The sequence below is a fragment of the Coenobita brevimanus genome, chromosome 40 (assembly GCF_032717465.1).
Source record: "Coenobita brevimanus isolate Jiangsu-jjx chromosome 40, ASM3271746v2, whole genome shotgun sequence".
Lineage (NCBI taxonomy): Eukaryota > Metazoa > Arthropoda > Malacostraca > Decapoda > Coenobitidae > Coenobita > Coenobita brevimanus.
The window spans coordinates 9903537-9975625 of NC_136993.1; the positions used below are offsets into that span (position 1 = coordinate 9903537).

Sequence of the window (72089 nt, forward strand, 5' to 3'; positions counted from 1 at the left end):
GAGACACAACCCCAACTTCACACCAGAAATTCAAGGCCTCATCAGTCGCGGGACACATTACTAGACTCCCCAACACCCCATACACAAGACACCGTGCAACAAATACAAGAACTCAACACTTAAATAAACAATAAAATATCAGAACAGCAAACACTAAACTGGAATAATTATCTCCAAACACTTGATCACAAAACAAACACCAGCACACTCTACAAAACACTAAACATATCACTCTCTCCAGCAGCAACACTACACAATCACATGCTGCCATCACAACAACAGACACCATACCTTCAAACAAACAACAAGCAAACACTCTAATCAATCACTTTTCACATGTCAGCCATCTAAACCCCCATCGCAACAACCGACGTGTCATCCGACGTAAGAGACAGTTCCCCACAGACCCAGACTTCGCACCTTTCACTTACAACCAAACGAAGCACATCATTAGCAACCTCAAGCACTCATCTGCCTGTCGACCAAACAACATAAGGAACATACACCATAAACATCTTGGACCACAAGCTATGCAAGCACTCATCAACATATCGAACTACAGCTATTCACACAACATAATACCCAACACCTGGAAGCATGGCACTATCATCACTATCCCCAAAACCAACAAAGATCCCACGTTACCTTCCTCACACCGCCCCATCACACTCCTCTGCACCCCTTCCAAAGTCACTGAACGGCTGGTACTACAACTAGTTATACCTCACACCTCCATATCCCCATCACAACATGGTTTTAGGCCATACACTCCACAAACACTCTTCTTACAGACCTTACACAGAGAGTTTTTGATGGCATGAATTCAGCTAGGCCACCGCACAGAACGCTCCTAGTCACACAAGACATTAACAAAGCTTTTGATGCCATCCCCCGGTACAACCTCACAAGCAAAATATTCAACACAAACATGCACAATAACACAAAAAGATGGCTGGCAAACTACTTAGCAGGCAGATGTGCACATGTAACGCGTGCCGGTCAGTCTTCGAACATCAGAAACTTCACAAATGGCGTCCCCCAACGATCTGTTTTGTCCTCTACACTCTTTAACTCATACATGCACGACATACCCACACCCCACAGATACACATAGCTTCCTATGCAGACGACATAACACTTACATGTACACACCAAAATGCAAACACAGCCTCACACATCCTCCAACCTTACCTCAACACACTACACGAATGGTTCCCAACAAACAGGCTCAAAATAGCCCCAGCCAAATCTACAATGACCCTTCTCACAAACTGGACAACAGAACACAGTCACATTCCACACCTCACCATGAACAACACTCCCCTACCCCCCCCCACACACAAAATCGTTGGTGTAACATACAATACATCTATGTCATTTAAACAACATGTTACAAACATTAAAGATAAATTAAAACCAATACTCAACGCCTTGTGGTCTCTTGCTCATACAACATTTGGACACAAAAAAGAAACCACCACCACAGTATACAAACAATATATACGTTCAGTGATGAATTATGCGAGCCCTGCTTATGCTTCTAACCTCACTAAAACACACTACAACACTCTATAGACCACACAGAATAAGTCTAAAAATAATCCTGGCTGCACAGCTACTGCACCCACAGACCAACTACACCAAAAAAACAGTCCTCAAAGTCAAGGATCTTCTAGACATGAGAGGTACCCAAATTCTTGCCGCAGCCTCCACAAACCCACACCATCCACTACACTACATGGCAGCACATCCACACACACCAAGGAACATCAAAACAACACCCAGCACACGATATCATACACAAATACTGACATCTCTCCCCCCCTCGCATGCCTCAGACCAGCTTCCAGAAGCATATCCATACTCAAATCACTCGCCACTCCATTCAGTCACTTAAAGACAACACACAGCTGCATGCACGGCCTCCTGATATCCACCCTTCTGAATCTTATCTCCCTCGTGAGGACAGGGTCCACCTGGCCAGGCGGAGATGCAGGCATCATCCAGCCATCTTAAGGTACCAGAAGAGGCTGGATGACTTCGTTGTCGATGACTGTCCAGGATGCAACACAGCATCCCAAACTATTAAGCACATTATGGAAGACTGCATTGCACACAATCACCTACGCCAATAACACAACATACACTCCTTGAAAGCCTTGTGGGAAAGCCCAGTCCCAGCCATGGCCTTCCTTAGGGACTCGGGGCTAGGAACAACAACTACTACTACTGCTGTGGATAGCTGACGTTGAAAATATAAAGTGATATGAATGTATTACTTATATATATATATATATATATATATATATATATATATATATATATATATATATATATATATATATATATATATATATATATCCCTCATACTTTAATGGCTGAGAAACAAATTCTGTAAGGAATATAGCATAAACAATTCATCAAGACCATACAGTCTTTATCTTTCTAGTATTAATTTTCTCTCTCTCTCTCTCTCTCTCTCTCTCTCTCTCATTTCATCCCTTACAGATCCCGGTGTGGTGAACATGAAGGTCTGTCCTCTCTTATTAGGAACACTGGCTGCTGCTCTGGTGTCGCCCACACCCCTACTGCACCACACCGGTCAGTACTTCAGGAATTCTTTCTCCCATTCAGCCCGAGGACATCTTTTACAGTTCACTCATGCCAGCTACAGACTAATTTATTCAGACTGGGAGAGAGCTTTCAGACTGGTCAGGGTAGATGAACCTATGGCGAAACCTGTGAATTTGAGAGAGCTTTAAGTTGTATAAGAATTTAAAAAGTTATATAGTAGAACAAGGCAAACAGAATTATTCCCTCATTTAGACAGCTGTTTTTCTGGTGAGATAAAACAGCTTCTGACGGACCTGGACCGTCGTCATGTATTAATAGGAAGGGAATGTAAGCACATACAGCATGTTTCCTTCTCATCAACAGGAGAAGACTGTCAGGACGATACTCTCGAGTCCAGGTTTAATAATGAGTAAAATTAGACAAATGGTACCCTGTAGTACCAGACATGGGAGATGAGTTGTCCGCCGGGATTTCAGTCCTGACATTTACATATTGCCAGAATAAATTGAAATTAAATTGCAGTGTTGCCAACCATTGGGAATTATCCCCAGATTTAGGGAATTCGGGGTACAAATGGGGCAATGGGGACATCGGCTTTCAAACTGGAGATTTTTTGCCAATGGCAGGATACTTAACCCAAAAACTGAGCTGTAGAAATTGAAATAGGTTATATATAAATATCGTAATTTCAGAGTGACTTTATATTCTCTAAAATGAAACAATAATGTATCTATTTTTCTTCATCAATAAAGTCAATATTTCTTGTGCATTCGAATGAACGAAAACGGGTGACAAAAGCAGCAGCAGCAGCAGCAGAGATCAGCTGACTGTTAATAATGATAATGATGCCTACCAGAAACTGTACCCGTTATTATTTCTCCTGTCCAGAAGTAACTGTACAGAAAAAAAAAAATAGACATACCCTAAGTTAACTCAAGAGAAATTTTAGTGGTTAGTTTGTGTAATGTTTTTCTTTATAAAATTAGGATACTTTGATGAAGCATAATCTATATTTGCTTCGTATATTGCACATTCCAAGGCTAACCCAAAAGCAATATGGGTGATATTGTTTCTACCATTCAGAAGTGTAATGTAACACTACCCAAGAGTATATTGTTGATACTATATGCTTAATGTTCGTCATAACCCAAAAAGTACAGAACTTCTATAGCCATTGTATTCATTTCCCTCAAAATAATTGGATACACGGTTAGAAAAACCTGTATTTTATTAAAGCAATTGAAAATAACCATTTCTTCTTAATATGTTTGCAGTATTCTGTCTATTAGACTACACCTGTACAATAATAATTTGAGATTATATTATTACTGGATGGGGAATTTTGGGGAATTTTAGCCTAGAGCTGTGGGGAATTTTGGTTGTCACTGGTTGGCACACTGTTAAAATGGCAAAAAGTGTTTATTCGGATTCAAATATTGGACGTCATTTTTATTTTTTATTTTTATTTCGTTATTTTTTCAACAGGATTTATCTTGTTCTGTTTTGGTTGTACATCGGACTAACATTGTAGAAAATCTCGTAGTTCGTCAAATATTCTGGTACGGTTCGTTCACTTAAACTTGGCCAGATTTGTATTCTTTTGTAGCATACTTAGCGTAAACTCAGTGGCAGAATAAGGAGATATCAAAGCTCTACATCCTCTCCATTGCACTTTTTCATGACTAGGTCCAAATTCTAGTATATTCTCTTCTTATAGCTCATCATTTGAGATGGCAAGATGACAATTTCAGGCCAAGTTAACAGGGTATACTACTGGACGATCGGACTATCGACAATTATAGACACTGAATGCATCTTCCCAATAAATCAACTTCCTTATGTATTTACAATTCTGCCATTTCATCAAGCCACGGGGCTGTGATAATGAGACACAGCAGAACAAGATGTCACCGGATAGGCTACACGGCATATCACCAAGGGTACCTTCATAGCCCTTTGTAATGAAATTATTATTTCCATCCACATGAGAGGTATTAAAAGTGGGTGGCAGCAGCAGCAGTAATTGAAGTAGTAGTAGTAGTAGTAGTGGCAGTTGTAGCAGTAGTAGCTGTTGTCTCAGGATCAACTGGATGTGAACCCAGTGGACTGAAGGCTGAAATCGCTCTTCTCCTGCAGTCCACCATCCTCCTTTTGGGGGAGAGGTTGGGAATTGAGGGACGTTTGTATGATCAGGCAGCGGAGCAACCCGGTCATATCCGTGCCACCACGTGAAGGCGTTCCTCTGCGGCACCATTAAAGTGGATGAAGGTTGCTGCAGCTTCGATAACTAGACATGTAAATATTTTACACTAAGGCAGAGGGGTAGCCACAAGTACAGTACATTGAATTAGCGTATAAGCTGAGATTCACACATACAGTACATACAACACATTTCTTCTTAGATCTTTCTAACTTCTTTCTTATCAAGGGTAGCAGATATCACCATGGCACTTATGACACACAACACTGCCCACATATTCACTGCGTGTCACAAAGAGTGATTATGAGGGAGGGGATGGTGTGGATGGTAAATTCACCTACCCCTGAAGAAATATCAGATAAGCTAATTATTACAAATGGCCTTACATCAATACATAATGCAGACCATACAAAAAAAGTAATAATAATAATAATAATAATAATAATAATAATAATAATGCAGCCTACGACCAGCAGTGGGTTAATACGACAGGCACACATGAAAGTGTGGGAAACCATCACCTGAATTGATCATATTTCTTTCTGTAGTTGGATTTCATTTCTTATTCATTTGTATTAACTATTTGTGTCATTTCAGGATTCCCAATGAACAACACCCTGAACGTCAATGCCTTGGAGTCTGTGCTGACAACATTGAGTGATGTGCGCAACTCACTGGTGTTTATCACTGATGGTACCAACATTACCACCTCCTTCCTTAATGTGAGTCTGCGGTTATAACTTGTGGTGTGTCACAGTAATCCATTCACACTCCTGGCATAGGTAAGTATCTCTGTTACATCCATGTAAGCCGTATTTTGTGGCTCCTGAGGAACAACTAGTCCATATGGCCAAGAAAGAACATTATTTATTGTCAAATAATAGCCCAGAGCATCCCATGCCATGGAGAGGTGTATAGTATGTAGGAGGACTATTGGGCCTTGCGAGCAGGCTGTGAAGCCTATGCCCAGAGTCGTATATATATATATATATATATATATATATATATATATATATATATATATATATATATATATATATATATATATATATATATATATATATATATAAACTGAAGAGAGGCTATTCGAATTGGAGAGATTAGTCATCATTAATATGGGGGAGGCTTTGGCTCAGTCGGTAGAGAGGTGGACTGCAGTCCTATCGGACCCAGGCTCAAATCCCCGCTGGGGCAGGGAACAGTATAAGGATTTGAATGTCATAAAATCAGATACTACTGATCTACCAGAAGACCCGCCGACATGTTGTAAAATTACCTCCGCTAATACCAATACACCAGTCCTGTATGAAACAGCCCTAGCATGTATTCAATATGGACAGTGGGTGTTAGCGCTGAAGTGGTGACATGTAGAGGTGTATGGTATGTAGGAGGACTACTGCACCCTGGGAGTAGGCTGTGAAGCCTATGCCCAGAGTAGAACACATAAAAAAGAAATGGATATACGTGAAGAAGGCTTCTAGAGTGCGTAGAGAGACGTTCATGTAGAAATTTGTGTTACTGGAGAATCTGTACACATCTAGTAAACCTGGCAAATATGCAGATATGTGAGAACAATATTGAAAAAGAGTCTAATGTATCCTTTAGCAATTTGATAATTATGTATTTATTATTAGTAAAGGTATTTATCAGTATTTCTTAGACTAAGACACACACACACACACACACACACACACACACAGCCAGTGGCGTACCCAGAAAGTTGAAAAGGGGGGGAGGCCTTTGTTTTATTTTATCTTATTAACTGTGCAGTCCATGACTTTGGCGAGCGCAGCGAGCCCATACAGCTAGCAGGTTCGGGGGGGAGGGGGGGGGGCGCTGTAAGCCCTCCCCCAAGAAAATTTTGCATTTTGGCCAATTTTATGATCATTTTGAGGCCATATGGAATGGGTATACCGGTTCGACATAAATATAGCATATTCTAAAGTCATTTTTAAGTACAAGCACTCTTTCCACTGAGTTATGATTCAGTCTCTCCAATAACCTTACAGTACTATTATTCAAACGCTCAAATTTCGATGAAACAACTTTACAACTGTAATAAACTAATAACATATTATATATATATATATATATATATATATATATATATATATATATATATATATATATATATATATATATATATTGCAAAAGGGAGCGGCCATTCTGCCATCCCCCCCCCCCTCCCGTACAACACTGCTCACAGCGATTATACCTGGGCAGCTTTCGGTTATATCAGTGTCCCTCAACTTTATCCCTGTCCCTAGACATAAAGATGATGGGCAGCAGGAAAAGGACATTATCAGCCAGCAGTCCACTGGGTTCATGTAGAGATTAGCCTTGGACCAGTGTAACAACAAAAACACTGTTAGATGTGTGCGAAATAAACACGTAAAATAAAGTAAAATAATGTAAATATATAAACTAACTCATCAGATGCTGGGGATGCAATGTTGCCAACCTCTTGTATTATGTGACTTTTTTTTTCTTCATAAGAATCTTTCGTTCAACTTACGAGACACTTTTCAAATTGGCAAGGTTAGAGACAACCTCATAATCCCCTTCAGATAATAACGTCTTCTCTAACTTAAGTAAAATTGTGTACACTTGGAATGATTTAGCTTATATAAATGTCACTGCATTTAAAGAATTATAGGATACAACACAAAGGTTGAAGGATATGACTTATAGGGCTGAAGGAAACGACTTATGGGGTTGAAGGATACAACTTATAGGGCTGAAGGATACGACTTATAGGGCCGAAGGATACGATTTAAAGGTTGAAAGATACGACGTATGGGGTTGAAGGATACGACTTAAAGGTTGAAAGATACGACTTATAGGGTTGAAGGAAATGACTCATAACTCTGGAGGATATGACTCAGTTGAAGGCTACAACTTATAAGGTTGAAGGAAATGACTCATATGTTGAAGGATACGAGTTATAGGGTTGCAGGATACGACTTACAAGATTCAAGGATGCGACTGAAAGGTTGAAGGATACGATTTTCTCTGCAGGCATTTCTGAGCCGTCGTCCTCACATAGGATTAAGTGCATTTGAGGTGTTACATGGCCTGGACCCTAATACAACACAAGCACAACTCTCTCGTCTCATCACCCAAGCTCGTCAGGTAAGCTGCTCTCTTAGTAGGGGCATGCACAGGTAAGACTCAAACGGGCTAAACCTACCGCCCTCTTTGCTATACCTGTTACAAAAGGCTCGCCATCATCTCCACATGGCCAAACCATGGGTGTTTCTCTTGATGCTTTCCATTACATCCACATCAGTACCACGAGCCTCATTTACAATATACAGTATGTACAGAATTAAGTCACTGGATAAAAGAAGTAATTGGCAAAAAAGTAGCCACAAGCTTATATAACAGTTTCTTATTAAATGGTTCAGTGACTAATAATCAAGTTTGTGCATAATTCAGTTCAATTTAGTAAATGTTCATTATAGTATTGGCAAAATATTCACCCATGGGCACACGTTCGGCGACATTTCCCTGACAGCCGTGACGATGGAAAGTGTTATATGAAATGGTTTTATGCAAGTGCAGTATAAAGCACACAGTGATAAGGTATGAGAGGGAAGGATGGTTTTTAACGTTAGGGAGGAATGGGGATGGGTTTTAACGCTAAGGGAGGAAGGAGAATTATGGGAGACAGGACATAATGCTGGCAGAGAATTGTCTATGACTTTTTGCTAATGGCTGTACAATCTCCTCCAGTTATAAGCAGTACAGGGACTCATACACTAGGGGTGTTTTTGGCACTAGAGTCATTCTGCTTTATTTTGGCACAGATTTTTGCCATGTTGCTGATTATTTCCTGTAGCTCAATAGAAGAATAAGACAAAGCTGTGTCTCTACATTCTTTCCATAGCAATTCTTTGTGACTTAATTCTTGGCCTATATTATCGTGGCTTATTTCACCTATCTCTACGGCAGATAATGACAATACTACGGCTTTACTTTTTTTATAGCATCATAATTTAATCTTTTGTTACAAGTATTAACATGTAGGATCAGATTCTAATGTTAATTTCTTGCTAAATATCTGTATATCAAATGGAGCGATGGCAATTTTAGGCCAAGTTAAAATAATAAAGGTGTAAAATATTTGTTATGTCTCATGTCTACTCTGTTGGAATACGCCATTTATAGTGATCATACCACAGAGTAAGGATTTAAAAATCTTTAAAGTTTACTGATCTACCGTAAGACCCACGGACATGTAAAAATACCCCTGGTAATACCAGTACACTAATTCTATTTCAGACAGCACGTATTCTGTATTGACGGTGAGTGTTAGTGCCAAAGTGGTAGCATGTGGAGGTGTATTGTATGTAAGAAAACTGCTGGGTCTCAGGGAACTTGATGTACAGTCTATGCTTCTATACCAGTGATTCTCAAACTATGAGTCGCGACCCAAAGTTGGGTCATGAAAGAAATTTTGATGGGTCACAGGGTCATTGATTAGGCCTAATGCTTTCAATGAATGTTATTTACTTAACTGAAATTGTAATTATCCTTATTAGACTATTAGCTTATTCACAATGACTACGATAGGCTATATACCAGTCACTCTCTCTCTCTCTCCCCTGTGGGTCACGAAGTCTTGAAATATTCCAAATAGGGTCACACACTAAAAAGTTTGAGAACCGCTGCTCTATACCCATTGTTGGATACATAAAAAAATACATGACAGGTAAACATATACTCTGATGTCTCATTTGACCCCCAACATACCAGGAGACATGACACATAAAGCAATACAGTAATGCCACATACAAGCTCTCAACACACCAGCAGACACATGTAAACAGATAAATTAGAACCACATACAACTCTTAACGCATCACCCCCTGCCCTGCAGTAGTTGTAAGTGGAGGCGATTGTATCGATTTCTCAAAATACTTGCATCATATTATTCTCTCCTCAATGCTCGACGAGGAGACATGTATGATGGCAGTAGCCACCTTCTCGTTTGTTGAGAAGCTTTATTTTTTATGCAGTTTTAACTGTAGTTGTTGTATGCATAATTTTTATGTTGTGTCCTTGATGTTTTTATTTGGGTTATATTGTTAGATGACTATTTCTATTAGTTTTTGAAATACCAAGGGGAAGGGCACAGAGAGGGGGAGAGACCACAGAGAGGCGTGACAAGAGCCCGAGCAAGACGGGAGTACGTCCCAAACCATCACACGCCCCTCGTCTGCAGCCCCCCACAGGGAGCAGGACCGTGGCGACGACCACCATGCTCACCGGGGAGAGGACGCCCACCGTGCTTCTCTCACCTGTAGTCCCAGGGCATAGCAGAACTGTGACAGAACCCACCGTGCCTACCGGGAAGGGAACGTCCACCAAGCTTCCCTCGTCTGCAGCCCCCACCGGGAAAAGGACCACGGCGATGCCCACTGTGCTCGCTGGAGAGAGGACGTCCACTGTGCTCATCTCACCTGCAGTCCCAGGGCCTAGTGGAACCACAGTGGCACCCACCATGCCCGCCGGGGAGGGAATGCCCATCGTGCTTCCCTCGTCTGCTAACCCTGCAGCATCCACTGACAGTCACACCCCTTGCTCTCCTCACTCCCTCAGAGGCCAAGCGGGATGCCCCTCCCGCTCTCCCCCAAGGGGCAGAATCAGCTCCCCAGCGAAGTCGCTGTTGGAAGGGCACTGGAGTGGCACTATAGTGAGCCTGGGGATATGCTCACTGCAGCCAGCACCCCTACGTCGTCAGTTGCTCTCAGACTCCCGGAGAAAAAATCACAGGTAGCCCCTGTTGGACTCCCAGCGAAGGCGAGAATGCAGCCCCCAGTCACCAAGGAACGCCCCCAGGACTCCCAGCCGAGACCTCCCCAGACCAGCTGGCAAGCTGTCCTCCACCAAGGGTAGGCACAAGGCACGCGCCTACTTGCTCTATTCGGCCTTAGCCCTGAGTGCCGACGCACCTACGGAGGCCCTTTCAGTGAAAGGCCTCCCTCTACACCGCCAAGCAGCCCCCTCCTGACGATCCAGCGTATGACAGTGGTCCAGCACCCCTACAGACAGCGCACACCTGACGGGACCCCTCCCATACCTAGGCGTCACCTGCAGTCTCCCTGTCACCCTCAGTCACAAACTCCAAATCCTTGTATCTCCCTCAGTGTGTGAAATCCATCACATTGTATTGTGCCCAGTTACTGTATTCTTCATGGTAATATATGTGTAAGATTGGGTAGCCTGTGTTTTGAGCCCTTTTCCTCTGGTTGCATGCTGTGGACCCAGTCTTGGAAAGAACCCAACTCAGACCCTTCGTACTCATAGAGCAAGGAGTTGAGCTCCGAGTATGTGGCATAACAGTTTTATTTCTTATGCATAAACATGTAGATGTATGAATATCTCATCCTTGTTCTGCCTTTACTAGTCTTGCACGGCGGCAATAACCTCGCTAGTTACACTGCCATGTTCTTTTTAATATAATCAGTCACTCAATCCACCAGCTGCGGCAGGTGTCGTGGTCTGTGATGGTGGTGTTCGTGAGTGACGACCCAGCCTTCCTCACTGCCTTTGCTGAGTGGTCCCTCAAGGGCCGCCTGCTGGTGTGGTCAACAAGGCTCCTTGCTGTCACCCGTATTCCTTTTACTTGTCATCAAATCCTGCACAAGACATTTTCATCAATGAATGCTATGGTCATGACTATCAATGACTCTTCAAAGGATTATAGGTATGAATACCATTTGGTTTTATAATAATCGATGTTGAGTATACCCTCTGTCAGGAAACTTGTCACTTAAGCCTCTCCCCTTCCAGAAGTTGTAGCCCGCCCATCCTCACCCACTCCCTGGGGGGTGGGTAAGGAGGCGAGACTTAAGAGAAAAGTTGTCTGGTGGCGGTTATAATGGTTCATAAATGATTACACAAAATTGTAGATAACAGAGCAAAGTAAAAATTCAATGCCATAAAGATAATGATATAGACCAAACTTGGTGCAATGTTTAATGGGCAGCTTGATAATGAAGAAATTTCATGTGGAGAATAAGAGGCTAACGACCAAGGTCATATGGTAATATCATTGACTTTTTCAAATATTCCAATATAGACCAAGGTTACTGGAAAAGTTGTAGGAGAGGAATGAATGAACTACTTTGTTTTTTTAACCCACCCCATCCTGACCACTTTTCCACCACTGACTCCCCCCAATCCCGGCCATTTTTGGATAAATTTTTTTTTGGCTCAAACTTCTGCTTTTGGTGAGAAACAATGGAAAATCACGAAGAAAGTGGTCACCGGGGTCTATAAGTGGCCTAGACAGGTATACCTTTGTTACACCTGGTGCCGTGTTCTATGGAGGTGCTCTACGGCTGTCACGTTTTCTATGGTATTATTAGTATGGAAAACCATTCACAATAGGTAGATATTTTTTTTTTACAAAAAAAAAAAAAATGTAGTACAAAGAGTATAATGGTTTTTATACAAAAATAGAGGTGAAATAAGCATGGTTCCATCGGGCGAACATAGCGAAATAGCCCAAACTGTTCACCGATGATTCGCTAACATTGTTGTTTCATCATACATTTCATTTTTTCAACTTACATCTACTTTTCCAATAATATTATACCCTTTTTCACTTTAGAGAACTGTTTTCACATATTTACAGGCCTTACAATAATATTTAGCATAATGTTAGTGCATATTTACGTAGTGAGTGAACTCGCTGTGACTGTTGTTTCAACTCGCATTCTCTTTTTTAAGCTTACATAATACTTTTCCAATAACATTATACCCTTTTCCACTTTAGAGAACTGTTTTCTCATATTTACAGGCCTTGCGATAATATTTAGTGTAACATTAGCGCATAATTACATAGAGAGTGAAGTCGCTATGACTGTTGTTTGAACTTCTATTTCTCAACTTATATAATACTTTTCCACTAACATTACACCCGTTTCCATTTTATACAATTGCTATCACATATTTACAGACCTTACTATTCTACTGAGCGTCATATTATCGCATATTTACACAGTGAGTGAACTCCCAATATCACTTGTTTCAACTTACACTTTTCAACTTATATAATACTTTCCCACTAACATTACACCCATTTCAACTTTATATAATTCTTATCATATACTTACAGGACTTACCATTATACTGAGGGTCATATTATCGCATACAGTATGTACAGGCCTTACTCCTACAGTGAGCATTATATTATCGCTATCACACACAGTATCAGTGATGTAGGAAGTTGTGATATTCCTTGAAACATGGCTCAAGGCACAACGCTACGTTGCAGTCTACACCAAAGAAAGGTGTGCTGGTCATTGGGTCCGTGGTCCAGTATGCAGGAATTTGATTTTTTCATACTACATCCATCAAGAGAACCAGGGCCAAAAATATGAACATCTCACTGAGGGTTACGGGAGTGTCATATTGCTGGGAGTGCCTGCTTGTTGTACCTTGATGCTCACTTTCACGGCACTGGCTGCTTGCAAATAAGTTTGTTTGCTCCACTATGCGACCCACAAACTCCTCCCCAAAGAACAGGTGGAAGAAATCCACCCTGGTGGAGCCTGCATGGATACCTAGAGCCATGCAACCAGACCGCCACTCCTCAGTGAAAGGGTGAATGATGGGAGTGAAATTATTTCCATCTTCCCAGTCCCACGACACATTACCGTCTCCAGCCTCGTCCCCATCGTCGCCTTTGTCAGGGTGGGGAGGGGAGAGTGGTGGGGTAGCTTGGGGAGGTGGAGAGCAGCGCCCTTCCCCACTCGCACTTCTCTTCCCTCTCCCTTTTCCTTTCCCCTTTCCCTTCCCTTTCCTTCCTTTCCCCACATCATAGGGCTGTGGGGAGGAAGTGAGGGAATATTGTGGGGCGAAAGACGTGCTAAGGAGCGGCTCCACCTTGCCTCCCTGCTGCCCAAGTACACCACGTGCTTGTGCTGCCTCCCTCACACCACTATCCCTTTCACCGCTCACTCCCACCACACCACTTTCCCTTTCACCCCTCACTCCTGCCACACCACTTGCGCCTTCCCCAGACAACACAGAAGGACCATGCCTGATTTTCCTTCTCACCGCACCTTCGGATCCTCGAGGTGTAATTTTCTCCCTCCCCAACCACGAGGTAATATCACGCCTATGCCGCCGTCCTCATCCTCGTCTGACTTTCTGCCTAGGGGCTGGAGAGAGGTCCGTGCATGTGTATAGGGTCCAGGCTGACCTTCCCTCACCTTATGGTACGTAACATACTGCACTTTCCACGGCAAAGGGACCTCCTCATCATTGCTGCTTGTTTCCTCCTCAGGCTGCACATAATCCATATCCTCCACATTGTCATCCAGTGGAGAATCACTATCATCTGTGAAGGCATCCAGGGCAGATTGAATTTCATTCTCAGAGAGATCTCTATGCACCATGTCTGACCTGGGTCACTGCTAACTGGTGAGTGGCCAAGACAAGGGAGCAAGAGGGACATGCTGGGTCTGGGAACGGGCCTGCCTGGTGGCAGTTAGGGGAGGCTTGCCTGAGTGTGCGTACCAAAAACCACTCACAAAATCTGAAAATTGTGCAAATTAGGGACCTTGCAATTGAGGCGCATTTATATACGTCATTGGGACTGGCAGTGACAAAACATGCGGATGTATATATACGTCAGCGGGACACAGCAGGTTAAAGCAAGCAGTCGAAGGTCAGTGTCAAAGGGCAAAATCAAATGTTTGGCTCTTAAACCAGTTGATGGATGCAGGTGATTCGCTTTGTGTGTGTTCTTCCTTACGTTTATTTCGTTTTTGGCTCCTCAAGACGATTTTACTCAAACTTTCAGTGAGTTTTTCAACTAAAGGGGCCTTATTTAATCTTTTCTCTGCAGAAAGTCACGCTTGAGGTTAATAAAATCGTCTAGTGTTAGCAGGAATATAATATATGTCACTGAACTGATGTGGTTAAAGAAAACATATTTTGCTGCTGCGGTGACGATAGATACGGCAGATAAATAAAAACAGCATATTTAACAGTAAATTAAAGGCAACGTTTTTCAATATTATCAAAACATGACTACTGCAGTGAAGAATTTTATGACAAAGCCAAAACTGATAAAAGTTGAGGACAATACTTCTCAGTTGTATTAGAATATAACTACTGTATTGACGAATTCTGTGGCAGTTAAAGTCAACATTTCTAAGATTTAATTAAAGGGAGTATTTCTCAGTATTATTATAACTTATTACTGCAATGGCGAAATTTATGATAGTTAAATATAGAATACAAGTCAAAAGTTAGAGCAGTGGAAATGAATTATTTGATATGAGCATGTGGAATTTCACTTAGAGATAGACAAGCAAATGAGAGAGTAAAGGAGTGTTGTGGTGGTGTTATGAATCTGACTGAAAGTGTTAAGAGAATACTGTGAGATGGGTTGTCCATGTGAAGTGGATGAAGAATGACAGACTGGCTGGAAAAGTGAATGTGAGTGAGCTGAAGGGGAGGAGGAGGAGGAGGAGGAGGAGGAAGAGACCAAGGATGAGGTGGAAGAATGAAGTGGAGAGATATATGAGAGAGGGAGATGGAAGTTGGTGGCCGGGCAGTTAAATAGTATAGGACAGGGCAATGTGAAGGCGATTTATTTGCGGCCTCCCCTACGGGATTAAGGCATTGACCATAAATAGACAGATGAATAAAGACAACATTGTTAACAGTTAATTAAAGGCAAAAATTCTTGCAGTATAATTAAAGCAATATTTAAAACAGCTCTAGGATCTTCATCTACCTGCCATACACTTCGCCTCAGCAAAAGCCACTTCTCCTGGCAACATGGACACCTAGAAGATCCCTTGTTCTTACTACACTTCTTCCGCTCTTTCCTGATAAGTACACCAGGTAGTAGTAGTAGTAGTAGTAGTAGTAGTAGTAGTAGCAGCAGTAGTAGTAGTTGGGGAATGCGGTGGCAGAATCGGTAGAGAGGAGGCCTGCAGTCCTAATGGATCCAGCTTCGAATACCAGCTGGGGCAGGGAACAGTTTAAGGATTTGAATTTCATAAAAAGCAGATTTTTCTGATCTACCAGATGACCCGCTGACATGTCATAAAAGCACTCCCGCTAAAACCAGTACACCAGTCCTGTATGAGACAGCCCTAGCATGTATTCAATATGGATGGTGGGTGTTAGCGCAAAAATGGTGACATATGGAGGTGTGTAGGAGGACTACTGGGCCCCAGGGAGGACTACTGGGACTTGGGAATAGCCGTGAAGCCTTTGCCCAGAGTCGAACATGTAAAAAAAAAATAAGTTGTTGTTGTTGTTGCTTTTGTAGATGTAGCCCCAGTTTCATCCAAAACATGAACCCGGTGGACTGCAGACTGACGTTGCCATTATCTTGCAGCACATCACTCTTCATTCGGCAGACAGGGAAGTACGTGAGGGACGTTTGTGTAACCAGGCAGCTCCATCACTCAGTTATATCAGCACCGCCAGGTGCAAACACCCTGCTCTAGCATCAGTATAATAGAAGGTTCAGTTTTTTGGCTGTTATGGATGTATTAACTACTTCACCCATAGGATCTCTCTCTCTCTCTCTCTCTCTCTGTTTAGTAACTTGCCGAGTCATCCTACTGATGGAGCTTAGAGGAGTGATGGGGTGTGTGCCATTGGTTGATCATAGAGTTTGAGGAACCATGGGACTTAATATCATGTGAACTGCCATATCCCATTGGTTGAGTAGGATGATGTGCAAAGTTTAGGGGAGGGACTTCAGTTCCTCCCATGACTAGGAGCTTAATGAGAGAAGACTGTGCAGGAAACATACCGCACTGGATGAGAGTTAGTGAGATAGTGGCAGTGGGTTTCTGGTGGACAAGGCATATTAATTTTCAATCATCAAATGTGGAGCAGCCAAAGTTCATGTATCAAAGGGTGTACCCCCCCTCCATGATGGAGTAATGGTTTCACTGGAAGGGATGGCTTTCCATGAGTTATTTTAATCCTCTAAAGAGGTCCTTTCTCTGTGAGGGGTTTGACCTGTATTGAGTGTAGCACAGATGGGCTTATGATGCTAATAATGATGAGGATGTGTGAAGATTTGGAATAGTCTGAGATTGCTGAGGGAGAGATGCATTGTGGGGCATTGAAAAATACAACTCTGGTCTGAAAGGTCTGCCCAAAACTGAAGAATGTAATTCGGGGTTCTGACAAATTCAAAATACGTCATTGGGTGGAATTGGTAAGAGCAAAAAATATCGTAAGAAATTTACTAGTAACGAGGATTTACTCTGATAGACTTAATCCTTTAGAGTCATTTTTTTTCAGGTTCCTGCAGCAGCCCACCCTGGCCTTGGCAACTGAGGCCTTTCATGTCCGTGAGATTCAGAGGGCCGATCCAAGTGGCCGCCGAAAAGACCACGTGGCAGAGTACTTGGCTCAAGGCATGAATTTCTCGTAGGTGCAGTTGATTAATTTTATTCATAAACTTTGGCACCCAAGTAGTCAAAGAAACAACTATCTTCCCAGTTCTGTCTAAAGAAATTTTACAAATGGCGAAATAATGAAAACCCTATCTCTACTAACGCATGTTTCAGATGGTTCGATTTTTCCACTAAGTAATCATCAGTCTCTGGGAAGATACTTGTGTCTCTGTCTGTATCTAACTCTTTCACCAATGCGAGTCTCTATCCATTCACCAGATCATTATAATGAAAGGTCCCCCTCCCTCTCAGTGATCCTCAGTTTATTCTTCTTCATATTTTTATTCAAGACACTGTCATATTATTTCCTGTTGTCTAATAGCCAGCAGCACAGCACCATCGGCATACATCAGAAACATTCTACACTTGATCATTTTGTTATACTTTCCATTCCTCTCTCTGTCATCTAAGTTTTTAATCCGTCACAACCCCATCCTTATGAACAGAATATTGAACAACCATAAGAAATCACACATACTTATTGTACTCCAGCACTATTACTCGCTAAGAGAGCTGCTTACTCTTGTACCAACATTAAGCTCTTAAAAAAAATCAGCAGCTTTTCCTCCACACCATATATACCCAAAAAGAGAAAGGGCACCTCTGACAGCCGCATCCACCCCTGCAATATTGTGGGAGGAAAGCAATAATTATTTACAGGAGAGGTGGAGGGGTGAACCCCGGAATCCCATCCTCTATAAACATTGCTATGGGTGAAGGTCTAGACCTGAGCCAAATTTTGTGTGCCCAATTAAAAACTATGGCGCTGTCACCTTTAGACGCAGTTTACCTCATGTGTGGTGGCCATCTAAGGTCGCGCCCTGCCTAAAACGTGGCCTGGATGAACGTCTACCGCTGTGGTAATTTTTCTGTCTCTATGGTAAAAATCGTGACCATGCACAGATGCTTCGATCAGGATCGCTGCGGCTGCTTCCCCTGTGGGGACCGGCCACAAGGGGTCCCACTTCGCCCATGACCTGGAGAGAGTAAAACTCTACCAGTGTGCAAAAATGCATTTCCTTAGATTTAAAACAAATACCGTCTTAATGTTTACGGGTTTCGAGTGGTATACCTAAGGGGTGCAGCCCTCCTCCCTAGGAGACGGGCCTTGGTGTTCCCCCCTCTCACACACACACACACGCACATTCATACACACACAGATAAACAAATAAATAAATAAGTAAATAAAATATATATATATATATATATATATATATATATATATATATATATACACCCGGTATATATATATATATATATATATATATATATATATATATATATATATATATCTTTGTATATCTATATCTGTATCTATCTATCTACCTACCTATCTGTTTGTTGTGTGTTATGTTGGTGTAATTTTGGGGTTGATGTTCTTGTGTGTGTCAGGTACCGGTATGTGCACACCCCAGACGGCACTTTCGGTTCCAAGCAACAAGACGGCTCATGGTCTGGTATGATCGGGTTGGTGGCCAGGAGGGTAAGTCACTCTACCTATACCAGTTATTATCTCCGCCAAGGAGGTTATGTCTTACTCCCCGTTGGTTTTCTATTTGTCTGTCTGTTAGCAGGATTACTCAAAAAGTTATGAACTGATTTTGATGATATTTTGTGGACGGATGGGCCATAGGACAAGGAAGAAATTATTAAATTTTGGGCCTGATCCGGAGTATCCCTCACATCTTCAAAAGTTCTCAATGAATTTCAATGAAATTTTATGGAAAAGTGGGCCGTGGACGAAAAAGAATTGATTAAATTTTGGATCAGATTCGAATCCGAATCTGGATCCTATATCCACGAATCCGGATTCGGATCCGGATCCTTTTTAATGGCCATGGTTTGGGCGGAGGTATCAGCTCTCTGAGTGCATTCTAGTTTTGTATCTGTGTTTGTGCGAAAGTCGGGTTATAACAGTTATCTGTGTGTGTGTGTGTGTGTGTGTGTGTGTGTGTGTGTGTGTGTGTGTGTGTGTGTGTGTGTGTTCTTACCTAATTGTTCTTACCTAATTGTAGCTTTACAGGAATGAGTCAAGCTCGTATTGTCCCTTGTCTTAAACCATACTTATCGTACATATCCTTAATTTTGTGAATTGTTTTGGCACACACTATTTCATTTGGTAGTGCATTCCAGTGATCAATTGCTCTATTTGGGAACCTAAATATCCTTACGTCTTTATCACCTCTCTTTTCATGCAGTTTTTTGCAGTGTCCTCTTGCTGATGCATCCCCATAGGATATGTAATCATTTATGTCAATTTTCTCTTTCCCTGATATGCATTTTTATATATCATAATCATGTCACCTCTTTTCCTTCTCTCCTGTAGTGTTGCTAGATGCATTTTTTTTTCAGCCTTTCTTCATAGCTTAGATTCCTTAAGCTTGGTACCCATCTTGTAGCAGCCCTTTGAACTTTTTCAATCTTGTCTATGTGTTTTTTAAGATGAGGACTCCAGAGTACTAATGCATACTCCAGGGTTGGTCTGATGAATAATGTTATTATCTTCCTTAGCATGTCTTCATTTATGTATGTGAACGCTATTCTCATATTTGCAAGCAGTGTATACATGTTCCGTACCTTCTCACTGATGTGGTCAACCGGAGATAGTCTGTTATTGATAATCACACCTAGGTCCTTCTCTCTTTCTGATGTGTGTAGGGATATATTTCCTAACTTATAATCCCACTCAGGTCTTTTTCCAATTTTACCAAACTTGATTACATGACACTTGTTCACATTGAATTCCATTTGCCATGTATTACTCCATTCATGAGGTTTATTTAATTCTTCTTGTAGCTCTTTACAAGAGTCTGTGTGAGTAATTCTCCTTCGTATTTTTGCATCATCTGGAAACATATTTAGATAGCCTTCATTTCCAGTGTTACTGTCTATATCATTTATGTACACTAAAAACATGATTGGTGCCAGCACTGAGCCCTGCGTTATTCCGCTAGTCACTTCTCTCCATGATGAGTAATTTCCCCTTAGTACTGTTCTCATTTCTCTATTTATGAGAAAATCTTGCATCCAACAACACAGTTTGCCTCGGATTCCTCCTTGATGGTACAGTTTCCATAAAAGTCTTTGGTGTGGTACTCTGTCAAATGCTTTCTTGAAATCTAAATAGATACTGTCCACCCATCCTTCTCTTTTCTGTAATGTGTCTGTTACTCCGTCATAGTAGCTCAACAGATTAGTAACACATGATTTTCCTTTTCTGAAACCAAACTGTCTTTCTGTTATCATATTGTGCTCTTCTAGGTGATTTACCCAAGCTTTTCTTATAAGCTTTTCTAATACCTTGCTTACAACACTGGTTAGTGATACTGGTCGGTAGTTGAGTGGATTTTGTCTATTCCCTTTCTTGAATAAAGGAACAATGTTTGTTTTCTTCCAAATATCAGGTAGTTTACCTTGTCTCAAGGATTTCTTGAAAATTAAAGATAATGGTTTATTTAACTCCTTTGCACATTCATGTAGCACCCAACATGAAATTTCATCAGGACCATTTGCTTTTCCTTTGTCTAATTTACTTAACTCCTCCTGTATTTCTTTTTTTTATATTTGTATATCTGGTAGCATGTGTGGGCATGTATGTTCCACATAATTCTTCTCAAAATTTTTTTTTTCTGTAAAAACTGATTGGAATTCTTATTTAGTGCTTTACAAATATCCTTCTCTTGTGTATAGGTGATTCCCTCGTCCGTAATGGATTGTATTTTATTTTTTTTACTTTGGTTTTGCTTCTGATGTAGCTGTAAAATAGCTTCGGTTGATCACTACTTTTATTTACGATATCCTCTTCAAACTGTTTTTGGGCTTCCCTCCTTATTCTTGTATAATCGTTTCTTGCCTGTTTATAGTTGTTATATGCCCCATTCACTATTGTGTCTTCTGTATCTGTTCCACAACAAAACTCTTTTTTCTTTTGATTTTTTACATTCTGTGTTGAACCATTTCTTTATTTTCTTCTCTGCTTCTTTGTGTTGTGGGATGTACATCTGGACTCCTATTTCATAAAGTTCACAGAATTTTTTATATATAGCATTTAAATCTTGTCCTCTAAGCTCTTTTTCCCAATCAGTTTCTAAGAAGTACTTATTTAGGTCATGATAGTTTCCCTTTTTATAGTTTAGGCTCTTTTTGTAACTTTCATTGTTGTTAACTATGTCACATGCAATCCTGAAGTTGCAATTTAGTACTGCATGGTCGCTTTTGCCGAATGGAGGGTGATATATTAAATTGTCAATATCGTTTTCTTGCCTAGTAAATATAAGATCTAGCATTGAGAGCACATAGAGTCCTCTTTTTCTGGTGCTTTCCCTTACATGTTGCATTAGGAAAAACTCCTGCACGAGATCCAGGAGCTTTTGGTCCCAACAGCTTTCTTGGCTTATATCAAGAGTATTCCAATTTCTCTTTGTATTAAAATCTTCAGTTATTATAATTCATTCCGATTTCTTTTCCATTCTATGTAGTAATGCTCTTAAACTCTGAATTGTACTCTCTGCCAGGTCCTCAAATTCGCCTCTTTCCCATGTGTTTGATCTGGGTGGCATGTACAAATTGTCTACAGTTACTTTCCCTTCAGATGTATTGATCTCTACTGCAATCACTTCTACTTGTGAGGGTATATCTAGTTCTATTTCTTTGACTTTTAGGTTTTTCTTAGTTAATATTATAATTCCTCCTCCTTTTTTTAAGTTCCTATCTCTTCTCCATATATTGTATTCCTCTAAGTTTAGGATGTCATTTGATATCATTGTTGTTAATTTTGTTTCAGTTAGGCATATTATATGCGTTCATTTTCTTTGGTATAATCATTCATCTCTAATAATTTAGATACCATTCCATCCACATTTGAGTACATCAACTTAATCATCTTGTTTATATACTTGTCATGACTTAGTTCTACTGCCTTCCTCCTTTTTATTACCTCCTGTTTATGTACCACTTTCGCACCTGCAATCCAATTACTTTGTAAAAAAAAAATGTATTCTTCTCCTCCTCTATTCTTCCCTCAATTTTTGTTTTTGCTTCCTCCCACTTCTCTTTCAGTAATTCCAGTTCCTCTTGTGTTAGGCATCTTTCTATCCATACATTTTTGAATTCCTCTTTTTCCATAGGATTCTTTGCATTTTTTGGTATCTCCTCCACAGTGTTTACACTCTGGAAGGTTACCTTTAGTGGCCTTGATTTGTTTGTCTCGTATTTCTCCAACCTTTTGTGTTCCTCTTATGTCTTTACTACATATTTCCTCTGATACTTCCTTCAATATGCTCATTACATTTGCCATCTCCTTTTTGTCTATTGAGATCTTGTTTCTTACTTCTTCCTCTTCTATACCGGTGATTACTATAGATTTGTTGATATCTGCTGAATCTCTGACTAATTTAGGATTGTTTTGGATTATTCTTTTCACTTCCTTTTTAATGCTTTTTTCTTCCGTCCTTGTTTCTAAGTCTTTTTTTACTTTCACCATTTCAGCATAAGTGGTTTCCACATCATTTTTGTAGCTTTGCACAGCTTCATTCACCTGTGTTATCTTCTCCTCAATATCACTGCTCTGATCTATCAGATTGCTTACTTGCCTAATTGTCTCTGTATCATTTTTGAACTCTTCCATAATACTCTTGTGGTTGACTACTGTTCTTGCCATTTCACTAATTTTCCTCCTAAGTGAACCCACTTCTACTGTCGTTCATCTATTGTGTCTTCCTTGTTGACTTCCTTTCCTAATTTTTCTATTTTTTCCTTTTGCAAGTGCATCTGTTTCTTAATTTCATCAATCTCATTTTGAAAAGCCATCTCTAGTCTGTATACTTGTTCCACCAGTTTATTGTGAGTCTCCATTTCAACAAGTTCTTGGTAGAAATATTATCCTGCTTTCTATCTTTATCCCTTTTCTTTTCCAAATTTGCTTTACTAAAGTATGTGGCCATCATGCAGTACTAAAAGCACATATGCAACTTACATTCGGTGCAGTCGTAGACTAAACAACTGATCAGCTGATTTTGCACATTCTTGCGCTACTTTGTTTTCTTTACTGTTTGAACAACAGTCTTACTTAAAACTTCTTTTTTATCTTAGAACACTATTTGGTCTAACCTGGTACAGAGCTTGACTCATATAAAGATACTATTTTTATCTTAGAACACTATTTGGTCTAACCTGGTACAGAGCTTGACTCATATAAAGATACTAATTTAGGTAATGCCATTGGCCAAGTATGGAGTGGTGGCGACGTGCGTCTGCTCCGCTTGATGCCTCGTGTGTGTGTGTGTGTGTGTGTGTGTGTGGTGATAAGTTTCCTTTTTTCCTGTGTTTTAGTGTAAACTTATGCATATCTTTTCCTTGTGTGCTTCAAGTCTTAACTACAACTATTCACTTACTGATATGTACAGTATATATATATATATATATATATATATATATATATAGATATATATATATATATATATATATATATATATATATATATATATAAAAAATTACCATCATCATCATCATCAGCCATTACAAGCAGACTGCCGAACAAAGGCCTCCCTCAACGTTATCCCAAATGCCTTGACTGAGTCAATCTTTGCCACGTTTTCCCTGCAGATTTCTCTGTCTCATCTCTCCACCTCCTGTCTGTGTGTGTTTTTTTTTTTTTTTCTGCTACACTTACAATCTCTTCGTGTCCAGTCAGTCAGCCTCTTGCTTCATCGGTGATCTGTTATTCTTGCTACATAACCTGCCCACCTCCATTTCTGTTCATTTATAATTTCTATAATGTCTTTAATTTAGTCTGCTCTATCACCCAAGTTGATTTTTTCCTGTCTGTTAAAGATATTCCCAACAGTGACCTTTCCACTGCTCTCTGAGAACGGATTATTTTTCATCGATTTTGTCAGTTTCCAGGTCTCACAACCTTTTGTCATAGCTGGAACTGTACATTCGTTATATACTTTTCGTTACAAAGAAATTGGCAAAGCTACCTTCATAAAGTCTTTATGTTTACCGAAAGCTTTCTATCCAGTTGTAATGCGTCTTTATATTTCACTGTCATGGTCATTCGTTAATTTTAGTATTTCCCCCAAGTAATTGTACTCATGTACTTTTTCAAGAATATCTTCGCTTATGTTGGTGACGCTCTTTGGTGTATGTAGATTAAACACTAGTTTTACTTCGGTTCATCTTTACCCCTACTTTGAGACTTGCTCTGTTCAGGTCATTTAACATTTCTTGCAATGACTCTACTGTTTTTGAGCTTAGGACAATGCCATCTGCAAATCTTATTTTTTTATGTGTCCGACTCTAGGCATAGGCTTCACAGCCTGCTATCAAGGCCCAGTAGTCCTCCTACATACCATATACCTCTACATGTCACCAGTTCGGCGCTAACACCCACCGTCCATATTGAATAAATGCTAGGGCTGTCTCATACAGGACTGGTGTATTAGCGGGGGTATTTTTACATGTCGGCGAGTCTTCTGGAGCATGCTGTAAATATTTTTGGTGAAACTGTATTTCCCTGAAGCACGCTCTTCTCAATCTTATTATTTTTTTTGAGTCTTTATGTAAGTTAACTGTAGCAGTTCCCTCTTTATATACGTTTTCGAGCAGTTTTACAATGTTCTCATTTACTCCTTGTTCCCGCAGTGATTTTGTAATTGTTATGTTCTCTATTGAGTCGAAAGCCTTTTCGTAATCAGTAAAACCTAAGCACAGTGGTTGATTATATTCTTTATTTTTACCAATTAGCTGATTCATTGTGTGTAGATGATCAGTAATTGAATACCCGCTTTGGAATCCAGCCTCTTCACGAGGTTGGTTTTCTTTTAAATTTGTTTTTATTCTGTTCGTAAGTACTTAAGTGAAGAGTTTGTAAATGACTGACAATAAGTTAATGGGTCGATGGTTACTAAGATCTTTTGAGTTGCCTTGTTTGTAGATTAAATAACTGTTGCATTACACCATGTTTTGGGATTTTCTTCTTTTTTATTAATTGAATAAATAAATGGGCGAGCCTGTTTTGTACTCCTGCTCCTGCATCCAAAAGTAAATCTGCTACTATTCCATCTTCTCTCAGAGCCTTCCCTCATTTCATGATTATGAGAGATATATTTACTTCGTCTGGTGTTACCTCACGTATTTCACTTGTGTCAACTGAAAAGTTTGCTATTGGTACTACTGTCTTTGATGCATACAGTTCTTTGTAAAATTCTTCAACTCTCTTCATCATATCTCTGCATTTCATGACTTCACCATTATTGTCTTTCAGTGATATAATTTGTTTCTTAGCTAGTGCCATTTTACTTTGGACCTGTTTCAGACTTTTTCCTTTTTTGATGGTTTCTTTGATCTGATACATGTTTCTCTCTCTTTTTTTCTTCTCTTTGTTTCCTGTTGATAACCTTATTAAATTCAGCTCATTCAATTTCATCTTTCTTTGTTTTTACTTTCATTTCCTTTTTTTTTTTTTTTTTCATGAGCTCAAGTGTCTTTTCGGAATACTTATATATATATATATATATATATATATTTATATATATATATATATATATATATATATAATCATCATCATCATCATCAGCAGCCATAACTATGGTCCGTCTATTTTATGAAGAGCGTTTGGGCGTTGTCCCTCTTGGGGAGATCCCGTCCCACAGTGTTGCCATACTTTGTACTGGGCAACTTAATTGGATTAGAAACAAGGCGTAAATGACAACTCTCCCTCCCAGCACACCACTCTCTCTCCTCTCTCTCTCTCTCTGTCTGTCTGTCTGTCTCTGTATATAGAAAATGCATTTTTATTATATTTATTTCTATAAAAATTCTATGAGGTTTTATGAATTATTAGAATTTGAGGAAAAGCCTCCTGACTGACTGTCTGTCTGTCTGTCTGTCTGTCTCTCTCTCTCTCTCTCTCTCTTTCTCTCTCTCTCTAACATTATTTTTTATTATGACTGATTTTCTCCTTAAAGTATGATGTTGTATTTGTTGTTTATAATTTCGATTTATTTCCCACACAACCTCTGATGTTGAGGAAAAGCATCCTGACTGTCTTGTTGCGCTCCTATTCAATTTCCACCACATTCCCTCCCTCCCTCCCTCCCTCCCTCCCTCCGTCTTGCCTTTTCTCCCTTACCTCCGGCCTCTTCAACCTCCCTCCCTCGCTGTCTGCCTATCCCCCATATCTCCATTCCCTTTCCCTCCTCTCTCTCTCTCTCTCTCTCTCTCTCTCTCTCTCTCTCTCTCTCTCTCTCTCTCTCTCTGTTACTGTCTTTCTGTCAACATTATGTTTTTCTTATGAATGTGATACTTTGTTTACAGTATGATGTTTTATTTGTTCTTTATAATTTCGACTTTTTTTCCACACTACCTTTGAGGTAAAAGTCAAGGTGCGTTTTTTTTTTTATAGAGGTTTTCCCCAGGAGGTCTAATCAACAGCTTTTGAAGGAACAATTATATAGGTCCTCTGTTTGCCTTCTCTTCTAAAAAATACTTATTTACGTTGTAAATAAGTTCTTTTTCTCTACTGTGGAGTCCTTATGTAATTTAATTGTAGCGGTTCCCTCTTTATATATGTTTTCGAACAGGTTTACAATTTTCTCATTCACTCCTTGTTCTCGCAATGAATTTATAATTGCTATGTGCTCCACTGAGTCGAAAGCCTTTTCGTAATCAACAAAACCTAAGCACAGTGGTTTATTATATTCTATAATTTTCTCAATTAGCTGATTCATTGTATGTAGATGATCAATGGTCGATTACCCGCTTCGGAATCCTGCCTGTTCACGAGGTTGGTTTTCCTCTAAACTTGTTGTTATTCTGTTCGTAAGGACTTTAGTGAAGAGTTTGTAAATGACTGATAATAAGCTAATGGGTCGATAGTTAGTAAGATCTTTTGAGTCACCTTTTTTGTAGAGTAAAATAACTATTGCATTACACCATGTATTGGGAATTTTCTTCTGTTTTATGCAGTGGGTAAATAAGTGAGCAAGCTTATTTTGTAATTCTACTCCGGCATCCAAAAGTAAATCTGTTACTATTCCATCTTCTCCCAGAGCCTTCTCTCTTTTCATATTTTTAAGACAAATATTTACTTCGTCTGGTGTTACCTCAGGTATTTCACTTGTGTCAACTGAAAAATTAGCTGTTGGTACTACTGTATTTGATGCATACAGTTCTTTGTAAAATTCTTCAACTCTGTTCACCATCTTATCTCTGCATTTAATGATTTAACCATTTTTTTTCTTTCAGTGATGTCATTTGTTGCTTTCCTAGTGCCAATTTGCTTCGGACCTGTTTCAGACTTTTTCCATTTTTGATGGTTTCTTTGATCTGATCCATATTTCTCTTTCTTTTTTCTTCTCTTTGTCTTTTGTTGATAAGCTTATTTAATTCTGCTCGTTCTATTTCGTCTTTCTTTGTCTTTACTTTCATGTCCTTTCGTTTTTTCATAAGCTCGAGTGTCTTTTCTGAATACTTCATGGGTTTGGTTGTTTTAGGTTTTCCTACTACTTCTGCTGATTCTCTTAGCACTTTTGTTAGTCTGTCATTCAGCTCATTAATGTCACATTAAGCATTACTTAGAGCCTGAAATCTGTTCCTGATTTCCAACTGAAAGGCTGCTTTGTTTTCGTTTACTATTATTGGGTATATCTTTTTATCTTTAATCATCTTTCTTTCATTTCTGAAATTGAATCTTGTTGTGCAACCCACCATTCTATGATCACTACTTATATTTACTTTGTTGATAACTGTGACATTTGTGACCGTGTTATTCTTATCTGCTATAATGAAATCAAATTCATTCTTTGTTTTACCATTTGGGCTTCTCCAGGTCCACTTTCTTCCTGTTATTCTGTAGAAGAATGTGTTCATTATTCTCATGTTAAACATTTCAGCAAAATTTACCAGCATTTCTCCTCTTTCATTCCTTTCTCCCACTCCAGTTTTCCCATACATGCTTCTCCATTTTTCGACTTCCCGACTTTTGCATTGAAGTCTCCCATGAGTATGGTATTATGTTGTCTTTTATTCTTCCATAATCTGGGAGATGTCATCATAGAAAGTTTCTATTTCTTCATCTGGGCATTGTGAAGTTGGTGCATATACCAGTATTACTTTTAGGGTAAAGTGATGGTCTTTGAGAGAGGTGAAGTCAGTGAATGTACAGCGAGGTTGGATGGTGAGGAATTGGAAAATGTGAGTACGTTTAAGTACTTGGGTAGTGTGATGAGTAAGGATGGAGGTTTGGAGGGTGAAGTGCTTGAAAGGGTACAGCAGGGAAGAGGGGTTGCTGGTTCTTTGAAAGCAGTGATAAAAAACAGGGAAGTGAGCATGGAAGTGAAAAAGTTACTACATGACAGTAATGTGATACCAACTCTAACGTACGGAAGTGAAGCTTGGACGTTGTTGGAAGGACACAAGTCAAGAGTGAGAGCAGTGGAAATGAGTTATTTAAGAGAAGCCTGTGGAGTCACATGGAGAGATAGGCTGACGAATGAGGATATAAAGGAACGTTGTGGTGTTGATGTGGATGTGATAGGGAGCGTTATGAGGAACACACTGAGGTGGTTTGGCCATGTGGAGAGGATGGAGGGGAGGGAGGTGGAGGGGGGAAGAGGGAGGGGGAGGCCGAGGATGAGATGGAGGGATGGGGTGGAAGGTATATGAGAGAGGGGGGTGTGAGTTGGGAGCAGGGCAGTGAAATGGCGGGGGACAGGGCGACTTGGAGGCGATTTGTTTCTGGCCACCCCAAACGGGATTGAGGCGTCTGGCAATAGATAGATAGACAGACTTTTAGGGTATATTTTTTGCATAGTCTGATGACAACAAATGCTGCTCTATCAGAAACACTGCTGAATTTAACAATGTTGTCTGCAAGATTTCTGTTAATTAGAAATTCTACACCACTAACTCTTTCATTTTCCATTCTTCTGTAGTAAAATAGGTGTTCGCTGTTTTCGAGCTGAATTACTTTTTCTTCTTTTCTGCGGATCTCACTCAAACCTACAATATCCCAACTAATGTTTTCCAGTTCAGTCATCAGGTTATCAAGTTTGTAATCTTCTGCAAGGCTTCTTACATTGTATGCATAAATCTTCATCGATTTCAGTTTGTTTAACATCCAAGAGTCTAATTTTCCAACACAATGCCTACTCACTTTCGGTGGCACACTGCCCGTAAGCACAGGAGGCAGTATGGTTGGACCTTAAGTAGACGATGATCCAACAGGAACGCCCGTCAAACCATTTGCAATAGAACTCATGTTTGGTTGGGAGGATTATATATATATACATATATATATATATATATATATATATATATATATATATATATATATATATATATATATATATATATATATATATATATATATATATATATATATATATATATATATATATATGATATTATTATTATTATTATTATATTTATTATTACTGTGTTCTTTAATAATTCTTATTTTTTCACTGGTGACATATAGGAGGCCGATTTCTCGATCGGGCCCTTCATCCTGTCAGAGAGTCGGTCCGAAGTAATAGACTTCACCCACCCCGTGCTGTTCCAGTACACCATGATCCTCGGGGGAAGGGGCAGAACTGAAGTCAATCCCTGGGGTTTTTTCCTACCACTTCAGCCTATGGTGTGGCTCGCTATCGTCATCTCTCTGTTGACTCTTCCTATTCTTATGTACCTCCTCTCCTACTGCCAACACACCGAGAACAGGGGTGGCGAAAGCTGGCCGGAGGATATTCTTACTATGGTCCGCGTGCTGCTTCAACAGGGTAAGTAATTATACAGCAACACAAAAAACATGTGATAGTGTAGCTAGTATTAACTCCTTTCTGACTTTTTCTAACACAATGAGAATAGGGGTGGAAAAAGCAGGCCAGAGAATACCCTTTACTATGGCTCAAGTACTACTTCAACATGGCAAATTATAAAACAGAAATTATAACACAAGTTGTAGACAGAGTAGTCACTGTTATATTTTGCCTGGCTGTTTCTGCGTCCTTTATCTCCTCTCCTTCTACCAGCACACCGAGAACGGGAGTAGGGAATGTTGGCAGGAGGATACACTTACTATGATTTGAGTTTTGTTACAATAAAGTTAGTCCCTAAATATGTAAAGTGGCTACCATATTTCTCCTCCACCTGTTCCCTTGGTCATGTACTTTACCTACTTTCTCAGTGTACACAAACCAAGAACAGGGATGAGGAAACCTGGCAGAAGGATTCCAAACTGACCATGAAACTGCCACTAGAACTGCGAACATGAATTAAGGGAGGATGTTTCTGTTCTCTCTGTGCCATATCTCAGGTTACAGGTTAGGAGAGATCACAGCAAGTACCTTTTGTCAGTTAATCTTGCATTTAAGATGCTGTGCTTGAGAACAGTGCAATTGTAGCGCAATATTACTCCCAGTGTACACGCCAGTGCTTACTGGACAATCTGTTGCAGGAAACTGCTTCTCTTTTGCAGTTCGGAAAAAAAAAATGATGAGTTGGATTATTTTTTTCGCAGAAAAGAAAGAATCCAAGGCCTGAAAAACTCATTGTTTTCAAATGAAACTGAACATGAAAGCCAAATTAATGATCGCTTAGTTTAACAATGGCTGGACACTTTGCAATTAAAAAAGTGCATACTATAGGGAGTGTAAGAAGATCGAGGAAAACAGTTCCAGAAATGACCTGTTGCATACATGAAGGACTGAGACTGCCAATAGACTCTTGCATCAGTGAGTTGGATGGGAGAGGAATATGCACAAAGAGATCAAAAGAACAATGACTAGAACAGTCATGCAGTCAGTTTCCCCCCCCCCTCCCCAACCCCACCCACACATACTAGAACAGTGCTGCATATAGCGGTGAACAAAGACTTGTACGGAGTGAACAACTGCATAAGGCTAAAGAATGCACGGAGTCGGCACTGCACACCTAACTTAAAGTTGTTTTACTAGAGAATTACTGTAATCCTTGCATGATAGGTCAGAAGAAATGATGACACTAAGAATATATAAAGGATGAAGATAAATGTGCTGTTGAAGGTATTAGGACTGTCATACGTAAGATAAGTGCAGAGTTGAAAGATGAGGGAAGAGGATTTTTGAGGCATTAAGCCTAACAATGATCCTTCTGCATCGATAAAAGATTAGAAAGAATCCAGAAGTATTCTAAACTCGAATGAAAAATTGCAATTCTCTGTTGAGTCGGTAAAATATCCCTAAGAGAGAGGACTCGATGCCACTTCGCCTCTGCAGGTCTAAAATATGACACCATCAATACTGTGATGCTTCCTTTTGGATTCTCACATCCTGACCTATTGCAGTGGCAGTGTCAAGGTGACATCGAGGCATCACTCTTAGGCATGATTAACTGACCTAATGGTCTATTGCAATTTGCTAATTTGGATGTATTTCGCAACTGATTTGGCCACGTAAATTAATATTCACTGCTGCACCCACTTTAAGGTGTCAGGATAAGAAAGGGGATGCCAATATATGGCGACTTGACATCTTTTTAATCTACAACGAGGCCTCGGTTTTAGAAGTGTTTACTGACCCAATGGTATACAGTACAAATCAGATGTCAAAGCCTCAGCGCGTGACTGTTGTTGTGGCTTTTTATACTATTTGTAAGAATTCAAGGTTAAGGATGATTATAACAAGGGTGATGATGGGAATGATGATAATGACTGTGATTGTTACAGTGGCTGGTGTTATAGTATTTGTTTCAGGATGAAGACTATGAGGTTATGGATGAATGTAATGATGGTGAAAATAGGAATGATGGTAATGATTATTTGTTATGCTGATGGTGATTATTTTTGTGACTGTGGTGGTAATAATAGTGATAATAATTATTACTATGATGGTTATGATGATGATGATGGTAATTCTTACTGTGATGAAGATGATGGTGAGTATTACTGTGCTGAAGATGACGGAAATGATGATGATTATTACCTCCGCCAAGGAGGTTATGTTTTACCCCACATTGGATTGTTTGTCTGTTAGCAGGGTTACTCAAAAAGTTATGAACGGATATTGACGAAATTTTGTGGAAGGATGGGCCATCGGCCAAGGAAGAAATAGTTAAATTTTGGGTCGGCTCCAGATCCTGATCCTGGGTATCCCACACAATATCTCCAAAAGTTGTCAATGAATTTCAATGAAATTTTCTGGAATGGTGGGGCATGGGCCAAGAATGAATTGATTAAATTTGGGGGTGGATCCGAATCCTGATCTTATATCCACGATTCGGGTCCGGGATTACTCAGAGAAGTTATGAAATGATTTTGATGTACTTTTGTGGAAGGGTCCAGATCCGAGCCCTATATCCACGGATCCGGATCCAGAGCCTTTCTAATGGCATTGGCGGAGGTATGCGCTCTCTGAGTGCTTTCTAGTCATTACTGTGGCGATTAATGCTTTAACGCCAAGGGATCAGCTCAGGTAACCACTTCCGTCTTGTTAATGGGTTCAGCCCACTGAAATATTTGAGTCTGCTCATTTACATTTTCTATATCCCTGCATTGCACTCATTATAGGCATCGTCAAGACCACGCATTCCAGGGCACTGTTTACATTGTAGAAGTCATACAACACAAGGTGAGGAATGTTCTTTTTTTCCCTCTCTCTATTGTCCTTATTTGAAAGGCATTCTAGCTGTCCAATGGCAAAAAATGAAGTTAATTCCATGTCAGGCCATTCATGGCAAGGTTTTTGGTACAGCTAATGTTAAAATATGCTTATTAATGTGTTCCTGAGAGAAAAAAGTATGGGTGGGCTGTGTAGCTAACCACTGAGAATTTACTCCACCGATACGTTTGGGAGTAGGTGAGTGTATACTTTTATCTATGGAAAGTATTTTTAAAGAGTGATGGTATATTACGTTGCACAGTGGTTGTTATGAATGAATGATGTTATAATTTTCCTAATACTATTTACAGTAAGAGGTTAGGAACTAATTAAAACTGCATGATTACATCATATACATGTCAGGTGGTCAATGCTACTGACTACCAAATAATCCATTATAAAAAGTAAATGGGGAGAGGAGAGAGATCTAGAGCAACCGCCATGACGAACGAACGCATCTACTGCTACTGCCTGCGACCTGTTGAGGGGGGCTGATAGCAGACCAACATCCTCGGTGGCCCGGAAGATCAAAGGTGTCATTGTGTGGTTTAATGTACAGGCAGGATACGGATTAATCAAGCGCCAGGATACCGGTGCTGATATCTTCGTGCACGGCAATCATTAAACTAAATCTTCAGCATCTTCAGCGCTCCCTCAGGGATGACAAGAGAGTAATTTTCTCTCTCCTCGGGACTCCTACGTTTCCCGAGGCTTGGGACGTCACCAGGGGCATGGTGGCTCAGCGGTAGAGCATCAAGCTCGTAATTGGGGGATTGCGAGTTCGAGCCTCGCACTGGATTGCCGTACCGGGAGTGGTAGTTGCTCCCGTAACCTAGCGGGGCTATGTGATCCAATACAGGGTCTGGCTCGGGGGAACGCCATTTCTCCCATTTGGGACGTCACTGGTCCGGGGGTCGTGGCCATGCAGGGTTCTTCCCATGCACAACGACGTCCCACGGCCCGGGGGCACTGGCCTCAGGATCCTGGAAGTGCTGGGGAGACTGAAATGATAATTGCGATGTGCATTGCAACGGCGAAGGCTTTTTGGGGGGATGACAAGGGGGCTTTGCACGTTCTCCTGCCCAAGATCTTTCAGGATAACGGTCTGCCACGCCCTGGCATCCCCGTTTGCTTTGCCCGTGATGTTCATTCAGTTCCTCGGCGACGGGAGCTCTGAGCCTGACAGCTGCGACTCTGCTGCCCCTGCACAACACAGCGGAAAAGGTTATGCCTGGATGCCCCTCTCAACAGGCAGACTGCCACCCTTATCACCAACCCGGTTCCGGAAATGGACATGGCTCAGACCACGGCTGAGGTAGACTATTCACTGTCAGAGACTGAGGAGGGGCAGGACTCCTCCGACACCGCCTCCATGGGCGGGGATGCATTGACCGGCTGCTCGGCCAAGGAGGAGGTCAATGAGTTCTCCCCTCCTTGGGCAGTGGAGGGCACCCTATCTCACCCTCCCATCATGGACCACAGCGATCGGCTAGGTGTATCCTCCTACCAACACATCCTGATCCCTCAATGCTCACACCTGGTCATACCAGCTCAGAGCTACCCTCTACTCCAGCCTCTACGATCTGCTCTGGGCTGCCGACTAGGGCGAGGAGATCGGACCAGCGTTGCACGTCAAGGGGGAAGGGGTGCGTCTAGCCAATCTGAGGGCATTCTATCATATGCTCCCTCCATGCTGAGCCCCCTAGATTGGTTGTCTCATGCGGTGTGGGAGTGAGTTGTTTTATTATCGTGCGACTGAGATGTTTGGCCTATTGCCCCGCATTGCGGGTGATGACCATTAAGCAAAAACAAAAAGTAAATGGAGGTTTCTATTACCTATGTTATTTACATTGTAAACCTAAAGTTATTAAAGAAAAAAATATATATAAACTTATTTCCCCATGCTGACATCATAGAGTTAAGATAATAATGATGATTATTGCTGTGATGGTAAAGATGGTGATGATAATTATTACTGTGATGATGATGGTAACGATCTGTTAAAAATGTTAATCCCCCTTGACGTCAGTCGTAGGTGAATTCAAAATCCTGGGGTGGTTTTCTGATAATATATTAAGTACCACCTTATAATCTCAACACAGCCGTATGAACACCACCCTTACAAGTCCCCAGGCCGTTGCTAACTGCCGGAGGAGAGCCGGCTAGGCTGTGTTGCGGCCTTAAACTCAGGGTTCAGCAGAATTTGAATCAGCCCAGACCTTAGTAAGTGATCGATGGCACCCTACTTAGATCACACTTACAATACACTTACATGCTATACTTACATACTACATATTATTACAGACGGTTACAACAGTTTTCCCCCGCGTTAAAAGGCGTGTCTCCTGACACAGCAGTGGAGACATCAAATTATAATGTGGCAAGAGTGTAATTAGATGGGCTATACAGTTGACTGGGGACTACATGGGAGTATAGTAATAAAAGGGCTCTTATAGTATAATGTAAGGAGTTGGATGCAACAAGGAAGAAATATATTTACAGTACATGGCCATGTTGGAATGGCACGGAAGGTGATAATTATTAATAAATACAAAAGAAGAATGCAAACAATATACTATCGTGGTATAGGCCACGAATTAACTAGGCATGTAGAATATGAGAAGCGTAGTGATAGCATACATATATCCTGTAGGTTTGGTCAAATTTACAAATGAATGTCTTAATATATACAATATATATGGTAAGTACTTGCAACCACAATGATATTCCTATAAGGAATATACAGCAACTGAATGCACCACTGAATACACTGTTTATCTTTCATAGAAGGCACTGTTTGAGAGTGATCATACATTCATTTCCCTTATCTCATTTTTATTTCATTAGTTTTTATGTCCTTGACTCACTGTGTAGTAATTATATTGATATTATTACATTTTGTTTCGATTAGCTCAACTTTCAATTCTGCACAGGGTTTCTTTTCTTTTCTTTTTTTCAGTATGATCTTTACATCATCACCAGTCATAAAGAGTGTTACTTAGAAATACCAGTTTCCAGGTTTCTTGGTTGTCACACTAACATTTGTTGCAACACGGATTTCGTGCAGTCTTCTGTTCATTCGCTTGACACAACAGTATAGGATACACATAGTAACAACAAATAAAAAAAGACAGAGTACCACTCGACTGGATGTACCCAGGAGCGGTTAAAGGCTGATGAAAACTGATTCATAAGGAAACTAAACTGATTCAGAAAGTTCAACATACATAAGTTGTCTGATGTGATGGAAGGATTGTCTGTTGGTAGATGAAAGGTAGTATTAATAGGTTTGAAGATGTCATATTTGTGGGAGCGAAGTACTAAGTGATAATGTGTAGCATGGGCTATTACGGATTCAGACTTTACAATAATCAGAGGCCTTATACAAACCAGTTGCGGATAGTGAGCGGACAGGAGTTCCTGGACAAATAAGACTGACAGGAACTGAGACACTAAAGAAGTAATACAGATGTGTTTCAGGCGATCATGGTGCACTTGGAGCTTGGGGGGCCGGAACAAAGGTACAGACAGATTGTACTGAGAAGTTACGGACTAAGGCAGATTCGCAAGGAGCAACGCTGCCAGAAAAGATTGTTTGGAGGTATGCAGCACAAACTCGAGAGTTGGGTGTGAGAAAAGCACATCTGTCGAGGTCACTGGTGGAAATGAAGGTGATATAGAGATGATCATGGGAGAGAAGGAAGTACTCTGAAGAGACAGAGGCTTGTACCAGGGAATTATTGCACCAGAAGGGAAAGGGCATGATGTGAAGGAGGTCGAATGTGATAGAAGAACGAAGAGGAATATGAACAATTATATCTTTAGTAAGGAATGTGGCTTCTAGTATTGGGTAGTAGTGTTCTAAAGAAGAAAATGAAATCACAGGAGACAAGTCGAAAGTATAGTTAGCCCATGCCAATGTAGAGCAAAGGTCAGAGATAGGTACTAAATCTCGGGTGACACGACCATCGACATCAATGACTAGAATACGAATTCAACTAGGAACCTGGGAGACAAGAGAGTCCAGAGAAACTTGCAAATTATCTACATGTAATTTTACATACAGTAACTCTGATACAATATTTACCTTCAATACATCATGCTTAAGAATTCCTGTAATATTATTTAACGTGCTTGTAACATCATTTAAATGGTGTGTGATCTCTTTTAGCATACAATGTTGAACACTTAATACCTTTTACTGAGACTCCAGAGCATTTGCTAATTGAACCAAATTTTCCTTCAATCCAGAAAGGTTACGGGCAGCAGCTACACCAAATAATCCGCTCAGAATTGCTCCTCCAATATCAAAGACTCCACGTTTCACTCGTGAAAGGCCCACAGGTGTTTGGTTAGGGAAGGAATCTTGGAGATGGTAGAGCTGGTAATGAATATAGTCTGGTTTCCAGCAGATGGGTAGGTAGAATGGGGACCAAAATGTGTCTGTGGGATGTTGATCTTTAATACCTGACAGGAGTCCCTGCAGGTCCTCTAGCTGACGTGCAAAGTCGGGCAGGGCGATGGCCACGGCGGCCAGCGGCTCTAGGTCATAGCGCAAGGAGACTACATCCTTCACCATCATTACCTCGCCTCCTGCGCCAACCAAGGCCCCGGGCCATGCGACACCATCGTCCTCACCTGAGCCACACCCGACGAGAGTCAACACTGCCAGCACGTAGACCCACAACATCTTTCCTATAAAATGAGTTGATGTTAGAGGTGATGTTAATAGAGAGGATGGCGAGAGTGTGAGATGATAGCGTTATGCAAGAGACAGTGGCAGAACGCAATTTGGCATGATAGTTATCGGTAGTAGGGGAAGGTGGAGTAGGAGTGTTAGAGGAAAGACTTGAAGAAGAAGGAGCATCTCCTTGTTGAGGAGAAGATGTGGCCCCTCCCATTGGCTCCTCCAAGACTATGTGCATTGATGCACACTTGAGATCATCTGCATGCACCCATGTTGTCTCTGCCTTGTACGGATCTCTTATTTCGAATTCATTACCCTTACGAGATATGACACGGAAGGGACCCAAGAATTTACTATCTAGTTTTGAATCTCGGTCATGATCTAGGGCAAAAACTAAGTCACCTACTTGGATGGTAACACCTGAGGCAGCGGCATGTTGGTTACGTACCATTTCTTCATTTGTAAGGGCCAGATTATCCTGAACGTATTTATGAATTTTCTGGAAGTTGGACAAGCGGACTCGCACATAGTCATTGTAGTTGTAGATCAGAGCAGGTTTGGATTGCAACAATGAGTAAGGTAGCCTTTTGTCAAAGCCATAGATGACAAAGAATGGTGATTCACCAACTGACTTATTGATGAATGAATTAATTGAAGCAGCTACCTGTGGCTCTTGTCCCAAGTGGAAGTCTAATCTCCCACTGTGATGCAGACTCTCCAATATCTTCCTATTCTGGTGCTTTACTAGGCCATTTGAGGCTGGATGATGGGCCACTATGTTGCATTTCTTAATTCTGTATCGAAGACAAATTTCTTCAGGGTACTGAATTATTGAACTCCGACCAGTTATCAGTTAAAATTACTTCTGGTGTTGTGAAAGTGTAAATTACTGAATTAATAAAGGCATGTGCCACTGCGTTAGCAGATTTGTCACACAATGGAGCCAATATAACAAATCTAGAGAAATAATCAACTACCACTAATAGATAGATGAAGCCAGATTCTGTACGAGGCAGCTTCAGAAGATCAAGAGAGACAGTTTGCCAAGGCTTTGACGGTACTGGGTACTGCAACATAGCAGCAGGTTGACAGGTGGTTTCCTTATGGCGGGCACATGATAAACATGCATCGCAGTGCGCTTCTATAACCTTTAGCATAGTGGACCAATAATATGACCAATGTGCTTGCCGTAAGCTTCTGTCTTTGCCAGGGTGTGTTGCATGAGGGGTGTCATGGATTAAATGAAGTGCAGAACTAATTAAGTCTGTTGGAATGACTAGTTGCTAAACTTGGCGATGAGGTACGTTGTTGCCTTTCAGTACTGAGTGTTTATAGAGCAATTCATTTGTTGAGGAAGAAATCAGATACAGGGACTGGTAACTTGGGCAAGGATGAATCATTGCCTGACTCTAGAAAATATATAAACCTGTTACCATATAGGGTCCACACGCTGTAACCCATGTAGTGTGTCATAACTAAACACAAAGTTTACATCGCAACCAGTTGAGACTGTGGCTACATGCTGTGAGGAGGCATCAGCTACGACACTGGACATCCCAGAAACGTATTCAAATGTCGGATTATAGTCATTCACACAACACATCTCAGGTAAGGTTAGTACATCCACTCCTGCTTTCATATGCATAATACGAACAGAGACTTTGGTAAATTTATGCATCAACAAAATTGTGGACTGATTTTTTACTGCACGTCTTGTCTCTGCGTGTTGTAAAACTTCATTCACGCTGTGTGAGGTAGTTAAATGAGACGTGTTTGAGTCGGCAAATGTGCCACTGTTAGAGGGGTTGATACAATCCGCAGCTGGATGCTCAGGTGTATCCACTGGTAAATGCTCAGAGGATGTAGTACCAGATATTAGCGAATTTGGCTATTCAGGTAGCGATGTGTTTACCTCTTCATGGTCGGTTAATGGTGGAATCACGTGAGATTGAATAACTGACTTTATTTGGCAGAGTACCGGGCGTGGATATTCCATGCTAAATATCGGGAACCTGTTGATATCTATGCTATGAGAAGCTGGTACAAGGCCAATTGATTGTTGAGCCATTGTCAAAAGGCAAGTGAGAAGATCCGCTGGATAATTAAGATCATTTGTTACCAGAAATTCGGCATCGAAGGGTGTTAAGACACTATCAAAGTGGACATCTAAGGTGACCTTCCCTTTGACCTGAAATTCTGAGCCATCCACTCCGCAGAGGCGAATGTCAGGCGGTTCGAGGAACCCAACCCTTTTAGTTGTTCCCGTAATGTTGTTTAGAGAGGAATCGGAAATCAAATTTACCATAGTTCCGGTGTCCATGAAGAAAAAGCTTTGTACCCCATCGCTCCATCCTAGAATGACTAGGCCTAAAGAAGTTATGGGTCCCACCTGGTGAATAGGGAGTTGATCTTCTGTTACATTACTTTCAGGCACTGGCGCATCTTTTGTTACGAAGTTACGTTTTTCTGGTCCGAGCACTCCTCTTCCCCCAACTGACAGCTCTTAAGGTAATGACACTCTTCAGTGGAGTGAGCTGTACTATTCTTATGATATTTGCACGTAAGATGACGGGATCGCGAAGGTGAGCGGTGCTGTTCCCGTTAACAAAATCATCTTTGTTTGCATGCATAACTAGACTCTCAATGACCAACGTTACCGCAGTGCCAGCACACAATCGCTTCTTCGCTCAGTAGATTTGTCACAACCGCTAGACGGTTATCGGTACTGTGAGTGAGACCGATTACTAGGTTTGCTTTTTGTAGCTGGCCGTGAACGTGAGGAATCCGATGAAGTAGTGCTGGTGTGTAGTACTCTCACAGTACCACTCGAAGAGTGAGAGGCTGAGGTGTGAGAACTGGCCTGGCGAGTGAAGTCTGATCCTGACCTTTCTACTATGGCATATGAGATGTTAATTATTTTGTTACCGGGGTTAAAGCCAATCTGTGGTGCTATTTCTCTTTGGTGGTCTGTAAGCCAATTAATAAATCTTAGGTACCCAAACAAATCTCCAAAATTGTTTAGTGAAACCATAAGCTGTCCATTAACTTCTTCTGCCCATTGAGTACCACGGAACAATTAGCGCATCTCGAAACTCGTCGCCCTCATGGTTGTGGCTTCTTCAGTTCCCTTTGCATGTTGGGTAGATATTTTCATATCCTCCTCCATTTGCTTAAGAAGGTTTGCCAACCCTATGAGAGATGCAGCATTGGAATGTTGACAACAAAGTTGAATTAACTGTTGGCGACAGGCATCAAATGTTTGGCAATCTTTGAAGTGCCCCGCACGAATAGCAGCTCCTATTAGTGACCTGCCTTGATGTAGTTGACCCATTAGATATAAAACTTTTAAGAGTTCAGTTGTGATTTGCCAATTACAAATGTCATTTTCGACCTCTCTAAGGAAATCGTAAACAGAAAATGTACTATCCTCTCTTGTAAATTTGGCTCGGTCAACATCATCCAAATATATGAACTGGGGAGATGGGGGTTCTGATTCACCATCGTAGGAAGAGGGTGAGACTGCGAAGGTGAAGAAGTAGTCACGGTAGTAAACTGAGACGTTGCGTGAGAAGGAAATATTATAGCGATAGTGGTGTGTATCGTGGTTAGTGGTGGTGTATGTATAGGAGAAGGTAAGGACAGAGGTTGCGGAGAAGGCTGAGTGACTTCAAGAGAATCAGTTGGGGAAGATGATAGAGTATCTGGTGTTCATATATCTGGATTTAGGATACGAGTAGTAGGGTCAATATGGGTGGTAGTAGGTGTGGTAGGAGTAATAGGAGTAGTCGTAGTAGTTGCAGGTAGGGAACTTATGGTATGCTTACTATAATATCTACCACTGCAAAGATACGTTATACTTTCGATACACACAGGATCATCAGTTTCACTATCAGAGTCAATAGAAGAGAGATCTACCCTTTTAAAAAAGGACCTTAATATAATAGGAAGCAAGTAAATGAAAATAAATGAACAAATGGATGAATAAATGAAAAAAATTAATAATATATGAAGAAATTTATATACAATGAATATGAGTGAAAATGAATGCGTTATTTACAGCTGAGTATGAATATAATTGGGAGAAAATGGGATGAAGCAGGAGTGAACGAGAAATTCTGAATGAATGAAGACCAAGTGACAAAAAATGCAATGAAAGGATGGGAGTAACTGATTAAAATATCACAATCTATAGAGACAGCTCGCCATCTCTGTAGAAAGGAATCGATTAATGTGATGGGATAAGAAAATGCATGAAAATGCATGTAGAAGAATACTTGTAGTAAGATGTGTTCACTGCAGTAGGTGCGTATCAAGTGAGGCTCTCGGTCCAGTAGTGTCTTCTCTCCTCGACGGCGTTGATTAGGCGGAGATAGTGGTGATGTAACTAAGTAGCAGCCAAGCACTGGGCGGAGCGAGATGCTGATAGGAGCGTGAGGGTGTGACGTACCTCGTTGTGAGTGGCCACGCTCCATGGGTGATGTCGGAGCTCCATGGTAGGTGGGGGGACGATGACGTAACGGCGTTGGGCGGCGGTTGGGGGCTACTTCCTGGAGTGGAATTTTGGTTGGGGTTTGTGAGGGCTAAAACTAACCCTGTACAGTGTGATAATATAACAGGTCACACAGGACTGGCAGGTGAAGGCAGGTAGTGAGGGTAGTGGTGGAGGCTTACGTGGCTGTTGCGGTGTGGTGGTAGGTGGGGTGCTGGTGTGGAGGAAAGTCCCAAAACCACACCAAAACTGCAAGGATGATTCCATGACAATGGAAGAACCACACCAAGACTGCAAAAGGGGCTGGAGGCTGGCGCGAAGAAATTGGACGAAGAAGCAGCGTGGGAAAGTGGACAATACAGCCAAGACTGCCTGTAGAACATGCAAAATTACCTTATCCTGCTCGCTTTCCACCAAATGTTAAAAATGTTAATCCCCCTTGACATCAGTCGTAGGTGAATTCAAAATCCTGGAGTGGTTTTCTGATAATATATTAAGTACCACCTTATAATCTCCACACAGCCGTATGAACACCACCCTTACACGTCCCCAGGCCATTGCTGACTGCCGGAGGAGAGCCGGCTAGGCTGTGTTGCAGCCTTAAACTCAGGGTTCAGTAGAATTTGAATCAGGCCAGACCTTAGTAAGCGATAAATGGCACCTTACTTAGATCACACTTACAATATACTTACATGCTGTACTTACATACTACATATTATTACAGATGGTTACAACAGATCTATCAATCTGTCTATTGCCAACTGCCGTAATCCCGTAAAGGGTGGCCACAAATTCCATGTCACCCCGTCCCCCGCCATTTCACTGCCCCGCCCCCAGCTCACACAGCCCTCTTTCATATATCTCTCCATTCCATCCCTCCATCTCATCCTTGGCCTCCCTCTCCCTCTCACATCCTCCACCTCACTCACCTACACTTTCCTCGTCAGTCTTTCACTGTCCATCCTCTCCATACAGCCAAACTGCCTCAATGTATTTCTCCTAACGCTTTCTATCACATCCTCATCCATACCACAATGCTTCTTCACTTTCTCATTTGTCAGTCTGTCTCTCTGTGTAACTCCAAATGCTCCTCTCCACTGCTCATACTCTTGACTTATGTCTTTCCAACAAGGTCCAACCTTCACTTTCATATGTTAGAGCTGGAATCACAATACTGTCATGCAGTGATTTTTTTACTTACATGTTCACTTCCCTATTATCACTGCCTTCAAAGAACCAGCAACGTTTCTTCCTTGTTGTACCCTTTCAAGACCCTCATCCTCTAAACTTTCACCCTAACTCATCACACTACCCAGCTATTAAACCCACCGACTCCCGTTGACATATATATATGTCCACGTGTTTTGTCACTGTGACTCCCGTTGAAGTATATAAATGCGTAGTAATTACAAGGTCGCTAATTTGCACAATTTTCAAATTTCGCGCGTGATTTTTGGTACATATACACGGGACACCCTCCTCTACAAGATGCCAGGCAGGGTCAGTGCCTTACCCCGCATGACCTCCCTCACCCCCGCACACCATTGTCTCAGCAATTCACCTGTTACCAGTGACCTGGTCAGTGAAGACATGTCGTGCCACAGTACGAAATTCAAGGCCAGAGTGATTCCCCAATCGACAGAAATGTGGAGGACAAAGTTTATGTAGCATCAGAGGAAGAAACAGGCAGAAATGATGATCAGGTAATGTTGCCAAAAAAAAAGTCAGTTATGTTGATGTGTTTGAGTGAAACAATGAGTATATTGCCTATGCTACTGTGTGAAAACCAATGTACTCTCGTACTACGTATAAATCGTACCAAATAAATAAATAAATACCGTTTATGAGTGGTGTGGAATAGTTACCCTCCCATAGAACTCGTTTTCTTTGGAGCCAGCCTGAGAGAAAATCCAGTAAGGTAAGGGGTACTGCTACCTGTATTCAGTATTTTAAACCTCAGGTGAGCGATTTCTTTATGAATTTTCGATGTTTCTCACCAAAAGTGGAGGTTTGAGCCAAAATTTTTTTTTCCAATATTGGTCTGGATTGCAGGGAGTCAGTGGTGGAACATCAGGCAGGACAGGGCGGGTTAAATGCACTTACATTTTTCATTTCCTCATCATCCAACATCACTGTATATCCAGTGACTTCATATCTCTCAAAGACAATAACTTTATACTTCCCTGAATTCACCATTAGATTCTGTTTCCTACACACACTTCCAAACTCATTCACCAAAACTTGCAGTTCCCCTTCGTCATCTATTAAAAATACAGTATCATCTGCAAACAACAGTACAGGGAGTTTCCAAACATTGCCCTCTCTCATCATAGTAATGATGATGATTATTATTACTTTGCTTATAATGATGCTTATGATTATTGCTGCAATGATGATGGGGATGATTATTATTGCTGTGATGATAATGAAGGTGATAATTTGTGTATGTTCAGACATCTGGCTAAGTGGCTGGTGGTGGTCGAGACGAGTAGGACTGGCTGGGTGGATGTTTGCATCTGTGGTGGTAGTAAGAAGCTATGCTGGGAACCTGATGTCGGTGTTGGCAGTGAGGCATATCCAGCAGCCATATCAGAGCCTCAGACACGTGCTGGACGACCGTCACGTCACTATGGTCTGGCAGACCAACACCCCTAATGTACAGTACTACAGGGTGAGCAACTTGCACCTTGTCTCAGTTTTTTTTTAACGTTATGCCTTCACACAAAAATGTGTAACCTAATTTCTTGCTAAAATATCCCCTTCACTGATATTTATTTCATGCTCTGCAATCCTTAAATCTTTCAAGCATTGTTCTCTACACTGACAGTTAATTCAGGGTCCTTCTACAGTTTCGTTTACTATATTTCAGTTTTTTACCATTTTATGAATCACCCAATAATTATATATGGGAACTGTTGACCACAGTGTCTAGATGTAGAAACTGTGTTGCCAGGTACCTTGACTTAATATAACTGCTCAAAGGTATGGTGGGAGGTGGTGGTGATCATCATTCACTCACTTGATGTAGTGCTGCCTGCTTGTTCCTTCTTCTTCATCATCCCCTTTCTCTTTCTACCTTCCTCCCTTTCTATTTCTCCCATCTTTCCTGCCACTTTTTACCAATCTTCTTTCTACCTCAAGCAACTCTGCACTGAGGGATAAGCCTGATATTCCCTGTAATCCAGGAAATCACTGACAGCATTAGGTGGTAAGCATATAAGCAAATTATGAGCCTAATTTGATGCCCTTGATAACAGAATGGAGATGCTAATGCAGCATCCATCCAGGAACCAAACCTGTGTCTCTTACCAATGCCTTGTTGTGGCGAGGTGCTGTCTGTCGCAAGGGAATATCAGTGTACAGCACAGGAGAGCCCTGCAGGGATGATTGTTTGCCTGGTGTTAATGGGTCTGTTCAGCCAGACAGACTGAGATTATGCAAGAGCAACTATAAAGTATTATGGTACAAAAGTGGCATCTTATCTTAACCCCTCCATGCATGATGATACGTTTCTCATCATATTGGTATGGCTGCGACAACACTCGACGCCTTTGGCGTCATTAAAGCATAAAAGCATTCATCAGAGGAGAAGTTTTTGGGCAATCGGCATCATTTTTGGAGGCGTCATAGCTTCCCTGCTCCTCGTCAAAAGTAATGAGTTGCCAACCGTGGGTCCCAATACCAACAAGAGAGTGGACAGGTTGTTCAGTACCAAATGAGCTGTGAGTGGGGAAGGTATTGCACTGTTCTGTCCCTTTAAATTTCCTCTCTTATGCCTGTCCCGGCCATGCAATATATTTAACTATACTAGTAGTGCTTGTGTATAGTGTTTGGGCACTGTTGTGATTAGATTTGGTGTTTGCAATAAGTAATTTGGTGTCTGTGAAGCAATCCCGGTCATTATCAGCCGTTGGCCCAATGAAGATTGTGCTACTGTTTCTAATCAACTACACTGCCTCTACCCTGCACCAAATGTGAGTATTCAGCTATAAAAATAGTGACAGTGAATCATGTGAATATAATGTGCATATCTAGTGTACAAAGAATTGGTGAAATACGTGCAGTAGCTAAGAGGATGGCAGGAAACCATCCAACAGTCACGACACGCGTGGGTACACCATAGTTTTTTGCATTTTTCTCGAAGACTATGAGGTCTAGGATCACCGTTTTGGCTCAAATGAAAGCCAATGAAATTCTGCATAGGATGATAAAATAAAAACATACAGTGGTGAGAAAAGTTTTTTGCTAGAGCTTCCTGAATAAAAAAAAATCCGTCTGTCGGAAATGGGTTGTACTTTTTCGCTTATTACTCAAACACCATACCTCGTATCAAACTGGGACCTCCGGCATTCAAAAGCTAATAAAATTCTCTTTCCAGTGATGGTACAACATGTAGAGATTGATTAGTAAACATTCGACTTATGACATTGGGAAGCGAGATGTATGCTCCTGAATATTTATTCACACGGCCCTAACGTATGTAGAGTGTGTTTTTTCTTTTGGTTGTTTTCTTGGCTTATCATGTAGAACAAACGTCGACGAATAGGAAAATGTGGGTTTTGTGGCAAAATAAATATGTTTGGGTGGTGAAAATAAGCTGAGAATACACATTTTTGGAGTGCGTGGCGGGCAGAGGGGAGAGGGGAGAAAAGCCGGCACATCATGTCCCACAAAACTTATTAACTTATCTGCGTGGAAAAGGGTTAATAAACTCATCTAGAAACTTTAAGAAAAATCAACATAGTGCCATTTTTGCGTTTCCAAATGCGAGGCAAAATTTTGCTTTGGAAAAAAAGTGCAAGAAAATTCCTGCTTGTGCATCTGATATCTGGTGTTACTACCCCGCCAGTGTGGCCTGGCAGAACACACCTTTATTGTGCACTAGTACAAGTGAACAGCTATGACAGACCTTTCTTACATTGTTTTTTCACTGTTCAGAAATCCTTCATCTTTTGCTTGAGTTAAATTCAGATGATGATGATGATGATCTCTCCTTCATACCTCCCCCAGTCAGTGGGATCCGGGATATATCGAGAGGTGATGGAGGCAGAGGAGGCTGGGAGGGTCAGACATCACACAATAGCAGAATTCTTCAAAGTGATCAGCACAATGGTTCGACCCGGACACCATGTTCTTGTGGATCTCGATTTGATGCTGCTTATGATGATTGCACAAGACTTCTCCATTACAGGTGAGAGAGAGAGAGAGAGAGAGAGAGAGAGAGAGAGAGAGACAGATTGGTACTTAGAAATATTAATGGACCTCTATGAACTGCTAATTAGTATCATCAAATGAGTGTGTGTGCAGGGGGGAGGGAGGATTTACTGGTGTGGAAAATAAGTCTTTGTGGAGTATGAGATCCTATAATCCGTTTACCCTAATTTGGCTCAACATTGTCATATCTCCACCTTAAACGTTGAGTTAACAGTAGATTAACACTAAAATGTAAGCTGCGGCACTATCTTTTTCTGCCAAATGAGCTGTGTGAAATGAGTTACAAAAGGAAAATTTAGGCCAAGTTCAGATGAAAAGAATTAATGTTTCTCTAACTTGCCCTAAAATTGTCACCTTTCTATCTTGAATGTAGAATTATAACAACAGATTAGCAGTTTAATATGATGCTGGTCAACCAAGTGATATGCAAAGAATGTAGAGTACTGGTATTATCTTTCCCTGCCATTAACTTACGTGAAATATGTAACAAATGGACGAAAATCTGGGCCAAGTTAGAGTGAAATGAGTAGTGATATTGTTATTGTTCTCTAGGGAGATGCGACTTCTACATGTCAAGGGAGCGGTTCCTGCCCGTGATGCTGTCCATAGTAGGCCAGAAGAACAGTCCTCTTGTTCCAGCACTTAGCAAAAGGTAAGTGGATGGTTAGACTGTGTAGGGAATACTGTGTAATCGAACTGGCCTAAAACTACCATCTCTCTATCTTGAATGCTGAAGTGTAAAAAAATATATGAACTCTAGGATAAGATTTACAAAGATGGTTAGTTGGTGCTAGGTGTACTCTTTAACCTGGCCTAAACTTGTCATTTCACAGTCTTGAATACTGAGGTGCAAACAATGGTTGAACACTGGATAATGATACTAATAACAAAGAAATGCAGTAGAAAGGATGATGAGCCATAGCTGTACTTGTTTCTGCTACCCAGGGTGAGTATAGAGGTGTGTGCATGTGAGACTCAAGGAAATTAACTAGTTGGCAACTTTTACTCAGGCCCGCCTGGGCCACACCTCCTTACCATAAACTATCTGTACACGCACAGAGATATAAAATAACGGTAGCTTCCTGGCATGAAACTGATACTGCAGTTATATTAGCAAAGACATTATCCAGTTTAGGAACCTGCAGTAACCTGGTAAGCTTAGAAAGAAAACCAACCAAAATTAAGGTGGAAAATTAGGCCTAACTAATCCTTCCTCCATCGTGCCTTACTGTAATTATGAAGCGTAATCTGAAAGACTTTATCTTGTCAAATTTTGCGATAAGGATGGCATAAGCTAAGACATTACTGTTAAGAACTTTCATTATATATGAATTTAAACGACAGAACCAAATGCTGTTAACTACACAATAGCAAATCCGTGTTACCATACTGTACAAGGTGTCCAGCGAGTTTTGTCATTAACTTCTGGTGATGATTTTTCAAGACATTCTAAGCAAAAAAAAAAAAAAAAAGTTCCATTATCATGTTTTTTGCAATAGTTATACACAATGGTTTGGTATTATTATTCATGGGAAATTGTCTTTACCACATAAACAAAGAAAAACATATTGGAAAACTAATGCAATATTCCATATATATATAATCTACCTCATACCAAACAGTAATGACAAAACTCGCTAGACAACCTTTATATTCAGTAGCCCATTCTGTGCATTTAAAACCATAGTCTAGTCTGATGAAAATACTGCACATCCACAACTAAGACAACAAACTTTAGGGAACTATCAAGTAATGCTGAAACTGACAGAAGATTATCATTGTGTCACTTAATGGCTAACTGAATAGGTACTGAAAGTTTAAATCTTTTATTTCCAATAAAAATCTAATGTTCTGAAAGCAAAAACTCGACATTGATAAATTACTTGCTGTATGTGGTCTTCATACGAAACAGGACTGCGAATGTTGTTTCCTAGTCTTGGTAGATTTCAAGCAGGGCACGAACATTGCTTTAAAGAGAGCTTGACATTGTCATATGACAGGCAAATGATAAAACACTGGGAGAAAATGCATAGAGTAAATGAAATGCTATGGTCTTACTTCACGTGCGATAGATCTTTTCTTTTGCAGGCATCAATAGCCACTTTCGTAATACCTTGTGTCAGCTTCGCAGAAATACATGAAAAGATACAAACTTCCTTCTCTTTCTCGAATTAACTTTGCAAGTAGCGACAACGCATCATTGCTACAAAAATAGACTGTAAACACAAACAAACCGCTTTCCCACCAAGTGATGTGTGATAAGGGGGCGGAGCTAGTGACATCATAATAGCTAGCCAATCAGTACACAGATGGAACTGCCATAAACTGCTATATAGAGAATTATTGTTATTATTTATTCGGTGTTAATAAAACTATCAGGAATAAAACAAAAATTCCCCAACTTTATTTGTTTTAACGAAGCGTTTAGTCTGCTAGTAAGTCTTTAAAAGTCCATAGGAAAAATGTCATTTTCAAGATGTGTTACTACAGAGTTCAATGGGGACGAAGACACCTCTCTTTATACACAGCTTGCTGCTACTGAGTTATGTGAAATACTGTACCTGTCACCAATGAACTTGTCTCATAAGCCTTGCCCCCTCTCACCCACCGCTCGGAGAGTAGGCAAGCAGGGATGGGGCCACGACTTCGTGAAAGGGGAGGGGCTTAAGAGATTGGAGTTCGTATATTCCATATTTATGATGCTCCCTAGCACCTCTGCCTTAGTTAATTATTATTATTATTATTTTTATACAGCTGGCTAATATCAGTGTGTGTTTTTTTTATGCTGAGTATGATGGTATTTGGATTATTTAAATGACAGAGGAGGATATTAAGAAGGAAGAAAGAAAAATTGCGTAGATACAAGTGTTAAGGTGCTTCTTTAATCAATGAGAATATGGGCCAAGGTGCGTGACGACGGGTGTAAAGGATGAAAATCTGGATCAAGTTAAGTGAAAGAATTAATGTGATGAGATGTAGTTGTAATAATTCTCTCCGTCGCTGCCGAGTCCATTTTAAAATGTAGTATGCAGACCACAATTTATCCCTACACTGTTAAAAAAATAAGCGACAGAATACGCGGGCTTGCCTGTCCTCGATTTATGTTTTATAAGCATTAATTTATTATCTGAGAATATATTTCACTGCTCTTTAGGCTTCCGAGCATTTTGAAGCTTCGTTTACTATTACTGATCCCATTTTCTTCCTAGATAAGACTCTCGTTGACTGTGCTTACTTACTGATAATAATTATATTTTTAAAAATTATACTTGCTCGCTTGAAATTATTGTCATTTGACACAACTTTTCGAGAGTGGCTGAGTTGATAGGCAGGTGGCCCGCAGTCCCAAAGGACGCGGTTTTGAATCCTGGCTGCAGCAGGGAACAGTTGAAGGATTCGAATTTCGTTAAAGCAGATTTTACTGATATATCATAATACCCCTCTGACATTTTGCACAGATATCTCCACTAATTATAGTACACCAGTCCTGTATGGGACAGCCCCAGCAAGTATTCAGTATGGACGGTGGGTGTTAGGCCTGAAGTATTGGCATGTGGAGGTGCATAGTACGTAGGAGGGATGCTGGGTCTCAGGGAACGGGCTGCTAAGTGTATGCCCAGAGTCTGACACACACAAAAAAAAAAACGGTTTCGTGTTGTACAGAATGTTCTCCGTGGCTGAGGCTGGCTTGTACTACCAGTGGATCATGACCATGGTACCCAACTCCACCTCCTGCCTCAACCTACCCACCAGGATCACCGTCAGTACAACACTCACCCTCACAAACCTATGGGTGGGTCTTGGTAGCTGTATGGCTCTCTCTTTCACTTGATATCATGTGTTGTTTCGTGCTGTGTGTGTGTGTGTGTGTGTGTGTGTTTGTGTGTGTGTGTGTGTGTGTGTGTGTGTGTGTGTGTGTTTGTGTGTGTGTGTGTGTGTGTGTGTGTGTGTGTGTGTGTGTGTGTGTGTGTGTGTGTTCATACCTAATTGTATCTTTACAGGAATGAGTCAAGCTCGTACTGTCTCCTGTCTTAAACCATTTTTAACCTACATATCCTTAAATTTATGAAATACTTTGGCACACACTATTTCATTCAGTAGTGCATTCCACTGATCAATTGCCCTATTTCGGAAACCAAATTTCCTTACGTCTTTATCGCCTCTCTTTTTATGCAGTTTTTTGTAGCGTCCTTTTGCTGATGCACCCCCATAGGTTATGTACTCATTTATGTTTATTTTCTCCTTCCCTGATATGCATTTATATACCATAATCAGGTCTCCTTTTTTCCTTCTCTCCTGTAGTGTAGACAGATTCAGTTTTTCTAGTCTCTCTTCGTAACTTAAATTCCTTAAGCTTGGTACCGATCTTTTAGCAGCCCATTGAACTTTTTCGATCTTATTTGTTTTTGAGATGAGAACTCCAGACTATTGATGCATACTCCAGGGTTGGTCTGATGAATGATGTTATTATCTTTCTTAGCATGTCTTCATTTATGTATGTGAATGCTATTCTCATATTTGCAGGCAGTGTATACATGTTCCGTACCTTCTCACTGATATGGTCAGCTGGAGATAGTCCGTTTTTGATAATCACACCTAGGTCCTCTCTTTCTGATGTGTGTAGGGTTTTATTTCCTAACTTATAATCCCAATCAGGTCTTTTTCCACTTTTACCAAACTTGATTACATGACACTTGTCAACATTGAATTCCATTTGCCATGTATTGCTCCATTCATGAAGTTTATTTAATTCTTCTTGTAGCTCTTTACCAGAGTCTGCAATAGTAATTTTCCTTTGTATTTTTTGCATCATCAGCAAACATATTTCGATAGCTTTCATTTCCAATGTTCCTACAGTATCTATATCATTTATATACACTAAAAACGTGACTGGTGTCAGCACTGAGCCCTGTGGAACTCTTCTAGTCACTTCCCTCCATGATGAGTAATTTTCCCTTAGCACTGTTCTCATTTCTCCTTTTTTGAGAAAATCTTGCAGCCAACAATACAGTTTGCCTCGGATTCCTCCCTGATGGTACAGTTTCCATAAAAGTCTTTGGTACGGTACTCTGTCAAATGTTTTCTTGAAATGTAAATACATACTGTCCACCCATCCTTCTCTTTTCTGTAATGTTTCTGTTACTGTATCATAGTAGCTTAACAGACTAGTAACACATGATTTTCTCTTTCTGAAACCCAATTGTCTTTCTGTTATCATACTGTGTTCTTCTAGATGGTTTAGATGATTTACCCAAACTTTTCTTATCAGCTTTTCTAATACCTTGCTTACAACACTGGTTAGTGATACTGGTCGGTAGTTGAGTGGATTTTGTCTATTCTCTTTCCTGAATAAGGGAACAATGTTTGCTTTCTTCCAAATATCAGGTAGTTTACCTTGTCTCAAGGATTTCTTGATAGTTAAAGATAATGGTTTATTCAACTCCTCTGCACATTCATGTAGCACCCAACATGAAAGTTCATCAGGACCATTTGCTTTTTCTTTGTCTAATTTACTTAGCTCCTCTTGTATTTCTTTTTCAGACATTTGTATATCTGGTAATATGTGTGGGCATGCATGTTCCATATCATCCCTCTCAAAATTGTTTTCTTCTGTAAAAACTGTGTGTGTGTGTGTGTGTGTGTGTGTGTGTGTGTGTGTGTGTGTGTGTGTGTGTGTGTGTGTAAATTTTTTTCAGTTTTCATCTGATTTAAGCTATATTTAGTGGATGAGAAAAGCTACTGTTTTTCGAACTGTATGTCAAAGGTCAAAGTCACAGGGCTAGGTCAAACATCAATCTAACAAAATCATGTGAGTGGATGATCTATACCATCAAATTTCGTTCCAGGGCATGTTCGCAGTTCTGGCTGGTGGACACACCGTAGCTCTGGTGATTCTGCTGTTTGAAATTGTTAGTAAAGCTGCTGGAAGATGGGCAAATGCAGCTGCTCTTCCTGACTTACCTGTTGTGTGAACCTGAAGCTGGATAGACAGGAACATATTTGGCAGGTCTCTGTATCTGTCTGTATCTCCACCCTCCCCCCCACTCTCTTCACTCTCAGATCCACAAAATAATCTCTGCAACAACCAGTATGCAGCCTACGACCACACATTTCCCGAACAATCCCCAGCCCCGCGTTATATATAAACCACCATTACCTCCCTCGTCAGTCTCAAACTTTTCACTCATTCCACGTGGCAAGACCACCAAAATTTCTCCATATATATCTACAGCAGTGCTCCACGGTCAGTATGCCACCAAAAGCTTCCTGGCGTGCCTCGGAACATTACCCTCTCTCTCTCTCTCTCTCTCTTTATATTTCCAGACGCCTTAATCCCGTAAAGGTTAACCACAAACAAATCGCCTCCCTGTCGCCATGTCCTCCGCCATTTAACTGCCTTGCTCCCAGCTCACACCCCCTCTCTCACATACCTCTCAACTCCATCCCTCCATCTCATCCTCGGCCTCCGCCTCCCTCTCCCCCCTTCCACCTCAGTCACATACACTCTCCTCGTCAGTCTCTCAAGCTCCATCCTCTCCACATGGCCAAACCACCTCATTGTGTTTCTCCTAACACTGCCTATAACATCCACATCCACACCACAACGCTCCTTCACTTTCTCAGTTGTCTGTCTGTCTCTCCATGTGACTCAACATGCTCCTCTCAAATAACTCATTTCCACTGCTCTCATTCCTGACTTCTGTCCCTCCAACAAGGTCCAAGCTTCACTTTCATACGTTAGAGTTGGTATCACAATGCTGTCATGTTGTAATTTTCTCACTTCCATGCTCATTTCCCTTTCACTGCTTTGAAAGATCCAGCAACCTTTCTTCCTTGCTGCACCTTTTCAAGCACTTCACCCTCTGAACTTCCATCCTTACTCATCACACTACAAAAGTACTTAAACACACTCACATTTTTCATTTTTCCTTCTCATACAACCTCATTATACATTCACTGACTTCACTTCCCACGAAGACCATAATTTTACTGTTCCCTACATTCACTTTTGGATTCCGTTTCTTACACACTCTTCCAAACTCATCCACCAAGCCTTGCAGCTCCCCTTCGTGTTCACTTAACAACACAGTATCATCTGCAAACAACAGTACAGGGAGTTTCCAAACACTCCCCTCTCTCAATAGGGCCGCTCCAACATCCACTGCCCTGCCTTGTATCCCTTTTATAACCATGGAGACGTAACGCACCCCTGTTTCAACCCAACCTTCAAATAGAAAAAATCACTCAGGTCACCATCCACATGCACTGCAGCCTTAGCACCCTCATGCATACTCTTCTCGGCATTCAAGAACTTCCCATCTACTCCATATATTCCTAATACTTTCCACATTCCATGTCTATCCACCCTGTCATATGCTTTCTCGAAAACCATCAAGGCTGCATACAACTTTTTACCTTTCTCTAGAAACTTTTCCACTAAAGATCTAAGAATGAATATCTGACTTCACAACCTCTTCCCTTCCTAGAAACCTCTCTATTCTTCTCCAACTGATTCCTCTATTATTTCCCTAACTCTGTCAATAAGTATCGTACCATGTACTTTTCCTATTACACTGAGAAGACATATGACCCTATGATTACCACATACTTCTTTTTCCCATTTTCCTTTGTACAGGGGAATAATTCTTCCTGGCTTCCAATCCTCTGGGACTCTACCTTCCTCCCAGGCCAATCTGCACATCTTCCACATCCATTCTACTGCCATCTCTCCCCCATGCTTCAGCATTTCACCACACACTTCATCAATTCCTGGGGCTTTCTCCATTTTAACTTTCTTCATTTGCTTCCACAACTTCCATCCAACTGATTTCTTCCTCTCTTCTCACATCCCTCTTTCTCCCAGCCGTTTCCCAGCCACTTACACTTGCATTATTTTCATTCTCCATGTTCAACAATTCCTTAAATTGTTCTCTCCATCTGCTCACTTTTTCTCCCTTCTCCACTAGCAATCTACCATTTTTATCTTTCATGAAGTCACTCATTATTTTACGATTGTTCAGTATTGCTGAGTTCCAGTATTGAGAGTAATGAAGCAGATGTGGTCTCGTCTCACCGTGTCATGTGTGAAGCTTACAGCATCCCCCCCCCCTTCCTCTCTGACTCCATATGGGAGATCCTCCTTCTTACCCCAGGTGGGGTTGGGGACTACCCTCCCTCCCCTCCCACCCTCCTTTACACGTCAGTTCACCTCAAAACTGTGGTCAATCATAATACGTCATATATGGGCGATTATTATATTTATGTAGAATAATGTAAATTATGCCAATAATTCGGGTTGAAATGCCAACCTTACGAAATGGAGCTTACATACAACAAACATCTTTCCTTAACGGAACTATATCGAGGTTACTCTGCTTCACTCACGTGGACTGTTTCGAAGTAAATAATCACAGTGGTGCCACATCTCTTCAAACCCTCGTGCCCCTGTAACACGTGGGAGTGCTGGCAGCTGTACCTTCACCTTCAGAGACAGGTCTGTGTGACACTGTGAAAAAGAGCCGCAAGCACATGGTGAAGGTGGGGAGGAAGATGCAAAGGAACGAAGTTGTATTTTACAGGGCCAATAACATCCTTGCAACAGCCTGGTATCACAACAGAGAAGTCTTCCTCCTCTCGTCTGTACACAGGCCACTCGTACACCTCACCAACAGCATCGACTACAGAACAGAAGGGCGGGGCCACGTCTGGAAACCAGCACCTGTCCTGGCCTACAATGTGAATATGCAACAAGTAGATCAGTCGAACGCAATGATTTGGCAATGATTTCCAGCATGGATTGTGCCAGGCCTACGATGAAGTGCTACAAGAAACTATTCTTCCATCTCCTCAACATCACAGTCCTAAATGCTCACCTGCTCCACGCTCAGGTAACTGGCATAAAGGAGACCTTTGAAGGCTATATTTGTGAGCTGGTGCGGGAAATACTGGGGGAATACTCAAAGGAAAGGGCTGCCGCTCGCCACCACCACACCGCTGCAACACCTATCCGCCTCACTGGTCGCCACTTCCCCACGATCATCCCTTCCACTGAGACTCGTCAGGATCCGCAGCTAAGGTGTCATGTGTGTGCAAATAGCACCGCAAGGCCGCGTACTCAGCGGAAGGCTTCTAGGTATATATGTGTACAATGCGACCTTGGTCTGTGCATCTATCCATGCTTTAAGGAGTACCACACTCTTCAAAACTATTGAGTATGACAGTGAAAGACTCTTGTAAACATTTTCTCGTAAGTGTAAGGATTATATATAGTGAAGTAATGTTATTATCGTAAGTATAAGACGATGTATTCACAGTGAGACACTCAGAAATACCCTTACAGTGTCTGTGTATACTGAAGGCATGTTGTAAATAATTTACCATAAGTGTAAGTGCAGTACACAGTGAAGTAAAGTTGTACGTAAGTTACCATAAATGTAAGACGAAGGATGCACAGTGAGAGAGATACGTGACAGGTGACAGGTGTTGCAGTACTAAGTGATTTATATGGGAAAAAAAGATGTTTTCTGGATGAAATCCAGTGAAAATTGGTATGAATGAACTGAAAAATGTAAAAAAACATTCCTAGACCTTCCGAGAGTAACGTTGGCCAGAATACCTGAGTTTACCTCCATAGAAAACGAGGTTTTCTCTCACCTTCGCTGCAGTTCTTCTAGGAAACCACAACTGAGGGGCAGACCGGAGACTTCCAGAAAACGCACTTGTAGCCTCCGCTGAGTCTTTTAAGGATCATATTCGTTTTTTTCACATCAAAATCTATGATTTAGCCTAAGAAAAAAAAAATCGAAAATTGGCCGGCACTGGTGTGCCATTTTATGTCTGGGGTGTCCGGCACACGGCAGGTTAATAAGGAATGTTGAGTACATTAACCCAATAAAACAGTCTGCATCTTTTACTGCATTATTCTCGTTATCACCAGACGAATTTACTCAGCTCTGGAGAGAACCCTAGTAAAGGAAAAATTAATGAAGGCTATATGAGGACCATCCTCCTCTTGGTGGATAGAGAGGTAACTGAGGGACGTTTGTATAACTACAGGGGAGCCGCCCAGCTGTATCGGTGGCACCACGTGAAGGCGTCCCTCTTCAGCACCAGAAGAGAAGGTTAAGGCATATTATGCAAAATAAATCACTAAGGAAGATGTGCTACGAAGCCTCATGTGCTACCAAAAATACGTCCCTTTGTGTCAATGATCCACACTCGCCCGTTAAATTCCCACTCACCTCTTACTAAGCAATTTATTTTGCTTTTTAGACTTCACTATCCTCGTCTGACATATATAAGCAAATCTCATATCGCTATACGCTGCATAAATACGAGTACAAAATTATACTAACCAGCCCTAAAAAAAGAAAATACAGACCAATGGGAGCTCAGTCAAGGTCCCGTATTCACGTAGATTATCCCGTCACGTCCCGAGGATTTCCGCACCTCCGACATCCCCCAGTCCCGAGCCTTTTTGGAAAAAAAAAATTTTGGCTAAAACTTCCGCTTAGGTCGAGAAACGAAGGAAAATCACAAAGAAAGTGGTTCCCGCGGTCTAGAAGTGGTCCATTCAGGTGAGGTCCCCCGAGCCAGGTGTCGTGTTTTGTAATGGACGTGATACGCGCTCACGTTTTCTATGGTAAGGAATACTGAGAGAAACAACACACAACACCTCTATATTTATTGAATTTGAACGAATAAACAATAACAGTAACAATATAATGGATTTCAGACACATATATATGAAAAATAAGCATTGTACCACCGCGCAAGCATAGCGAGTTTGGTCCGAGTCGTAACATGCTATATGCTGTCTTGTATCAGTCAACCTATCATTTTTTCTACTTGTATACTTCTGTTTCAATGACATTTTACCAATTACAACTGTTTGTAAGTGTTTTCAGATGTTTTTATTCATTATGATGACATGCAGCATAAGTCTAGCGCACATCAGCTTAGTAAGCGCACTCGCTATGACTCGTATTTCAACATACCAAATTGTTTTATCACTTTCCAATTATTTTTCCCTTTACATAGAACCTTTCCTCCACCACTGTAAAGGTTTTCAATTATTTTCATTCATTACGAGGGCATTTAGCGATATGCTAGCGCATATTCACGTAGCAACCACGATCTCAAACACTCGTGTTTCATCTACTTTATTTATTCACTCCAATTATAATTTTCCACTTACATTACACACGTTTACACCCCTATACTGCACTGTACATACTTACTGGCATTATTTATTCAAGTGAGCGTGAGAATATCGCATGAAAATACCCTCACAATGAATGTTTCGACCACCATAATACTCACACACTTATATACTAATTCTTCACATATATTACACACTTTACCACTTGCTGACTTTTATTTTCACTATTACGTGCCTTATTCATTCAACTGAGCGTCAGGAAATCGCATCTCTATACACACGCTATGAATATTTGACTTAGAATATATTTCAGCACTTACAATAATTTGAACTTATATTATACCCGTAAACATTTGCAGTAATAATAATTATATAATTACGGGCCGTATTTATTGCACTGAGCGACAGAATATGCATCATAAAACCCTAGCTATGTAAGTTTCCACTTAGGGCATATTTATATACTTACAATTTTTACACTTATGTTCTACCCGTATGCACTTTATACTAATATTTGGAGATCATCATGACTGACTCATAATTTCTGCGTCCTTTCGCATTCACACCATATTAGAATTGCATCAACGTGTGATATTCACTGAAACATGGGTGAATACAGAGACCCACGTCACACTGCACGCACTCATAGCGGGTGTCCTTCCTCTGTGTCGTGAGCCTCACCTGGGAATTACTGCACACGTGACACCTGCATTGGGGCCTATAGTCTGACAAATCTAAACATAGGGTTTGGGTGGAGTCACCCCCTCCCTACACTAATGCCATGTTTCCTAACCCTACGATGTATAACGCCTGTGGTTTGTGTAGTAGGAATGATACATAAACATAACTCATACTAATATAACTGTAATGAAAGTGCTGACATGTATCAAGGAAGAATAAAACTATTCTGCATACTATATTATACGATAATAGAGAAACGTGGCATAAAAATTTGGCAGTGTTGCTCTAAAAATATTCTAATTATTATTTACTTCCCCAACACTTCTAACATTGCTAATTAATTTAGCAAGTATAATTGCAAGAAAATTTGAAGGGATAAAAGTGGGAAGAGGCGATCCTTTCATAATTAAAATAAATATATCAAACAGCTCTGGGGTGGCAGCACTCACGCGACACGTGAGAGAGAGAGAGAGAGAGAGAGAGAGAGAGAGAGAGAGAGAGAGAGAGAGAGAGAGAGAAATAATAATAATAATAATAATAAAACTTTATTTCCACTAAACAGTGGGTATTCTTAAACATTATACAGTAGTACAGCATACAGTATGAAAGTTCTATACACAATGTAATACAAGTTGATACATATGGTGGAGAATAGTGACAGAGAGGTAAATGGTTTAAAAGGTGTGGGGACACTTAGGTTAAAAATAGATCAATTAAGGGATTTAGGAACCAAGGCAGTGGGAAGGATTAAGACAGATGGGATTGTAAGATTAGGGAGTTTGAGCAATAGGGTAGAATGTTTCCCAATGTACCTGGGAGGAGGAGGAGGAGGAGGAGAGAGAGAGAAAGAGAGAGAGAGAGAGAGAGAGAGAGAGTCAAGCAGTTACGGTACGGTAGGTTACATTTCCGTATGCTCTCAATAAAATAGCATAGCAATTATCAACGGCTAATTATTATACAGGTGTTGATGGTGGGGGTCTATATTTATAGGAGGTGTTGGTGGTGGAGGTATAGCGGGTGTTGTTGATGGGGGTGTTGTTGGGGTTAGGGGTATAGGGGGTGTTGGTGGCAGGGGTATAGGGGGTATTAGAAAAACGGAGATCACAAGAGGGAAACAGTGTCAAGGTCATCGCTGATGGAGAGGTCAGCTCGGAAACGTGGCAACAGTGCAGGGAGGGGGTGACTCCACCAAAACCCTACGTTTAGATTTGTCAGACTATAGGTCTGTTTGGCTGGGGAGGGATAGGAGTGGGGAAATGGCGGCCGGATATTCTCAGGGGAGTTTGTGCAATAGGGGCAGTGCGGGTGCGATGTTGGGGCCTTTCAACAGCATACCGTGCAAAGATTTCTCTTGTGAGCTCCCTCACAAACCCTTCAAATGTTTCCTGAACTCCTGTTGTCATGGCGTGAAGGTGGTGGCAATTCAGAGCAGTGATATCTAGCAAGTGAAAGAACAGTTTCCTATACCACTTCATCGTGGTCCTGGCACACTCTACCGTCGATATCATGGAATCTGACTGGTCCACGAGGCGCATGTTTATATTATAATCCATGACACACTCAGGTTTCCAAATAAGACGCCTGTTCTCGCTACGGTAATCTATGGAATCAGTACGGTGCATCAAGGGGCTGTGAACCATGGACAAGAGGCTTACTTCTCTGTTGTGGTTCCACACAGTTGCAAGGATGTTGTTGACTTTGAAGAAGACAACCTCATTCCTTGCAAGTTTCCGCCCTACCTTGGCCATGTGACGCCGGTTCACCTTTACGGTTCCACAGACTCCCGTTTCATGTGTGTGAAGATAATGAACGAGAAGAGGGCTAGTGTACCAATTGTCCAGGTAGAGAACGTGACCACGATGAAGGTAGTCTTCTATCATCGTCTTTACCGCTGCTCCCGACAGTCCAATACTTCGATCTTCTATTATGTCTGTCTGTGCACCGGTGTACAAGACTATGTCTTGCACGTATCCAGTCCTACAGTCGCACATAACAAAGATCTTGAACCCAAACCGGTGCCTTTTGCTGGGTATATACTGCCTAAATGAAATATTGCCTCTCCACAACACGAGACTCTCGTCTATGACGAGGTCTCTATAGGGATAGAATGAGGAACGAAAGGTTTGCCTGAGATGATCAAAGATCAACCTAATTCGCCTCATTTTATCAGTGTTGTTTGCATTTGCATCATGAGCATCATAGAAATGGAGGCGACTTAGAATTTGTTGAAACCGATTACGGCTCATCACTTGACCAAATATTGGGGTAAACACAACAGGGTCCCTAGTCCAGTAGGCAGGAATTCTATTCTTTCGTATAATACCCATCAAAAGGACCAGGGCAAAAAAAACATTTCTGGGAGGGAGACAGGGTAATCATAGATGATTGAATGCCTACCCCTTGTTCCCAATCTTTCACTCTCTAGGCGCTGGGCGCTTGCAAACAGGTTGGTTTGGTATACAATCTGCTCCACAAATGCCTCGCTGAAAAACAGGTGGAAAAAATCCAACCTGGTGGAATTACAGTGAATTCCTGGAGCAATGCAGTCAGATCGCCCTTGCTCAGTGAAGGGGTGAATGAGGGGATAAAAATCCCTCCCATCCTCCCAATTCCACGACACAAATCCCTCGTCCTCATCATCCCCATCACCGTCTTAGTCTGGGTGGGGAGGAGATCCTGGTGGGGAGGTGGGGAAGAAGGAGTGCGGAGGGCTTCCCCACTGTCACTCCTCTTCCCTCTGCCTTTACCCTTTCCCTTTCCCTTTCCCTTACCCTTACGGCCTTGAGGAACATTAGGGGGCTGTGGGGATGAAATAGGGGAATATTGGGGAGCATAAGACGTGCTGGGGAGTGGTTCCTCCCCACCTTCCCCCTCCATGACAACACCACGTGCTTTCTCATGCACCCTAGCTCGACCACGTGTTAGGGGATATTGGGGAGCATAAGATGTGCTTGGGAGTGGTTCCTCCCCACCTTCCTCCTCCCTCACAACCCCACGTGATAAGGAACGCACCCGCACTGGCCCACGTGATCCACTACGCCGCCTCACACTACGTAGGGAGAGCAATGACTCACTCACGTCACTCTCACTTTCCCTAATCCTTCCTGGACTTTCCCTTTCACTCCCCACTCCCTCCACTTGACTTCCTAACTCCCCAAACAAAATGCTAGACCCATACCTGCTCATACGACGTGGTGTGCGCTCTGGGCCATGATGAGTTATCACCTCACGTCCATACCACGTGGCAGCACGTCCCACGGCTCCGTCATCGTCCTCGTCCTCGAATTCTGGTTCATAATCACGTTGGGGATAGGGATAGGATGTTGCACATGCCTTCTTTGCCTGCTGCCCCTCTCTAGCAGCACGGTAAGTCACGTACTGCCGCTTCCTGGGAAACGGAACTTCCTCGTCACTGCTGGTGGTTTCTTCCTCCTCTGGCTGCACATTTTCTTCCTCCTCTGGCTGCACATAATCCTTGTCCATATCCTCGTCGTCCAGTGGGGAATCACTGTCGCCTGTAAAGGTGTCCAGGGCGACTTGAATTTCGCTGTCTGAGAGACCTCTCTTAGCCATGTCTGAGCAGGACCGTTGCTACCAGGTGAGTGGACGAGTGGTGGGCTAGCGTGGGTCGCGCGGGGTCGCCGAGTGTCCCCGCCTGGTGGCAGGTGGGGAAGGTCATGCGAGGGTACGTACCGCAAGTGAAGCGCGAATTTTGAAAATTGTCGAAATTATGCACATTGCAATTGCACAACGTACCGGTACGTCACCGGGACTGGCAAATGCAAATCGTTGCAACATACCCATAGGTCGACGGGACAGGGCGGGTTAAGGAAGCTCCCTAACACCATTCCCTAAGAGATTATTTTGCTTATTACACCTTACTATCCCGTTCTCAATTATATAAATCCTTCTAATATAGCAATACTTTTCGTAGATAATGTAGAAAAGGACACTAAACCTTCCACATCCAAAATTATATCGCCTAGGAAAAGGTATTAGGGAGCTTCCTTAACCAACGAGAATACCAGTTAAAGAGAATGTCACAATATCTAGAACACAAATGTAAATTTTAGTGTTTCTGAATCATGGTCATAATGTATTGCCATTTTGAATTAAGCATATTAAACTTTCGAAACAAATGGCCTCTTTTTAAAACTACTTTCGACAATACCTCTTTCACTCTAATTTGGCCTAAAATTTCCATCCTTCCATTGTGAATGCTGAGTTGTAACATTAGACTTACACTTAGAATATGATGCTAGTCACGATGAAGCTGCGATGGAAAGGATGTGGAGCTGTAGCATTGTCCTTTTCTGCAACTGCCCTAAATAAAATGAGCTGGTAAAGGATGGATGTATAAACAGCTGTATTTAGTATGAGAGAGATTTTAAGACTTCAAAAGGTTGGACTTAGAAAAATAAATTTGACTACTACATCCTTTTTACTCTAAATTGGCCTAAAATTTTCAGCTCTCCATCTTGAATGCTGAGTTGTTACAATAGATGAACAATAGAATACGATGCTAGTCACGAAGAAGTGCTAAGGAAAAGATACTGAGCCATTATATTGTCTTATTCAGCCAATGAAATACATGGAAGAAGCTGCTAAAGGACGAGAATCTGAGCCAAGTTAAGATGAAAGAACTACTGTATAGCAAATATATTCAGTCTGAGGGAGATTTTTTTACCTGTAGGGGATAGATTATTGCCTTTGTTATAAATGTAGGATCCAGGTGCTGTGCTAAGCTTCACACAAATGCCTGACGATAGAAGTAAGAGAATATACAGTACAACACGACATATTAAGGGAAGTAAAATAGGTGTAACAAACAGAATAAAGCTCAGAGGACGAGATGTCAGCAGATGTAAAAGATAATACGAATCACAATATATCTTTATCTGTCTGTATATCATTATGTATCTGTATATCTATATTTCTCTATCTATCCATCGATCTATATCTGTAATTTTCTCTATCTGTCTGCCTATCTATTTGTATATCTCGCTGTTATCTATCTATATATCGGTCTATCTACAAATCTGTCTATCTCTTTGTCGATCTGCCAATCGGTCAATCTGCCTATCTATAAAATGCTATAAATCATTTGCTCTTATGGCTTGGAGAAATTAAATTTTTGTAGTTTGTTCAGTATAATATATTTACTCCTTCAGTAACGAGACATTTTCGACTTTATTCTTGCCTTCCACAGACAACTTTAGCTTGGGAGAGATTTTCCAAATGGAGAGGTTTAAAAAAGCCTTTATTAATCCATATACCATCAGGGATCTTTTCCTAACTAGAATATAGACGTCCAGAGGCAGAAAGCGTTAACTACAAAAAAAAAAAAAAAAAAATCGCCCAATACAAGGGGTTATGACTGCGACTGAGTCAAAATAAAATGCCGAGGAAGGTGTCACAAAATTTCCAGAATCAACAAGAAAAAAGCACTGAAAATCCCGGAGTTTGTGTGGGCTGAAGAAATCGTATTATGGTATATAAGTGGCCAATTAGAATCCCCCTCCACGTCAGCCAATGGAGTGGCAGGAGGTGTGGAGGCCTAGATTATTTAAACTGCCCCACCTGAGACCTGAGATTTCATTCGGCCGTCGCATCTCAAGCTGATCACATCCTCCTCTCCTCTTCCCTCGCCACCACCACATACTGTAAGCCCTAAGTATGCTCAGTGGCTTAGGTCACAGTTTCCTCAACCTTCTTCAGAGACGGTCACAAGCTGGAGCACCACATAAGGCCAGCCAGACATGCTGAACGTAGGCATCACAACACACAGAGTAATTTTTGGCACTATTCTGAAACTGACCCCTTTTCCCGCTGTTTTAGATTTAAGTGCAAATTTTGAGCTCTCATCAGCCAGGGAAAGAACATAACCAGGAGTACTAAAAAGTATAAAATATGAGTCAACTCACTTGACACTTTGGCGGCAGCAGTCAACAGAAAACTGGCTCCACTCTCCTTTTTTCCATTTCAGTGAATGTATTTTATTATGGACATTTAAATTTGTCATCTGCCGACTCACCGCACCAAGACGGTCACCGCTGTTGAAAAGCACTGGCTTAGTAATTTCGTAACACCTTTTCCTTAGCGAATTGTTTTGAGGGCCACGTAAATCCTCTGTCTTAGTGAATTATATTCGGGGCTGGGTATAACATTTTCCTTGGCTATTTATTTTGCATTTAAGCCTTTAATTGACTCTTTTTCGGGTTCAGAGTGCATTAGACCAGTTTCCAGTTGCACAGGTTTCGTTGATAAGTTTATCCTATAATAAGTTTCAAGCCATCAAAACTCCAGCATAGCAAGAGTTTGTAAGAAAAGTATATTTCATTAATATACGTAACTATTGTATATTCATACATATGGCTTTAATTGATTGATTATTTCCTATAATCGCTTATTTGGTTCTACTGTTTACGTACTATATTTAGAAGTTAAAGCAGTAGCCTACCCAGTTCGTGAAAAAATACTCATAGTATACCGTATTACAAATGTCATTTAAGACCAAAAGAAAAAAAAAAGTCTAGTACATCAACTGGCGTTTAAAGTCTTTTTATAAATATTAATTAACCAACCCCATCATTCACCAGAAGAAAACGAACCAGAATAACAAACCTGACTTCAATCCATTATGTCATTATTCTCGCTACTTCCAAAATGAGAGGATTTGATATAGCCTTCATGAACACTCCAAAATACATGTTTTTCGCGAGCTGAGTAAATATCTGGTGTTGGGAAGTGTAGGATACAAAATAAGTAATCGTTGTGCAGGTGTTAACAAGAAGCGATATTCATTTCATTGTTCAAGTAGATGAGAAAATTTCTTTAATTTTCTCAATTTAGGAGAGATTTATTTGAGATAGCCTTCATCAATCCGCCACCGAGAGAGATGTTTCCTTAACCCACTGGTGCCCAGCGTCCAGTATAATGGACAGAACTAGGCATTTTCAAATTTAATAAAGAAGAGAACCCCGGGGTACAGACCTATGAGCTTCGCGACTATGAGCCGATAGGCAGAGGGCGGTACGCTTAGTACCCGTCCGGTGGGATCCCTCTCACAGGAACTCTGGCCACTAATGGGTTAAGGTAAATATAAACGTCTGACAGAAGTAAAAATTGGTATAATAATTTTTCTTTCAGTTCTTTACAACATAATCACGAATGTACTAACAAAAGAAATTAGCTTTACAAAGAACAAGCCACAAATCGTATTAGTTTTTCAAGAACAGATCATATTAAAAATACAAGGACAACAGTGGAGACACCTTCAAAATGCAAGACTCTTCTATGTATGACATAAATACTTAGGAAGAAAAAACACTGAGTTAAGTGAGGGTCAGGCATAACAATGCAAAGACCAGGTATGGATATACAGTATATTTATCAGTTTTAGAAGATACAAGCGCCCTTCCTGCAATCGTCAAGGCACTTGCCCTGCCGGCTGTGGCGGCGAAGGTTTCTCCCTTTCAGGAGTGCATAAGTAGCAAGGCTTCTTCAGGGGAAATCAGTTTAGCCTCACTCAGATCCAGAAGCATGCACACGCAGACTAACTAATAAAAACAAACATAACATACATACATAAATATATACGAACTCAATGAAATATGGACACGTCATTGTTAACATAAAGCATCATAAGTATATAACATACCCATACAGAGAGGTATTACACAAGATGACGCAGTATCCCCCAAGTAATTCAGTGAATGCTTAGAGAACGCTTTTGAAATATGGAATGAGATGGCAAGGGAATCGTATACTGAGAGTGTTTGACCGTATTTCGATTAACTGATGACATATTTCTTTTCAGTGATGCCAGGAAAGAACTACGTGAAATCACAGGTAATCTGAATATGGGCAGTCTGAAAGTAAGCTCAAGTTTAATATGAAGAAAACACAAATTATGACGAACAGATAGTCCATTCCTGTATAAATGAGAAATGTGCTAAATATGTATATATACTGTAGTTTGTGTACTTAGACCGTTTGGACAGTCACTTTACATGCCAACGAAAGCAAATGAAGAATTAAAACGATATGGAGGTGTTTTGTTAAGCATAGTAACATCATGAAGGATAGGTATATATGCATGAGTTTTAGTACAGAAAACTATATAAGAGTATACTTCCAATTATAATTTATGGATAGGAAGCTTTATGATTGTTCTGAGAGAAATTAAAGTGGACAATATTAGGTTTTACATGGAGAAATAAAATTACCTCCTTGGAAGTGGGAACGAAGGCATGCATGAGATTTTTTCACACAAATAAACGAAATGCACAGTTGAGTCAAGTCTTTCAAACAGATAAAAGGTGGACTAACAGGATGATCCGAGTAGGAACCCAAAGATGTAGTGAAAGGAAATCATATAGAGAACAAGATGGAAAGCGAGTTACAGCAGTTTTCCTACGCTCAACAGATGGCGACACATAACTACAAACATCCCCACTTGGCAAAAGTGCTGTGCCTTCTGTACTTTATACTGGGTATACAGTATATAAGAGGTGCCACTGAAACCTGCTATAATATTATTAGCATGCATTAACCATTTACCATAGGATGACGATTGTTTTATGTCAAAGAAATTGCTGCTGCTGTAAACGTAACACGCGACTCGGTGACATCATGCGTGTGTGTCAGACATAAACAATCTCCTCCTTTTTCCTGCTTTCCTCCCCATCAGATCCTGCACCTTTTCAGTCCCCAACCCACCAAGTGCTCTTTGATTACTTAATTATTTTATTACGGGCACATTTGTGGCTCATTTGGCGTTGCTACCGCGGTTATTTGGCCGTGTTTAGGCGTGGTCAAGGTAAGTGAACGCCATGGCGATGGCACCGCCGGCTACCCAGCCAGCTGAAGTTATGCCTATGGATGATGAGGCTATGCTAGAAGTGGGGCCTCCCCAAGGCAAGCATGGACGACAGCCACCTCAGGATGACGAGGAAGATGGTGGACTGAACGACACATCCCACTCAGGGAAGTATTTGAAGCCCACAACATCTACTAACAACACCACAGGCGAGCGCCTGATCACTTTCCTAGTATGCACTTTGGATGGCAGTACGGTTTTTTCCAACCCAAGGGCACTGTCTAAGGTCATCAGTGCTTGCTCTTGGAGCAAATACAGTGTGGAGGACGAGCTTCAAGTATTGGGACGAGGGGCTGCCTTTCGCTTCTGCATAGCAGAGGCAAATGTAGCCAAGCTGCCTGCCCCTCCCGAATCCCTAACTTCCCTGGGAGAATGGAAGGCCAAGTGCTGGATGGCTACCTCCCCCACTGATAGTGTTTATTTATTTGCGAAAATCATCCCTGTGTCATTTTACCTGTTCACCGAAGACATTCTTTCTCAGGTTTGCTGCCTAGGGTCAGGAGGCCGCCTTGAAGAGGTTTCATGCCTCACCTCCCGATCTGGACTGGATGGCATACAGGTCCAGTCTTGGGTCGTCTGTCTCAAGTTCGAGGACTCCCTGCCAGAGAAAGTTGTACTGGGATATTCCTGTTACACGGTAGGTACTTACACCTTTCCTCTGTTATGCTGCTACACTTGCCACCAGTTTGGGCATGGATCCTTCTCCTTTTGGAAAAATGTTCGATGTGCACACTGCAGCGGCTTTCACCCCTACCGCTCCACCACTGGGGAGCCTTGCACAGAGGACCCTTACTGCTTTTCCTGTGATTGAGCCCACACCGTCACACTGTGATCTTGCCCAGTCTATCAGCAAGCCCTTGCCATCCATGTGACAGCCCAAAACAACCCATCCTCCCTCCAGCCTGTGAACACAAAGTTGTGCGCCCTCAACTCGGCACCACGCGCTGCTACACCCCCTCGCCCCGCTCAGTCAGCACCATCCGTCTCCTCTCACCCACCCAGCTGCCCCATGCAGCAGTGCCTCAGTTTTGCTGCAATCACCTCCAGCTGTTTCTCTGCCCTACAGTGTGTTGTCCCAGATGATTGGCTGAAGAATGTAATTATAAATGTGTATAAAGAGAAGGGTCATGCCCTGGAAAGAGGAAATTATAGAGGTATAAAGCTTTTAGATCAGATAATGAAGGTAATGGAGAGAGTTTTAGAAGGTATGATTGGAGAAAGAGTGAATATTGATGAGATGCAGTTTGGATTTATGCCAGGTAGGGGGACCACTGATGCCATATTCATTGTTCGACAGCTTCAGGAACAATATATTGGTAGGAGAAGGGATCTGTATTTTGTTTTTGTTGATTTGGAAAAGGCCTTTGACAGAGTCCCTAAAGAGGTGATGAAGTGGGCAATCAGAAAGCTTGGCTTGGAGGAGTGGCTGGTTAGGGTGGTTATAGCTATGTATGTGGGTGCTTGCACCCAGGTAAAAGTGAATGGAGATTTGAGTGATGGGTTTTCTGTGAATGTTGCTGTGCATCAGGGGTCAGTTTTGAGTCCCATGTTGTTTATCATGATACCTGAAGCCCTCTCACGTGACTTTAGAAATGGACTTCCATGGGAGATATTGTATGCTGATGATTTGGTGTTGATTGCAGAGAACGAAAGGGAGGCTGAGGAAAGGTTTAGGAAGTGGAGAGATGGTATGGAGCACAAGGGCCTTAGGGTAAATGCAGATAAAACAAAAGTGATGATATCTAGGGTTGGTGGCAGTACTGTCAAAGACGAGGGAGAGTGGCCATGCGCAGTTTGCCACAAGGGCATGGGAAGTAATTCTATCTTGTGTGGTGTTTGTGATAAATGGGTGCACAAGAGATGTAGTGGTATCATAGGTCAACTGCTAGATAATGCTGATTTTAAGTGTATGGCGTGTCGTGGAGAGCAGGTGGAGATTGTCAGGCGTGAAAGGATTGAACTTACTGGTGAATCTCTTGAGTGTATGGAAAAGTTTTGTAATTTGGGAGACATGTTGTGTGCTGGAGGTGGGGCTGGAGCTAGCTCTGTGGCTAGGGTGAGAAGTGGTTGGAAGAAGTTCATGGAGCTCTTGCCTCTTCTGACATTGAGAGGGCTCTCCCTACGTGCTAAGGGGTCTTTGTATGCAGCATGTGTTAGGAGTGTAATGCTGTATGGTAGTGAGACCTGGTGAGTAAAAGAGGAGGATACTTGCCGGCTTAGACATACAGAAATGACAATGATTAGGCGGATGTGTAGTGCATCCCCGCGTGCAAGGTCTGGGGGGACTGGGCTTACGATGGAAGAGTTGAGAGGTAGGATGGGACTGGAGTGTATTGGTGCTGTGATGAGGAGAGGTAGATTGAGATGGTTTGGACATGTGGAGGGGATGGGGGATGATAACTGGGTGAGGAAGGTGAGAAGTGTTGATATTGGGGGTAGGGTTATGAGGGGTAGACCGAGAAAGACATGGGACGAGGTCATTGTGACCTCAGGGTTAAGGGACTGAACAGGGAGGCTGCAATGGATCATGCACAGTGGAAAGCCGCCATTAGGTGACCAAGGCTGATGCATGCAAGCATGTTGGAGCATTTAAAAATGAAACGAAACGAAACAGGATCTGCAGCCACCAGAGGCGGACATCACCTACAGGGAATCAGACACGGCCATCCACCTTTCCCCACCACCTGAGATCGTGACCCATCCTACTCCAGCTCTGATGTACCAACGTTATCGTCCTCGTCCTACTCACAGTGAGAGGCCAGTCTCTGATCCAACCACTGCTGAGTTTGCTGATCCCAATGCCCCTCCTGTGGATCCCCTGGCCAGTCCCTCCCAGTTGCACCTCCCCCACAGTACCTTGCGTTATCTTTGTATAAAAGTGGTATGTCATTTCTGGATATCTTTATCAGACTTCAACCACATGTGCTCTCCCTCCTCATTTGACAATAATGTCTCCCCCACACCTCAACCGTTTCTTCCTTTGGAATGCCCATTCCTTCCTGCTTAAGATGCATGACCTGAAGATGACAATGACAACCCTTTCCCTTGGGGTCGTTGGCATTTGTGAGACCTGGTTTTCCTCTAACCCCCACCTGTCCGTCCGGGGCTACCACGTCGTCTACACAGATCACCAAAGAGTTGGAGGAGTCATCACAATTTTGGTCCATGGCTCCATCCCCTGCTCAGAACTCACAATCCCCAGGCCTCCCCAAGGTGTCATGGAACTCCTTGCCATCCGCCTTTGACTCTCTATGGGCTGGATCACAGAAGCCATCACATACAACCTATGTCAGGACAAGACCCTGGAAGAGCTACAGCACTAACAAGACCACCTCCAACCACCATGCCTCCTTATGGGGGACTTAAACCCGCTCTACCCCAACCGATTTTCCATCACTGACCCCCTCCAATTCTGACCAATTTTGGATTTTTTTTTGTTTTGGCTCAAACCTCCAATTTTGGTGGGAATCAAAAATTCATAGAGAAATCGCTCATCTGAGGTTTAAAATACTTGTTACAGGTACCAGTACCCCTTACCTTCCTGGGTTTTCTATCAGGCTGGTTCCAAAGAAAATGAGTTCTATGGGAGGGTAACTATTCCACACCACTCAAGCGGTATTTATTTATTTGGTTAAAATTTATATATAGTACGAGAGTATATTGGTTTTCACACAGTAATATAGGCAATATAATCATTGTTTCACTCACCAAACACATCAACATACCTGACCTTTTTTGGCGACATTACCTGATCATCATTTCTGACTGTTTCTTCCTCTAATGCTACTTAAACTTTGTCCTCCACATTGTCATCGATTGGGGAATCACTCTGGCCCTGAATTTCGTACCGTGGCACGACATGTCTTTACTGGCCAGGTGACTGGTAACAGGTGAATTGCCGAGACAATGGCGTGTGGGGGGGGAGGTCATGCAGGGTAATGTACTGACCCTGCCTGGCATCTTGTAGAGGAGAGTGTCCCGTGTATACATACCAAAAATCACACATGAACTATGAAAATTGTGCAAATTAGGGACCATGCAATTGCTGCTCATTTATATACATCAACGGGAGTCACAGTGACAAAACGTGTGGACATATATATGTCAATGGG

At 41.5% G+C, this 72089-nt stretch overlaps 1 protein-coding gene across 1 annotated transcript; it reads left to right on the plus strand.

Annotated features, from left to right (window-relative positions):
* Positions 1–2514: 2514 nt before the first annotated feature.
* LOC145396952 (uncharacterized) lies at positions 2515–56466 on the plus strand. Its single transcript, XM_080270186.1, has 17 exons — positions 2515–2601; positions 5372–5496; positions 7793–7906; positions 11263–11486; positions 15518–15646; positions 17072–17200; positions 18619–18709; positions 29708–30008; positions 30545–30551; positions 32774–32834; positions 34081–34510; positions 44494–44711; positions 47051–47231; positions 47807–47906; positions 50918–51047; positions 53101–53163; positions 55903–56466. The coding sequence occupies exons 1-17, from the start codon at positions 2526–2528 to the stop codon at positions 56464–56466; spliced, it is 2943 nt and encodes a 980-aa protein (XP_080126312.1). The 5' UTR covers positions 2515–2525.
* The last annotated feature ends 15623 nt before the right edge of the window (positions 56467–72089 follow it).

Excerpts from the sequence above, each read along its gene's own strand:
- LOC145396952 (XM_080270186.1), top strand. The coding sequence starts at position 2,526 with ATGAAGGTCTGTCCTCTCTTATTAGGAACACTGGCTGCTGCTCTGGTG. Across the intron at positions 2,602-5,371 it reads ACCCCTACTGCACCACACCG|GATTCCCAATGAACAACACC; the intron begins GTCAGTACTTCA and ends GTGTCATTTCAG. Across the intron at positions 34,511-44,493 it reads TGCACGTCAAGGGGGAAGGG|ACATCTGGCTAAGTGGCTGG; the intron begins GTGCGTCTAGCC and ends GTGTATGTTCAG.